Raw genomic sequence first — 57,445 nt, forward strand, 5'->3', positions numbered from 1 at the left:
AAAAATCTCCAAGAAGTAATTTATTTAGTTTTATAATTAAGTCTTAAAATAAAAACATACATATTTTAAAGAAGACACATGAATACATTTTAAATTATAAATAAATAAAAATAGTAAAAGGAAACAATGCAAAGTGATACCCAAAAATAGATAATGCTATTTATCAAGGACAGCGTTCACATTGCCTGAATCAAATCGTCACCACAGATTCATTCATTCAAGACTGATGGTGCAAGTGAGCTTTGGAAAGTGCCTGAAACAAAGTTAGCTTGGGTGAAAGCTTTTCCTGGGCCATAATATAAACAAATGTTGCCTTCACAGTGACTCCGTTGTGAGTGAATTAAGGGTGGGAGCTGCAATATGAAATGCCAGAGATGCAAAGAAAAGAATCTGTGAAGAAAAGGGAATATGCATTGACAGCACAGACACATCTGAAAATGTGAAAAAAAAAAAGAATTCTCTTTAAATTTCTCTTTAAATGTAAATATGCTTTAGGCAGATTACAATGATCTCAGCAACGTCTCACATTTTCTTTTTGTTAAAGTGCATATCAGTCGCTATACTCTGGCTTTTTAATTCTATCAAAGATTATTGTTAAAACCTTGCGAAATGTATTTTTTGCCACTATATTTTGAAAGGTTTTTGTCTTGTCCCAGACTTCCACTATTATCACCACTTTTTTTTGCCACCTACCAATCTATGAAGACGCTCTCCTCTAAAAGAAAATTTTGCAGAATATTATGATGATCAGCAGGGCTGTCAATAGGAAACCTTTATAACCTTTCAAACCAACTATGAATCCGAAAAAAAGATTTTTTGTGTTGTAAACAATGTCATTAGATCTTGTCCACATGAGTTGAACGTCATCTGACTAAACTAGCCTATTAGATTTATACCTGGAGAAGCTAGAATAAAAAAAATGATAATTTAGCTAATTAATTTAGAAGCTGCATGAGTTTTATTTTGTTTATGGATTTCTCACAATAGGCCAGAAGGTCATGGCACACAAAACTTGTTAAAGTCCCATTCCGATCATCTTCTGATCTATTTTAAACACATTCCCAGAGTTCTTTTAATTTTGATGCTATTTTTAGCTAAAGTAAAAAAAAAACCTGGGCCATTCTTCCCATCATCCAAAATTAAGAGCCATAATCCGTTTACATACTCTCCCCCTAGGTTACACCCCCCCGCAGTCCAGACCAAACAATACTGGTGCAACAAAAATGGCGAGCAATATTGGAGCTATCCAGCTGTACAGTTTTAAGGCAAATTCCAGCTCAGACGAGGAAGACATACTTGGATCTATTTGTCTGCAAGTGGATGCATCACAATGGAGCGGAGCAGGGAGCTTGTGGTCCGCCCAACATATTTTCTACATCACAAATACGCTCTTTTTTAAATATGTTTCACTGCTCCTGATTTACAGCAATTTGAATTAAGAAATTCTCAGAAATGCATAATTTTCTTAATATATGTACTCCAGCATGAGCAAAATACCACAAAACATGTTAAAAACACCAAAAACACTCATTTCATTGGAGTGGGTCTTTGTAATTTTTAAGCAGAATGTCGTGTGGAGCTGCTGATGTTCTTATATTCAGGTATCAGAACAAAAGCTTTAATTAAACTCCCCTTTAAATGTGCATCCCATAGTAATGACTTCTAAAACAATACCACCAATACATAATTCAAATTGTAAAGATTTGGAAAAGCTGGACTACAGGACTAAAGCCATCTCATAAAATTATTTTAAGTTTATGTAATTTTGTATTGCTTCATCAATCCCTTTAAAAAGATGGTTTCAGTTGTAATATCCTCACTGCTTTCAAAAATATGTGCATTTATATGTATCCAGTACAATGGATGCACATCATCATTAAATAAAACAAAACAAAACGGATAAAAAGGTCAAACTCTATAAACCCTAGAAATCACCAAAAGCACCACAAACATTCTGAAATGTTCTTCAACTCACAGAGCTATTCTAACTACGAAATGTTTTATTCAGATTACAGAATATCTTGACACAACACCAATATAACCATCCTGCATGCTTAAGTGATTCTCAATATCCTGCTAAATAAGAATCCTGACAGATACATTAAATAAAAGTAAAACATGTCGCTGAGCCTCATCTGAGGTGTCTTTTATTGTGTTTTTCATGAGTGCATGAACTGCACCTGGCTTCTCACTTGAAGAAAAAATACCTGATAAGTAGCATTTATAATATGGAATATAATTGATGGATCTTTATGGATGAAAAATTCATCAAATTCTTTTACAAGTGTTTTTTTAATGTAATTTCTTTAGAGAACTCATTTATTGATTTGTGGCACTTGTCAAGTTACTCTGTTTATGAACACATGTGATCAGATAATTATCCTTAACAATTCCAAAGGCTTTAACATAAAGGAGAATACAATATATCTATTTAGCTTGTAGGCATTCAATTTGCCTATGGCAGCTTGTTGGCGAACATGTATAAATCAATAAATGCAAGTCCAGTAATTAAAAAGAACCAAGCCACCTGTAACTGTCTGGTGATTATGCCAGTTATTATGATCACATGAAGGCCCAGTCCCTAGTCATGATCTCATGAAGCAGGACAGGTCAGAGGGACTAAAAGCTCTGTTGGTCATACAACCACACCAATAGCAGTGATTTCTGTTTACATGTGGCTTTCCAGTCCTACCCTTCATTCTCTTTTCCTACCTGGTCTGAGTTCAGCTACCTCCCCTGCTGCTTGTTTTGGTCATTTCTGTTGTTTAGCTGCACTGACAGCAGGACTCAAGAGCCCTTTTTAAAGAACCACACTGCTCCAAATTGTTTTTTTCAAGTGCTTGTTTTTAATTATTAAACAAGCTGAGCAGCAGTTTGTGCAAATACCTGCAAATGTTCACACAATAGAATGAATACAGTTTGAAAAAGGCCTGGAAATTCAGAGGTCTGTTTTAAGTAGAAAGTTCTCGTTCACAAGTGCAGAAATAAACCAATAAACAAAACTGCAGTTGAATTTTCAGCTGACAGAAGAAAAAATCTGTTTTGGAAATTTTGGCTAGTTTAATTAACTGCAGAACTGTTGAATGCAAGAAATCTTGTTGCTCTGAATGACATGTTAACCGCACTGTTTCTTTTTTTTGTTTGTTTTAAGAAAAAGACAAAACTAAAATCTGAAATGCATATACTGATGTAATCTGGAACAGTACCTATAAAATAACTGATGTTGGCTAAAGCCGATAGGTGACCTTAAATCTGGTAAATCCCAATTGTCGTCAATCAACAGGGGGAACTGTTGAAATTTACAAATAGCATCAACACAGGATGTCCTTGAATACTTCTGTAGGTTGTTGTGGTGTTTGTTTAAAAAAATGATAGGATTAATACTGTGTAGCATTAAATTATGTTAATCTGTTGGTCAAGCTTTCAAAGCTTTGTTGAGACAGAAGTGTATGCCCAGAATGCTGGTTGGAGGGTAAAAACAACAACACAACTACATTTTGTGAAGCTCCATTGGGGACGCATTTGGATTGGTGATGCACCACAAATTGCTAGCAGCTTTTTGCCTTTTTCCCTCATTAAATCTGCACTGCAGAGTCATGTTATGTTGACTTCAGCTAGCCAGCCACCCACTCACAGACACACAAACTCCAGAGCAAACGTACAAGAATAGACATGGTCATAGACTCAGGAAAGTATGCACATGCATTCACAGAAAACCCCTGTGGGTGCAGGTCAGTTAGCAGGTTTGCTTGTGTTTGCGGTTGTTGAAGTCTGCCTAAAGGCCTTCCCTCCTTAAGAACGAAGTGGAAGATTTATCCCGTGCACTTGTGTTAGCGTTGCTTACAAATGCTAATGCGTGGCCTCTCTCCCTCTTTCCCTGAAACGGACATTCCCTCCGTTCTGAAAGTGAACCCTATTCTTACATAGACTTTTGCAAAAAAATGACTTTTGTTTTTGCTCTCAGTCCTAAACATATTACAGAAGAACGAAAGCACACATTATTTATATAGGTTTATAGAGCTTCCATATGTGACTTTAGGACATTACATCATGTAATTTTATACGTGTAACTGGAAATCTTAATGACCGTCATTTATTTACTACTATTCCCTCTAAAACTGATTTATCAATTTTCAGAGAAGGGCTGACTGGAACCAAAGCAAGATTCCCATGATCTTATGAGCTCTTAAGAGTGTTGTTCCTGGGACATGCATAGACTTTTTTAAATAAAACATTCAAAAAGCCCCAGAACTAGCCAAGTTATACCTTACGCCAAGAATGACATCAAAGCATTTAAATAATTCAGAAAAAATATTTTTACCGCAAAGCTTTAAAAATATTCAATGCTGGCAACTTTCCCCAACTTCAAAAATATAGAGTTTACCTGGTGAGACCACATGAGCTCATAGCGACAAAGTATTCACTCATTATTGAACATATAAGTCAAATAGTTGGAACACAGATGGCCAATAGCCAACTATAGCCATAGTTGGCCTATATGCTAGTTTAGCTGCTTTGTACTGATTTTTACATCTGATTAATTTAGCACAAGCCTTTTAGGAAAATAAAAACTAGAATAACACCAAATACAGTTTTCTATCACAAAGTATTTAGCAATTTGCATCAAACAAGGATCTGTACCAATTTTGCCCAGAAACCATCGGTAGAGAATCATAGAAATCACAGCAGTCCATCTTTTGCGAAGTTCGACTTTGTGTTTCAATCTACTTAGTTACGTGATAACAGCAATTTTCCCCTGAAACATCAAAAGCAAATAAAATGTGGATTAAGGTTGAGACAATCCTACCTTTGTCAGATTGTCTACATACGTAGTTTAAATACTTTAAAAGAGGACAGAATTCATGTTTTACTCCAAACCATTTATATTCTGTATGTTTAGGCTAATTAATGTGGAGAAATTTGAAAGATCAATTACCAATAAAATGAATGAATAAAACATTGCATGAAATTTGACTGAGACTTTAAGAGACATAGCTGAGGCAGTCCAATCCAATCCCATTAATAGCATGAATGCTAATGAAGCTGTGATTGGCACGCTTCCTCCAAAGAGCAAAGCTTTTATTCTGTAACTGTCGATGACCTTTGACCACTCTGCCCATGATTGATTACAGTATTTGAACAGCTTTCAGTGCATGGCGAAGATTCTAAGATGGTGGCTTTTTAACTGTTATGTTTCTTTGCTTTTATTTTTGCTTTCCTTGTTTTTTGTGATTAGTTTTATTTTTTTTGTAATTAAACAAGGGAACAGTAGAGAAGTTTGTTTCTGTTGTAGTCAGCTGTTTTGTTTGAAAATGGTGCTCTGAGCGACCATTCATGTCAATCTGCTGTGGTGAGCTCCAACTTGAACAGATAGACAGGCAAATGGAAAGAGACAAACAAGCACTGACTCTAAGGAAGCAAAAGGAAAAGGAAACTTGTATAATGCCAGCGCCCTAGAAAATTCTCTTCTGTCTTTAGCAACCTTTCAGAAATGGAGAAAAACGAGTGCTTTCTCTTGCTGACATCTCTGCAGTAGTGGATCATTAAAGTCAGTTTGGATTTGATCATTTTCTTTACGTGTTGCCTTTAATTTCTGGTCTACAGGAAATAAGGTTTGTAGGGCACAAATAAAAACACAACTTCAGCTTTTATTGATGACTTTTATTCTAGCAGTGCTTTAGTATTTTCCTCTGAATGTCTTTTCATAACAGCTGAAATGAAGAGACACCATCCAGTATGGATGGTGGAGGCTATTTGACCTGGGGATCAATGTTTTTACCCAAATAAATGTTCATGACAACTTTATTAAAAATTCAAAACTTAAGTTAAATGTCACAATAGCTTTAAATTTGTCAGTTAAACTCCCAGCTTCATTTGACAAACTACTAGATAAACATTTTTGACATTTTTTTTTTCTTTTTAAATAAAACACAAGTAACTAGAAATGCATTGGCAATGTTACCTTACACTTATATTTCCCTAATTGATTATTTTCAGGATAAAAGCATCACAATTGGAGCAATGTGTGTGATCCATTGAATGAACTCATAGGAGTACATTGGTTTCTCATTATTACTGTGTTTAAATGATAGCTTTCATTACAACAGTGCAGCAGCAGGGCTATGTTCCTTCTTAGATTCTGTCTTCTCCCTTCATGGTATACTTTTGCTGAAGATATGGTTCTGAGGGACAGTGCTTTGGGACTCCCTCAGAGTTGCCAGATAAAACTGTCCGATGCCACAGTAATGGTACAGGTGCTGCACTGATAGAGCCAGCCAAATAAGAAAGGGTTCAAACTTTTTATGCCTTTGCATTGTTCATAGATGCAAAAGCAGATCAACATAAAAACCAGATGGTAAATTTAGGGAAAAACTTCTGAAACCTTTGAAAAATTTTGAGGCAGCATGGTGGTGTGGTTAGCAATGGTGCATCACAGTAAGAGGGGGCTGCTTTTTACCATATAAATTGTTTATGCACTTGGATAACTTTCTGTATTTAGGTTCACAATGGCTATACACTTGTAATGTACTGCTTTAAAATCATGTCAGTTTGCCCCAGAATCAAGCTTTTGAAGCACTAAATGTCCTTTTGTGTTCATTAATAGTCCAGGAGCACTTCTATATAATGACCAGCTCCGAGCATGTGCAATAGAGAAGTCTGTATAGAGAAAAACTCAATTCACAGGTATTGATGCAGTTTGAAATTATGATAAGAGGTGGTTTGTTTCACCAAACACTGAATATCCATTATTTTCGTTTGTTTTCTCATGACTTTGAACCTTCTCCCTTCCAGATCTTATCTCCTGTCACCAATTAGACAGCTTTGTTATAACCTTTATTGTTCTTTTTTTGTTCTTATTCAAGCTATAGGAACACTTAATAAACAGCCATTTCTGGCCCTCCCGAGTGAGTTTTCTCACCTGCAGCAGCCTGTGAGCTGTTTGCACACGCCAGTGGTGTTCAGCTGTGAGAGAAAATGTGAGGCATTTTGCAGTCCAGAAATTTTCCAGAGATGTCCCAGAGGGGTGGCATTCACTTTAAAACTCTAGTTGATATTTTCCTGCCCAGAAAAAATGTTTCTTGGCTTATATAATACAAAGGTGGGAGTCACCATGTCTCACGAAGAATAACAATAAAAACTTAGTTTAAAGAACACACTGCATTGAAGTAGAATAAATCAGTGATGAATTTCATTTGTTGGTGCATTTTACTTATTAAATCTCTTATCTTTTATACTACTAAGTGTAATCCAATCAAAAGTACAAACAATTGAAATCTGACAAATCAGGGTCTGAGCTTTGGTAGTGACGTAGAGTTAGCATCCTTTTCAAAACACGGAATGCCAGCAATCATGAATGGGAAATTTTGCCCGGCTGAAATTATATGACACCAAGTCATTCATATAACGGAATAGAGCCGTGAAAGAAAAAACCTGGCGCATAATTTGTAAGATTTGCACCGCTTTGACGTTTCACGCCAAGACCCTTTTAACTGTAGGTAAATGCGCTAATATAGGTTAGCAAAAGTCCAGTGTGAAAAAAGCGTCTTCAAGTACCCAAGTTTAGCGCATTCTTGAACTTGTCACATTCATTTCAAAATAAGGCATAAGTGACACATTGAATTGGCTTCTACCTCATGAGTGTCTTAGGTTGTTATGGTTCACTGATGAGAAACTAAAACCTTGTTTAATCCTCTTGCAGTAACATTTGCCCTCTTTTGAATCCATGTCTTTGATGCCTCATCAGTTGGTTGAATTAAAGTAAATTGGTCACATAATCAACCCACACATTCATCATGGATTCTGTCCCCCATGGCAACCATGTTAACTAAATGAGCCCCTGACTCAACTGCAGCTGACCGTCACAATGGTTCTTTAAGTCTCCCGGCTTGACCCGTCTCCCCTATTTCTTTGTCGGTGCTAGTGCAACTCTTTCCTTCACACAGAAATGCTGAACTTCTACAACTTGTTTTGTTGTCTTTTTCTCAATAATATCTGCCTCATTTGTTTCTTTTGTGTTTTTGCCCTTTGACGCTTTCAATCTCCACTTCTCCCTCCCCCTCTCAAGTTCCCCGACAATAAAGTAGGCAGACGCAGTGGGAGCTGGCAGCGGTGTCTAATGGAGACACATTAATACACTGATACTGATGGTCTAAATACATTATGCCAAGCTCCAGAGAGCAGCACAGCTTACTGATGGCTTTGAGTTACTGCTCATGCTCCCACAGATTTTTCAAAATCGTTTTTAAAAAGTGTTTATTCACAGTGGGATGCAGTTTGGCTCTTTTGCATAAACTCCACAAGTTGTAGCTTTCTAAAAAAAAAAAAAAAAAGAAAGGTGTGAAATGCACTGCAACATACTTTCCGCCCTTACAGGTTTATTTATGAGCATGTGGAGTTGTTTTTTGCCGATCACTCAAGTGATTTATGTATTTTTGTTAAATTCACACTGTTGAAAATGGAAATAGAAAATGTTTGTTTTAAAAAAGGCTTTGAAAACCTCAGTTTTCCTACTTCCTGGTGTCATGAATCCTGCTGTCAGGTCTTTCTTAACACAATCTTTGACTATTCTTTTTTTAAAGGAAATAACAAAAGCAAGAGAAAATGTAGACACTTTTTTTATGGACAGTAAAGAGTTAACACTGTTTGGCATCGATCCTCTAAAGCAGTGGTTCCCAATTTTTTTCAGGCCACCAACCGGTTTAATGTCAGAAAATATGTTCACAGACTGAATTGGGCATCCTCATAACATCAGACAGCTGGTTGCTGAAAAGTGTCCAGAGTGGGCTTGCTGTGTGGAAACAGCTGTTGCAATAAATTCACAATACAGTAGATTATATTATGGGTTATTAGCCTACTTGGAAATATACAACATTTTGAATAAAGCGTAATGGTTTTTGTCTGTGAAATGAAGCTTTCCCTTTTTCTTTTAAGTCAAAAGCTCTTCTCCTGTTTCCTTTCTGGCTCTTTTCTCTGAAATAGAAACTTCTTAAATACGTTTGTTTTTTGTTCATTTTGCCAGCTTGGGGACTTCAAGTTAGCGGTCGGAACAGCCGCTTTAAGAAAGTAATAGCTGTATTTTTGACAGCGACTTGATGTGCACCAAGAACGAGTAAGATGTGGTGGAGAAAATCCAGTAGTTTTTAAAATAAAACCTTCAGAATCAGATTATAAATATAGGGGTTTGGGGACCACTGCTCTAAAGCACACAAATGACTAGCACAGCAATTGTTGACACAAAAGGCACTGAAGTTCAGATTTCTGTATTGTTTTTATGATTTCAGTTATCAAAATTATGTTAAGTTATTCAGGACTAATTCAGCTTTTATTTGATGAAAATGTTATTTTTCCAAATGTTTTTTATTACATTATTAGTCCCTCAAGACTATGTTAGACTGTTACACATCTTTAGACCATAATCATGGTGGAGTCCAATCTTAGATTCAAAGGTAAACCTTCCATATTCATGGTTGTGTCGTCTTTAATTTGTTGTATTGTTTAAAGCTAAAATGTAACAACAAGACAATATTTAAAGTTTTAATGAACTTTTTGGTAAATTCATTCTTAAATAATGTGGAAACAGAGTTTGGGAAAGCTTTCCTGACTTGTTTGCTCACAGAAAAATTTGTTGTTTGCCTAAATGTTCCTCATTTTAGAAGTAAAAAAGTAACTTCCAAACATTGAATAGTCTACTCATTAGTATTTTATCTTTAATAAAATGCACATTTTATTCTTCACATGAATACAGCAACAGCACACTGTGTTACGAAGATAACAGCTGCTGGGCATGAAGTGTGGAAAAAAGTACGTATCCGTGGACCAAATGGAAAATATTTATTATTACCACTTTTATAAAATTAAACTAAGACAATAGCCGAGGTTTTTGGCTGGACTGTGAGAGCATCTGCTTTCTAAGAGAGCTCTGATAATCCAAACATTTATGGCAGAAGTGTCACCAGGAGCTTTCAAACTGCTCAGTTTAAAAGAAAGCCTTCACTGAACACACAATAACAGCAGCAAGAAGAAGCCTCAACTCTGGGAGACAAGGCAGACTATTGCCTGTTTTGTGTCACTTACAGGTCTGTAAGAAGAAAGTTCTTCACCTGTTCTTTTTTAACCTTCGTGTATTCTGAAACAAATATTGAAAGCTGAAAAAAAAACACCTCGTAAAACTTTTTTTCCCCCCAACAAGTTTAGTTATGAACCATGTTTAATTCTCAGTTGCAAATGATGTTTCACTTTCAATCACTACGCATAAAGAAATGCACCCAATTTTACTTCAAGCTGTGTCCCACCTTAATTAGGGCCCGAGCACGGAGTGCAAGGACCCTATTGTAATTGTGTTTGTTTCTTTTCAGACACGATTTCCATAAATATTCAAACCAGTAGGAAGCTTAAAGTCTCGCTTTTTAGTTTGGAGATTTCCCGTTTGGCCTTCTGCATCTGCGTTGACTGAAGGACTTCAGCCGTACAGTCAGGAATGAAACTATGTTGATCCATGTAGCATCTACTAGAGACACAGTATCGTCATGCATGTTACAAAATATTACTAATACCATGAACTTTTTCTCAATATTTCAATGTAAGTAATCATCATAAGTTACAACTGGGAGCCAGAACCATCAACTATAATTTGTTTTTCAAATTTCCAAACTCTAAATATTATATAGTTGTACATAAACTTAGCTATGTTTAGATATAGCACTTAGGTATACAACAATTGAGCGTTGTGCTGTCTACAAGGGGGCAAAGAAAACAGCAACAATTTCTAAAAAGCAGTATGACTGCAATTAATAATAAAAAAAATAACTGAATGTTCCCACATAATCTATGAAAATTTTGCAAAAACACACATAAACAGACACCTGCACAAAAACTTAGTCTTAAAATCCAAAATTACAGTGGGTCTAAAAATGGGTTTAAAAATTCAGATTAAATCAAAAATCATTTTAAAAGCACTTTTCATGCGTGGGGTACACAAAGTGCTTTGCAGAAAAACATCTTCAAGCTTAAATTCTAAAACTAAAACACAGAAATCGACTTTTCATGATTTACAGTCTTAATGTTTTTGAATTTTCCACGACCCTCATAAATAATGCACAATGGGCTTCAAGTTTAATGAAGAAAAGCTGTCTATGTAATGTATTGTTAATGCATTATGTCAGGACAAAAAAACGAAATAAATAAATAAAGAAATGATTGCTTTGCTTATTTTTTTTTTAATTGTGAGCATACACCACAAAATATAACTTATTCATGAACACAAATCTCTTTTCTCTAAAGTCCCAACATCAGTTTAGCATCATATGCTTCAGTGTGTTGGACACTGTACTTGCCAGTCTTACACTTAGAGACATGCAGCTTACAGGATGTCCTGATTGTCTTTTTTTTTAACCCACCCACGACTTTAACATATTTGTCTTATAGTATGAATATTTATTTTTGAACACTTCAAAGAGAGCTAACATGAAATGTAAGCCATTCAAATGATTGCTTCATTAGGGAGCCCCAATGCTTAAAAGATCAGAACTTATTCTAAATAAGTTTAATATTTAAGTAACCTTTCCTGTTTTAAAATACTTTTAGACAATTTTTTTTTTTTTTTTTTACAAAAAATTCTTAGAACCCTAGTTTTGATAATCAAATTTGATGACTTTTTAAAAATATACATTTTAGAATTGTTCATACACTTTAGGCTAGGGGTGACCAAACTACTGAACTAAAAATTTTTTAAAACTTTTAACCCACCAGATTGGAACAAATCATTTTGCTATCCCTATTGCAAAGAAACTGAACTTTGTTTAGGTGCAGAAAGTTATACTGCATTCATGTGGTGTTGGAAGGTTTTATTGTTTTTCTCATGTTCATTTGCATTTCCTGAGTCGGACAGTCATTTTTCTGATCATTCCAACACCACCTGAATGCAGCATTTCTCTAAATTGGCGTTATTCCACATGGACATCAACCCATTGGTGCAATTGGCAGTAAACTAAGAAAAAAAAAGTGACAGTTTGGATATAAAATTCCCAAAATGTTCTGTTTTAAAATATATCACATAAATGTGATCAAAATTAATGCATGTTTTCTTTCGGATTCCATTTTATTCCTTTCTTATCTGAGATGGTTTATCAGAAAACTCCCTTTGTAGCCAATAAGTAAAAAAAAAATTGACCCCCTTGGTCTGGGCTATTTACATTGTAAACTTTCCAACAACATGTTTTTGTTATCACATCGTTTTTGATTTCACCCCAACACTTCATCTATATGATGTCTATTTTAAAAATCCATAAAAAGCCTGACCTTTCTCTGCTGACCTGGACACAGTTACCTCCTTCCCATTAAGCACTGAGGCTTGATGGAAAATATCTATTCAGAAATCCTTCCATCAAGCACTTGGACGGTGAATGCAGCACATCTGCAGATGGTTCTTCGCTGGATTTCTCTTTTGACCGATGCAAGGTTGACAAGAATGATTCAGGTTGTTCCCCATCGCTTCCTCAATGATTACAGCAGGTACGGGATGCAGTGCCTCCATGACCTTGAACAAGACAAAGCCAGCATAGAAAATGGATGGACAGACATTTGACATGGTTATTTTGGCTCTTTTGTCTTCCTCTCATATCTCCCACTTACACACATTTTTGCCTAAAGTAGTAGAATGTAATGCAAATCAGAAAAGTTTGGACTGAAAGTCACAGACAGAATAGTATTTTGTAAAAAGAAAAGATTGAGATGAAGTGACTTTTTTGTATGTATATTTCAGAAGCAACTAGCTTGGTTTTGTATGAACTTAGCACATCCTGCTAAGGCTATGCAGCGTCTTTTTTAGTGTTTGCCTTGTTTGTTGCATCTTCAAAACTGTCTGTGGTGGGGGATATGCCAAGTTTTCCTTTCTTTTCTGGAACAGAGGAGTAGGAAAGAGCAGAGGGTGGTCAAGCTTTAAAGGACAAGGAGAAAGAGGAGAACATTAGAAAAGATTTAGTCAAAAGACAGTTGACTGTGGGTCTTTTAACCCTTATGTGGTGTTCGGGTCTGTGGGACCCGTTTTCATTTTTTATCAAAAGAAAAATGATACAATTAATTAATTTTTCAAACTCAGACTCACTGGCCTTGGCTCATTTTCTGTGAAGAACATATATCAGAATACATTTTTAATAACCACACACCGTATACCCCCCCAACACATTTCTATTACATATAAGATGTTCGGGTCCACTGGACCCAGGGCTGATAGAAGTGTGGAAATTGATGTTTTTATGTACCTACACTCTGTCCTCCACCTGTCTGGGCCTGCTGTGTGTGTGTGGGTGTGTGTGTGTGTGTGTGTGTGTGTGTGTGACCAGTGAGAGAGAGAGAGTGGCAGAGAGAGAAAGATTCACTGTAAATGTGAGTTCTGTTTCTGCCCCTGCGGTTCCCGCACAAGGTTGCAACATTGTTAGAATAATTCAAGCATCAACTCTGTTTGCTCTCGTTCTCCCGCACATTTGACCATTTGACTTTCTTGCGGGAATCTTTAATATCTCACATAGCAGATAAAGATCTGCTACAAATTGGAGGCGGGACACTATAAATATAGCTTTGCCAGTGTGGTTTCTTATCAAAACTGATCAAAATGGCCAAAAGACTTTCTGCGCAGATGGAATTGATTTTAGAAGAGAGAGACGTTTTTGAGGATGATGTAGAGGGAGACGATTCAGAAGAGGAGGTTTCAGAATTAGAGGATCACATTTCTGTCCGAGTCTGACAGTGACTCTGAAGAAGATGATTAGATTGGGGCGGCCGTGGTGCAGCGGTAGGGTGGTCGACCCCTGATCGTAAGATTGCAGGTTCAATTCCCGCCTCGCAGGCCCATGAGTCAAAGTGTCTTTGGGCAAGACACTGAACCCCACCTTGCCTCTGGTGGTAGGCGGGCGCCTGTGTTTGGCAGCGGAGCCGCCACCAGTGTCTGAATGTGTGAGTGAATGTGTGTGTGACTGGGTGAATGGGTCCGTGACTGTAAAGCGCTTTGTCCTTGTAGGAAGAAAGGCGCTACATAAGTATACGCCATACCATTTAGATTGAGCATCAGCCAGTTCCAAAACAAAGCCATCAGCCAGGACCAGGCTGTCAGCAGCCAGGACCATATGTTGTACTGGCTAGTGGCTAGAAGGCCATGTGTTCAATGGGGCTGATGTGTTGTCTTGACAATAGGTTTGCTCTATGAGTTCAGCTTGTGTTGTGCACCTGAATGGGTTCAGTTTCTGTGTTCAAATAAATAAAAGTCAGTAGTTTTGAAAACCCTTGCTTCACTTGAAAATTTGTTTCCAATCATATCTTGATTTTAATTGATTTTTTTTATCACATTTTAAATAATGAGTTATGAATGTGATCTAACACAGGTAAAGGGCAAATATTAACCAAATAAACTGATTGTAATTGGATGAGGTAAACATCTGTTGAGTATTTTAACATCAAAGTGTTTGATTGTGAGGCATTAAAAACCACAACATGCAACGGGTCCACCAGACCCACGAACACTGGCTGAGTAACAACTATATGAACACCACACAAGGGTTAAAGTAAAAAAAATAAAATAAAAACAAGACATTATGATAATTAATAGAAAGGAAAGAAAACTTTTGCAAGTGAAAAAATGAAATAATTGGAAGGACTGAAGAAAAGATAAAACAAAACAAAAAAACATTTAATAAGAACAGATAATCAATTTTAGTTTTAAAGGTTAAGAGTAAAAGTTAAAGATTTAATCATTGTGTAGGACCATGTCATTTCTGATATTGCTGAAAAATAGAAACTTTAAAATGTCAGTACATCTTTTTTCATCACAGTAAAAAAGAGAAAAATTCCAAGATTTTTATGCATCAGGAATGTAGAATGTAATCATCTTTCTGGCTGTAATTGTTTATCACTCAAAAGTTCAATGACAAATTGTCAAGCCACAAAAATAAGGGTTATTAGTATGTGTTTTCCAGAAAAAAACGTTATTTGTCACTGATACCAACTAACATGGACAGGAACTCAAATGAGACTGGTAGCTTGCAAATAAATATTTTACTGTGCATTCAATTGAAATAATTTAGATGTGGGGTGTGAGTTTGTTGTTAAATTTTAAGGTTTTTGTGATTATTTTCTTTAATACCTTGTTTTTTTTAAATCGCTTCAGTAAATAAAGAATAAAAAAACTTAAATGTTCATAAGAGTACATCTAAAAGAACGAGAACTGCAATAGGGAGAGACCTTTGAGCTAAAATGAGCTCAAAATGAGTTTGAGACCGAATACACAACTGGTCCCAGAAAGGTTTCCATCCAGCAAAGGGTTAACAGAGAAACAGAAAACCCAGATCTGTCATTCCTATGTTTTATTTAGTGTCCCAAATTATCCAGACGTGCACTTTTTTAGATTCTGGAAGAAAGCCAGAACGCCATCCTGCTGATGTTTCAACCAAGAATGGTCCTCATAACAAAATCTGCATCTGCTGCTAAGTCAATTTCAACATGTTTGCAAAGTATCTCCTACAACACAAATTTTTCAAATTGTTTCTGCCCCACTTGAATGGGAAAGCATCAAATGGAGGAAACACCAGCAGGACTCAGAGCTCCATGAACTTGTCTCTTTTTCTTTGATTTGCATTTCGGTTTCAGAACAGAGAACTTTCTCCAGTGAGTTAATGAGCATTAGGTCATTTTGTATGAGCTATGAGCAACTAAACAAGGTGAAAAACCTGTATAGAAACAAGCCTGACGAAAACATATTATATTTATAATTAAATCACAAATAACTATGTATAATTTCAGTTCAAATAACAAAGGATCAAATTTCAAGCAATGATCAATTAATCATCATGAATCAGAAATACAAAATCCATTTAAAACGATCCAAAAGGTGCCATTGATAATGCAACAAACACCTGTTCTACCCCTGTTTAGTTCCACATCTTACCGGCTGCCTCCCCACTTTTTAAGATGCCTCAGAAGGTTTTTTTTTTTCCCATTTGACGGTCAGCCTCAACAAATATATACACACTTTTTTGTGCGTGCAAATGCAAACAACTGCAGTTCTAAAGTATGTGTGAATTAAATTCAAGTTGAAAAATGATGTTTTTTTAAAAGAAATTGATCCATTTTCTGCTGTTGCAACCATAAAATTAGAAACTAAAAGAAACTCATCACTAAAAGAGAAAAATATTACATGGTATAGAGTGACAATAAGAGAAAGAGGGGCAAAAGATGCAAAGTGACTAGTCCCACTAATAGTTTTTTTGCATTACTTTTTACCCTGTTGAGCCACTTAAAGCAGTTTAAGAGCCAATTCCGGGGACGTCAGTTCATACCTTTTCTACTATTCCCTTTTTTCAACCCTACTTCACTCTCCCTTACTCCTATTCCCCTTTATCTCATAAAGCTGTTCCCCAGTTAATGCGCTTTGTTCCCCCTCTTCATCTTCTCCCTTTAGAGATACGGATCGGCTTCTGTGTGTCCTGCAGCGTGCCGCAAAACCTGCAGTGCCTCCGTCCAGGATGAGGGGAAACAAAGTGTGCCGCAGAGGATCCCACACAAACATGCTGCTGCAGAATAGAAAAGAAAGTTGGTTTGCAGCAATGGCACGTGTTCGTCTTTGCCTTTGTAACGTCAGTGAAACAAAATACATCTTCAAACAGATGGCAGTGGCAGGCACTTTCTGTATTAATTTCAAGTATGCGGGAAAGAAGAATGGCCAAAAAATGATGCCAACTGCGCCTGCACATCAGCTGTGAGGTACAGAATGAACCACTTTAAGATGAGTCGATGACTTATTAAGCAGCCTAACTGGACAGCTGTCAGTGCTGCATTTAATATTCAAAAAAAGCCTTTGGCTTTTCAACAAACAGTAGATTAACACTAGTCTTTCACATTTTATTTTGCTTTCACAATCCTTTTGTATTGTTTGGGACAGTTCTGGGAGGACAAACTTCTAAGGTGGTTTGATGACATTTATTTTGGTGGATTGTGATGTCACTTCCTACACCTGCACTTTGACGATGCTACTTCCTGTGATTCGGGAAGTGTCAAGAATGGTGGCCTGCATGTGTGTAAGGAGTCATGGACACATGACCTCAGCTCAAAGCTCTCCACCTCCTTAGATGTGTTAGTACCTCAAACAGGAGCATTCTGGGTAAGCTGGGACTCTCTTTGTTCAGCAGTTTCTCTTGAGTAAAATTCTGTGTTTCTAAAACCATTTGATGAAGTTTTAATGTTGACTAAGTTGGACATTCTGGTTTTAGGCCTTAGCAGTTTAAGTGCTAATTTGCTTAATGATAAAAGCAAACTGAATGTCTAATAATGAAATCAAATGTTAATAATTAACATTATAATTATATCAGTTTCCTTACCTTCTATATTTGAGGAACCTAGAGAGAGAAATGTACTTGAGTCACAACATGTTTTGGACCATATAAGACTTAGGCTGCTGCTGGAGAGTTGTTCTAAACAATTGTCAAGCAAAATATTATATAATAGTCTGTACATATTAGATACTCCTGTTTTATTCTATTATATTTTGTGTTCAAACTGGATTCAAAAATCAGAGCATTTTAAGTAGGAAAAGATTATAAATGTGTGTTCAAAGCTCTAATTTTGTTGGACAGAAACTAAACTGAATGTGAATCTTAAAAAAATGGATGGCTTATTGTTGATCTGGAGAAGAACACTGTCCTGTTTCAAAGCTACTCTTGTTCTTACGTGATTCGATTAGTCAAAGATGGAACTGTGACAAAGTAGTTTATACCAAAGCCTGTGTTGTTTGATGCAGTGTTATTGTCCTTGAATAAAAAAAGTCATCTGTTTGACATAAAGGTCATTGGTTTATATTTGTAGTCAATCTTCTTCTTTTTTTTTTTTTTGGTTTTGTTATTTCACATATTTTTATACCTGAAGGAAGTGTGCTCGCTTGATTTGAATTTCATCTGCTCAGCAAATGTGTAGCTGATATTTACTCAGCTCAGTGTGCCCTATAACTGCATTTCAAGTTAAACGTGCATGCTGTCAATCAGAAATATGCACACATATTAGCTTAGAATTTTTCATCACAAACCAAATGGGATAAGGACAAAAAAAACAAAACAAAGAGGACTTTTATGATTTAATTTAAACAGAGTGGTGTACAAGTCCAGGGAATTTAGGAAATGGGTTTGAACACCAGATTAAAACATATGCATATGACAAAGAAAATAAAACAAAAACAGAAATGTGCACACAAAGGCTCTGATGAAAACAGATGTAAATACAGAAAGATTAGGGGCAAAAAGGTCAGAACAGACATGCACAAAGAAAAAGGCAAGAAAAACGTACCAAAAATGTAACAATATACAAAACCAAGCAGCAGCAGAGTTCAAGACGAAGGAGAACAGGACCTTGGTCTTTTAAAGAATCTCAATAGCTGCATTGGTGATATTAAAACCTGGATGGCCCAAAATCTTTTGCAATTGAATATGGACAAAACGGATGTAATTATTTTTGGTTCAGTTGAGGCCCGAAATGGCGTGGCTCAGAATTTGGAGTCTCTGTCTAACAATGTTTCTTCAAGCTGCAGAAATCTGGGTGTGATATTTGACACCGATTTGAATTTGGAGACGCATCTTAAATCAGTAGTCAAATCTTGTTTCTGGCAACTGCATAGGTTATACAGGATAACCTCTCTCCTATCAAAAAAATGTCTAGAGATGGTGATTCACGCTTTTATTTTTTCCCGTTTGGACTATTGTAACGCACTCTACACATGCCTTTCACAGCAGAGTGTGTATCAACTCCAGTTAGTCCAAAATGCTGCCGCCAGACTTTTAACCGGAACCAGAATGAGAGACCACATCACTGCAGTTTTAGCGTGCCTGCACTGGCTCCCAGTCCGTTTTAGAATAGATTTTAAGATTTTAATGATTGCTTTTAAAGCAGTCGGTGGACTGGCCCCTAAATATATAGCCGATCTCCTCATTCCATATGTACCTGGTCGCAATCTTAGATCTTCGGCGAAAAGCCTTTTAACAATCCCACAATCTAGATTGAAAACCAGGGGTGATAGGGCCTTTTCTGTAAGAGCACCAACACTCTGGAACAGTCTCCCTGAAGAGATCAGGTTCGCTGGATCCCTACCAGTGTTTAAATCTCTTTTAAAAACCTGCCTCTAGAGGCGTGCTTTTAATGACTTTACTGGCTCTTAAATTTTAAACACATGATTTTATAGATTTTATTGTTTCTGTTGATTTTGTTGATTTCATTGATTTTTTTATTTTATTGATTTTATTGATTTCGTGGATTTTATTGATTTCACTGATTTATCGATTTTATTGATTCTAACCACTATCACCTTTTCGTGTGTGCTGGGTTTTATTTCTCCGTACTAGAAACTGTTTTTAATATTGATTTCTCCCATATTTTTGTACAGCACTTTGTAATCTTGATTTTGAAAAGTGCTATATAAATAAAGTTTATTATTATTATTATTAAAAATTCAGACAGGTAGCCAGCAGTTTCTACGCTTTAGATTTTTTTCATGGTCTAAAATCTGAAAAAAAAACAAACATTCTAATGAGTTCTATCGATTTACTATTAGTGTTTGCTTTCATGCATGGTTGATATTGTCTTTTCCGCGTGTGTGGTATGTATCCAGGCATGTTGGCTTATGTTTATATTCACACACACAGTGCAATTCTCACTGTAAAATCACTTAAAACTTTTGATTGCTGCTTTTCCCCCCCTATTTGTTGTCCTATTAAAGAGTATTTGCATTTATTTAGCTTTCAGAAAGGACACAGGTTGTACTGCAACACAGCACTTTTCTTACCTAAATATGTCAGCAGCAGGGACCACGTGTTACGAGCAGACACCGCCATCTGCACTGAAACTGAACGCAAACCTGCAGTTTTCCCATTTCCCCCCCCCACATCATAAAGAGTTTTATGGTGCATTTTTGTTCTTGATTTAAATGCTTATTATTTTTATTGCAGTGGTGGATTTTGAGTGTGAAGAAGAGTAAAATTGCCGTAGTAGAGGAATTCAGGCAGTGGATCCCAAATTGAAGTGAGATTCTAGGAAATTCTTGCAATAACATCCCATGTTTTCATTCAGAAGTCTTGAGCAATGCTGCAGCACAGGGCTTTAAAGCTTCAAGGTTTCAAATAAAGGACCTGAGTGAACAAAATGTTTCATAAAAGTCAGCAATTGTACAATTTTCAGAACTCTATTTTAATTCTTAATGCTTTAGTTTATTTTTGCATTTTTCCAAAAAGTTTGAAACAACTTAAAAATCATTTAATAAGCTTATATCCTCAAAAAAATCAAGTCATTTATTTCCTTTGTCTCCATTTTCTGATTTGGGAAAATCTGTGATTTAAGTCAAAGCAATTCCAAAGGCTTCATAAACTTTCAAGCACCACGGTCCATTACAATTGTAGCTTTTGGCTCCCATAAAGCCCATGTGTGACCATCCATCCAATGATCGTCATGTCCAGGGTCGCAGGGAGCCCAAAAGAGCGAGCCTATCCCAACTGAACTATGATGCTTTTCCTTGGTGTCAGGGTTCGGTCACACATCGCTGAAAGAGAGAAATTACCTGGGTAAAATTGCTGAATGATCTAGTTGACTGATCAGAGAGTCTCAACTCTCTTTAGTGTCCCTGTGCTCTGGTCACTTACAGTGGATGACAAAAATCAAATGTTTTTTATGGAGGAGGAGGAGTCCATCCTCTACTGCTGTCAGGCTGCTGAATAAAAATCTTCAGTGAACTCATTTTTATCCATTGATTTAAAATATATATATCTATATCATTTGTTTTTAAATGGAAATTGTATATGGTGTACACTTAAGCATTTTCTATCTTCATGTAAGACCCACTCTGATGAAAATGTTGTTTTTAGTGTTTTAACATGCATGGCAGTTTTCTGATGATGGAGGACATATTTTAGGAAAATTAGGATTAAAACAGCATTTCAAATCGTTGTGAATCAGGAGCAGATGAAAAACATGTAGTTTGAAAAAGCTTGTAGCACTGAAACTATCAGCAGACCACAAGCTCCCTGCTCCGCTCCATTTTGATGATTCCACTGGCAGACAACAAGATCCATGTACGTTGGGGGTGTCAAACTCCAGGCCTCGAGGGCCGCCCTCCTGCTGGTTTTTCAGAAATCCTGTCTCATCTGCTGTTGATTACCTGGATCAGGTGTGTTTAGCCAATAAGGAGCTTCAATGGCAGGTTGGTTAGAAAACATACAGGACACCGCCCTTGAGGTCTGGAGGTGGACACCTGTGAGTACGTCTTCATTTTTCCTTGTCTGTGCTGGCATCTGGTTCAAAACTGTACAGCTAGATAGCCCTATTATTGCACACCATTGTTGATAGGTTGGGGTTGTGTGGAGCTGAAAGCTAATAGATGATGGGAAGTGGGGTGGGCTTACCCTGCACCGGCAGTCCTGCACGCATGCCAGAAGCAAATTTCTAATATATACTGCCGCCCAGAAGAAAATATGTCCTAGAAAGCGATAGTTTTTTTTTTTTTTTTTTTTTTAGCTAAAAACAGCCTAAAGACCATCAGCAACACTTTGAAAATAGATCAAAAGATGATTGGAGTCCAATGCAAAAAAAAAATTGATGTGTGTTGTTTGTCCATATCTTCAACTCAAGTTTATGTTTGTCACTTATCTTTTTTTTAATCTATGTTCTTTAAAATCTGAGCTGTGTAACAAATCACGCAACTCTTTAAGGGTTACTGGTTACCATGGCATTGTTTCAAATTTTAAGTTTGAGTCCAATATTGTGTAATTATTTCAGTTTTTATGTCATGGTAAAGGAGAGATGGCACAATTATTTATATATAAATAAACTGTCTAAGACAAAAAAATACCTCTCTTTTTTTTTTCTTTTTCTTTTTTTTTCTTTTTTTTTTTCTTTTCTAACTTGTTCTGTCCAACAGCTGAGCAAACAGATTAGAGCTGAAGGCTTTTTGTGTTGGACAGGTTTTACTATCACAAAAAGAGGTTATATAGCTTCAAGAAACTAGAGTGTAGATTTGTATAAACCCCTTTTTGTCGTATTATTTTTTATTTATTATTTACATTTAGTGTGTGTGGGGAGGGAGAGGGGAAGAATGTGAGGGGAGGGTGGAAGAGAGTAAAAGGAAGAAAGGTGAAAAGGTGGGGGATACAAGCACTGATTTGACTAAGTTATTAATTTAATTTTTAAATACCTCTCTTTTGAGTTTGAAACAAAACTAGAACGTTTTGTTTCTATTTTTATTTCAGCATTAAAATTAGTGACTTAAATCAATCTCTGCAGTACATCAAAAATACACCCTGAACCTTAAAGGAGAATACTGCACACACATTCTGTGCACAGCACACTGCAAGCTGGCCAGCTTCTCATTAGTATTATAACAAAGCATTTGGTCTATGCAAAGCATAAGAACCCTGTTGCTCTGCTTGACGGGGCTGCATTTATCTACCCATTTTATGTCATTATATTAGGAAATATTAGATAATTTAGTCTATACCTATAAAAGGTGAGGAGGTTAACCAACTTATAGCTGACTGATTTGAAATATTTGTGGTTAATGTTTAAAAGTAACCAATAATTTGGGAGTCAAAATACATCTAAATCAGATCTATCTCTGGCAAAACCAGCTGTAATGTCATCACTGCAATAATCCAAAATAATATATGACACCATGTGTCATATATTATTAGTGTGCAGAGTGTATTATATAGAGCAGTGGTTTTCAACCTTTTTTGAGCCACAGCACACTTTAACCTTGACAAAAATCCCGTGGCACACCAGCATCCAAAAATTTAGTACAAGGGGAAACTCATAGTCTGTATTGATCTACAGCCCCTCTGCAATCTCACATGCATTTTTGTGATAATTGTGGCAGAAAAAGCTGGAAGCTGCAGCTGTTTTTCAAAAAGATGTAATAAAAATTAAGTTAGAAGATTTAAAAACTTTGTTGTGGTTTCAAGACGTTTAACAAGGAAGATTCATCGTGCGCTGAGACGGTGTCACTTTAACCCAATGCATCATGGGAGATGTAGTGCTAACAGCCGCCGAACGCAGACAGACTGAGCTTCATGGTTTTGTTCACCTTTTCCATGGTCTGATACCGGATCCCGTGGAATGCAACACCGCTAAAGGTGTAGCTTTAGCGGGGAATGATTGGTGGAGACAGTTAAAGGGACGGGACTTTTCTGAAAACAGCTGAAGCTACGGCTAAATCACGGTACCGTCATTCTTATCAAAATGTCTTTAATAGAATCAAACACAAAGAAAAACGTCTTTTACGACCTTTCATATTCCTAACTACTCAGTGTTTTATCAGGACTGACCTGTTTGGATGAACCCAGAGCTGACATCCTGGAGATGGTAAATGTTTTTAGATCATTTAATGAAGGCAATTTCCCACGGCACCTCTGACCATCTCCCACCGGTTGAAAAACAGCAGCCCAAAATGCAAACATAGGGTTAGATCCACTTTAGCATGCAGTTTTTGTGTGAGTGTGTGTGACTGGGTAAATGGGTCTGTGACTGTAAAGCGCTTTGGGCCTTTAGATAGAAAAGCGCTATATAAGTTTACGCCATTTACCATTTTTGTGATAATCAAATTGGTTTTCTTGCAATTGTGTACTCATATGTTCTTGCAGCTGCCCTTTTTCTTATCATCAAATCAGTTCTGGTAAATCTATATACTCTTCTTTTTCTTTATCCACTTTTTATTATTTTTCAGTCAATCTTTAGCATCCAATTCTTTTGCAATGTTTTTATTTTTTTAACATGCCTTCAGTCAGTCTGCATTTTTCTTAATCTACATTTGGTGTTTTAGTTTCATTCCACCCACCTGTCTTCAACCTTCTCTTCTTCTCTTTCATTTCATCACTTTTTAATTTTCCTTTGCCTTTTAATGTCGTGCTCTTGCAGCTTACTTGATTTTATGTTTGTTTTCTGTCTCATAGCTTTTATTTTCTTCTAAGCTAGGTTTATAACAAAAACAATAAAAAGGGAATCAATATTTTCTCTTGATTTTCCCCCTACCTCTGCCTCCTGTTGCTCCTCTTAGTTTCTCTGTCTTTCTCTCAAACTATAGGGCAGCTAATTATACAGACTGTATTCATGTTTCCAGTTCCCATGACAACTGTACAGTAGCAGCAGAGGGAAGACAAAATTGCTGGTGGTTAGATTCTAACAGCTCAACTGTCTGTAAAAACAAAAGAAGACAAAGGTTGCAAGGCTGTGTGAGCTTTTACCTTTTGAAAGAGTTGAAACGTGTTGACAGAAGTCTCTTGATTTGAATAAAGATAATTCAATTAATGAAAATAAAGTACATATTTGTAATTCAGAGGAACCTCTTAGAGATGACAGCATTTAGCTTATCCATCGTGTGCACCGTGTTCCATGAGCATAGCTAGTTTGGACAGAGGCTCTGAAACTCTGCTTTAGGCTAATTTTTTTTAATTTATTTTTTTATATGAAGTTTTTCTCATATTGGTCAGTTATGACATCTTCAATTCCCTTAACTTTACTGAAATGGTTTTAAAGGCGATCGGAGCTTATGGTTCAATGGTCACTTGTCAATCAAAATCTTTGCTTTGGAATCTTTGCTTCCTCCCACAGTCCAAAAACATGCTTCATAGGTATCTCTCAATTGTCCCAAAGTGTGTATGTGGTTGGTAGTCCTGGCGACCTATTCAGGGTGTACCCTGCCCTCAGCAAATAGTTGCTGGTTTGGCTCCAACACCCCCGTGACCCCAAATGGGATTCAGAGGGTTCTGAAGTTGGATGAAAATAAAATGGAGAGACCCATTGATTTACACCCTGAAAACTATTTTCTTAAATCAAACCACAAAGGTAAGACAACATTTCAGAGCTAGAATGCTCAAATGAGATAGGATAGCATTTATTGTCAATGCACTGAAGCACACTAAAAATGCAATGTTTGGCAAACAACAGGAGCACCTAAAAATAGAATAAGTGAAGTGAAAGAATAAAGTTCAGGTAGCAGCAGTCATTTTTAACCAGCCCCTTGGAAAAAGTAGGTGTTTTCCGTATCGTACAACAAACACAGAGACATGGTGTGCACAACAGTGTGTTGCTAAACTCTCATATTAGGAACATGCCATAGCCATGAAGCCATAGAATGGGGAAAAAAAAAAAAAAACACAGATAGCTGCTAATGGAACACAAGAGGATTTGTCAGTTGGGATAAATTCCAAAATTTTAGCAACTACAACTGTTGCTTTTGTGTTAGATCTATAGGAAGATTAAATAGCTGTTACCTGTAAATTTAGTTTTTTATGTCTGAATATGTTTTACACTTGTATTTTTTATTTATTTTTTACTCTTCACAATAAGAAATATGTTAAAGTGCTTTTCATCAGTGCCGCTTTTCTAATGTGGAGCTACTGGTGGCTATCAATCTGAGTTGGAGCCCAGAACCCTAATCATGATCAGTTTTGTTTTGTTGCACTTTTTATTATTATTATTATTATTATTATTATTATTATTATTTTTTTTTTTTATTATTATTATTATTACTACTACCATTAATTACTGCAGCTACTGTGCCTGAATGTCCACCTATATTGATAGTGATAAAGAAATACACCATGCATATTGAAAAGTTTCCTGTGTTAATGTTATCTGCTCTCTTACAGTTCCTGTTATTGATATGCAAAATCCTTTTTAATAAAAGTTTTCCAGAGAGACAAATTAAGAGAATTGTGGACCCAAGCATAACAAAACAAAGCTTAAAGAATCCAGAGTCCTTGAAATTTCCCTTGTGAACCAGTTCCAAATAATCATCAGTGTTCAGAGAGTCTTTATTTCAGGGGAATGCACTGAGAGAGGCACACCAGGGGAACACAAGCCTTTTGTCACCAAAGACTCTTCTCAGAATTGTGAAAAAGCGCGTCACAATAAAAGAACTGGAATCAAATGTCTAAATGTCTGTCAACTTATGTGGTAACTGATATTCAGTCATTGTCAGAGAATAAAAAAAAAACTTTCTTTTCCTGGCAGATGCTAGAAACTGTCATTCTTCTAACAAAAACAGGCCATGAACATCTGAAAAGCTGCTTCATCTTGAGATAATAGTCATTGATTAATTGGCAGTGTCTTTAAATGAAAAATTAAATAAAGCATCCATATCACAAAGAAACTTATTACAAAAGATTTCAATAAAACTTTTTTTTCTTGCTTGAAAAAAGAAAAGAACAATTCTGCTAAGGAGATGCTTCCTGACCGTGTAGCTTTGACCTTAGATATCCTATTATGTCGAGGAAGCATAAAAGCTTATCTGACAAGTTAACCAATAACATAAATAAAAATGAAGTGAAGTGGAATGTGAATATAAATTAGTATTTGTATTTAGATAAACCTGGGTAATTAAACAGGTGTATTAATCCCTATTAAAATGTGATGGACAGAAGCAATTAGCAATCTTGTAGTATATCCTGAGCGTCAGGCATGGTGTGGCGGAGTAGCGCAGCAAAACTTCTGACGTCAAACAAAGATTTTGCCACGGAAAGTAATTAGAGTTCAAATAGCTGAACTTTGGCAATTAATTGGAGTTGTGTCAACCAATCAGGAAGTCAGCTTCGGTCTGTGATGTGTTGATGATGTCATCATACCAGCTCACTGGAAGAGTGTCGTCCCTGTAACTGGAAGGTCGTGAGTTGAAATCCAGGCTGAGTCATTGGGACCCAATGCCTCCCTGCTTGACACTTAGCAATAAGGGGTTGGATTTGTGCGTTAAGCCACCAAATGGTCCCTGAGCATGACTGTGTTTGCTGCTCACTGCTCTCCCAGGAGATGGGTCAAATGCGGAGAACATATTTCACACATCTAGGTGTTTGACAAGTAATGTGACTTTAACTTTAACTTAACTTGAATCAGCGGGTGGAGCCCAGGACCACATGGAGGTTAATCTAATCTATCTCCTGAACTTTACCATCACCCCCCCATTTGTTTAGAGACAAAAACAAAAAGTTGCTTTAACCTTTTATTATGTCTAAATATTCCTGGTCAGCTCTCCCAGTGAACTCTGGCTTCAGTGTAATAACATCATAAACTCTGGTGAAGTGTTTGAGGGACTGGGAAATAATTATTCATAGCTCGGTCACTGTATGCTAGGGGTCTTCAGTCATTTCAGTTGACAGTGATAGAACATTGATATGATCATTGACTATAAGTAATGACACAGGAAGTTCCTTTTTAGTTAAGATCAAAATTTTTATAGATGCTATCCTTTTGACGTTGTTGCACATACACACAATCCCACCAACCACACTGCATAATCCTTGTTGACCTTTTATTTTTATGTTGGGCTGCTCAAACAGGCTGTGTGCCACAGCTTCATGCTGGGCCAGGTGCACCGTTGCAGTCACAGTTTGAAGGATTTCAAGTCCAATTAGTCCACCCGAGTGTTGAGCTAAGCGTTGGCCAGCTATAAAACTCTCAACTCCATGACAATAGATGACCATCCTACAATCGGAAAGAACACTGAGGCTTCACAATGATCATGAGCCCATAGCCTTGGAATTATGTAGGTTTCTTTCACACTTTATAGATCTGCATGCTAAATACTGCATTTAGAAGTCAGGCTACATGCAGAAACCAAAGACGTAGCTTAAAGTGTAATAAAGATGGGGAGATTTTTGTGATCTGCTCTAACACTGTGATGAAGAGGCAGATTGAAATTGGCTATGGACTATTCGGAATAATAAAGCACAACTTTTATGATTAACACATTTCCAGTAGCCTAGTGTTGCAAGAAACTATATTTATACTAAACCGCTGTATTTTAAAATATAAATTATAATTTACAGCCATGCAGGAAAGAAATGTACTAGAACAGGAACAGACTGGTACAAAATGAGACTTTTTTTCTTTGAGTCAATCGATTCTCAACGCAAAACACTTGCCTGGAGCTTTGGGTCTGTGGAGACTTTTTAACTCATCTAGAAAACATCGCAGTACATCATTAAATAATCCATTAAAATGCTTTTATCTGCCATAAGTATTTTCTGGAAAATGAAGAGAAACTACATTTATTCTGTAGAAGCCCAAGCTTTGGACCCATGGATTATGCCTCTCCGTCCCTCATACTTATGTCAGTCATTAACACTTTAAGATTGATTGCATGATATTGATAGTTATCTCCATCTGTATTCTCCTGCTTAGCTGCAGAGTGGTTCCAGGGAAATCAGTATAAGAAAAAATGAAAACAAACTTACGCTAAGTTACGGTCACACGCATTCAAGATTTAGCCTATAGTGTTTACGCTGGACTAACAGAGAGGGGCTTATTTTTATTTTCTTCTCTTTACTAGCACATGTCCACCCACCACCAACAGTGGGAGGAAGCTTGGTGCAAAATCTCAAAGAGGTGCTAATCTCACAAATCTTGCACCAGGCATATTTTCTTTTGCCACTCTATTCCAGTATATGAGAACTTCCGTCCGGGCAAAAACACGCAATTATTAATTTGTCCTCCATAATCGGTTTTCAAACTGTTAACACTTCCATGAATTAAAAGGGATGCCATCCATGCAACACTACCATATCCTAGTCACTGATTTAGTCAAAGTTTGACATGGTTTAACATTCAAAGCACGTTCAATGGCTTTACATTATACGCGTTAAGCCCCAAACGGTCGTAGAAACTAGCATAGCTACATGTGAATGTGAGAGTTTTGAAGCCCAATAATGCAATTATACTCATTTTTACAGCCCTTTCATTGGACGTGAACCCATGTAGCACAGGGCGGTGCGTCCGTAGCTTTAGATGTTTGTTCCAATCATGTCTTTGTGAACAACACACGTTGCTTTCATTTCCTCTTCATTGATGTCATCAGCATTTTTAATCCCATCTTGTCCACTGCCGCAAGGCCAAACAGAAAGCTTGTGAATAAAAAATGAATCCTGATTTGGTCACTACATCAGGTTGGGAACCCCAGAACTTAGTATTTTTGTTCAGTACCTACATTTTTAGGTGTTTTCCTTCGTCGTGCATGGCTGTTCATGCTGAATGAACGTCTCCTGTAATTTAGTAAAATGAGTAACTGCTCGAAAAACTATTTTTTAGCAGTCTTTATAACTAGAACAGTTCAATTTTTTATGTATTAAAAAGATCTAAATGTGCAAAACTAAACAAGTTCTCACACTTAATTCTTAAAGAAGTTTCCTGAGAAGAAATATTAATCTTTTATTCTAGGCTAATTTGCTGTCATCACAGCTCATTAATCTGAGAATAAACTGTTGAGCTCATTAAATGGTGCCGTGCATAGTCAATAAATTAATCATTCGCAAAAAAGTTGCCTACTTAAGCACCCTTAAAGATGTTTACGGTCAGTCTACTGTTTTCTTTGAGTCAAAAAATCTTACGGATATTGGTCTTTGTGTGAATAAAAAATAGTTTTTAAAATTAAATCATATTTTCCTATCAGAAACCATCATGTAAGAGAAACTGCTGTAATCTTGTTTTCTCTTGTAAATTGGGGTCAGTCTCATTGTAATTGTTCGCATACACAGTCATGAATATGCAGGGATGGAGATTAGGCCCTTTGTACAAATTGACAGCAAGACAAATGATGCAATGTGCTGCAACGCATCCTGCAACTTAAATAAGAAAAGAAAAAAAATAAGCACACCTGTTTGCTTGTTTGGTTTGTGGATGAATGAATGGGATCATGAGTGGCAGACGGTGAGTGACAGGTGGACAGACATGTACAGCAAGAGGCCGTGTAAATATGACCAGCTGCACTTGTGTACTTCATTCATGCACTCGTTTCTGTGCAGCAGTTGCTCATTTGTCTGCAGAGCAGCATTGATCCCTGAAGATGCTTGATTGTCACTTGTTTGGAGGGCATCGTTATTTTCTGAGCTTGAAGGGTGAGCGTTGTTGAAGCAGAACAGTGATGTCGTAAAAACACAAATAATCAATTTCCAATCAGAGGTTCGTGAACCATGAATATGGATCAGGGATATATTTCAATAGATGCTAACTAACCAGCAGGCTAGGAGCTGTCTGTGTTTAAGATTATCTTTGACAACACAGGGTCATCTATAATTATTGGATCTGCTGCAATCCCCAATTAATGTTTTATAATATGTATTGAAGACCCACTCCAATGAAAATGGTGTTTTTACCATATTCTTGTGGGATTTTTCTCATGATGGAGGACATGTATAAAGAAAATTAGGCTTAAAATTACATTTCTAAATATTTATATATTCAAATTGAGTAGCAGATGAAAAATGCTATTAGAAAAAGCTTATAGCAGTGATGTAGGGTTCTCATATTGGCTTTGCACCAATATGCAATACATTACTAACGTAAAGGGTCTTTGTTACATGACGGTGCTGCAACCGACTAAGCTGGTTTACGTTGAATGTGCAAGCACTTCACTAAAGTAAAGTGTTGCAGTTCAGCACAAAGCTGCTTTTCTCTGCTACAGAATACACTGGAATTGGGATGATTGCGTCAATGGGTGAAGAAACAGTTGTCAAAAAAAATGTTTAAAAACTTTGTTTATGACATATTAAATTTGGTTTCAGCTAATTTAGTTTTTTCTAAACTGTTAAAAAGTTGGCAAACGCAATCTCGCATAACTTTGAGTAATATTCTTTGTGTTACAACAGGCTTTAAAAAACACTGAGCTTAAAAATAAACACAACATATCTACTATTTAATTTTAAAGAACGGATGACCATCTTCAGTGAAGAAAAAGTTTGTTTAAATTGTATGAAAGTATAAAAATCATATGATGGACAGATGCCACTACTTGTGTATGTAAATCAAATTTAGAAAAACAATCTTCACAAAAAACACTAACTTGATTAAAAAAATAAAAACGTGTTGCTAAAATGTTTGAAACTCTGACTCACTGCTTCTCCATCATCACTCACACCTGCCCTCTGAGCAGCCTCCATGGAAGGCTACAATGTAATTTCTACCCCCCCCCCAAAGAAAAAGGACTGCAGCATCTGAAGCTCCGAGACCTTCTCGTTTGAGAATCTGGGCTCTGATATCAATTAGAGTGAGAGAAGAGCAAATGGAGGCAGTCGGGAAGGTGGGAATTCAGAAATTAAGTGGTATTCTCATTTAACCAAAGCTGTTGAAATGTTCCTCCCGTGTGTATTGGTTTCCGTGTCAAACTGCAGAATTTAATGAATCAAGTGAAACAAAATCCCTAAACCACTTCCTCTTATCTTTAATTTGATGGCTGACTTTTGTGGCGACCGCAGTTGTTCAATCACTGTTACTTCCCCCTGCAGCAAAATTTGCAGCGTCTCATGACGCGCAGGCATCAATGATTAACCGTGAACTACTTGAATTGGGCCTTTATTGTATCTCCTTGTTGCCCCTAAAAAGAAGCTGTTAGCACTAAAACAATGTATTGCGTTTGTCACTTTCAATGGATTTCTCTGTTTTGGTATAAAAAGGGTTTTGTACGGATTCCAACCCTTTATGACAGATGAAAACACAAAGGCCGGGCTCTGATAAAACAGAGTACTCTTTACAGTAAAGACCAATAAAGGAAGACCAGAGAGATTGAATGCCTAACATAGCACAACTCATCAAATAAGACTATTCACAGGAGGCAGCTCAGCCGACACAGATAGAGTTTTGGCATTTGTCATCACTATGAGGATTATTTTTTCTTTTTTTCTGCTCTTGTATCTTTTTAAAAAGGCACAGATCATTCAATATGCTTAGGCTTCATAAAGCCCTTTTTGTCATCACTTTCACAGAATGATGGAAGACGTTAATTGGATTTCGGCACTTGTTAAAAGCTGACTGTAAAAGAGAAGTATAAATGCAGAACCTAAAACACATTTCTAGGAATATGGTTATGTTCTATGGAAAAAGGCCTTGATTGAGGGAACAAAAAAAAAAGTTTTTTTTGTGAGTCATTAAACATGTATTAAAAGCTAAATTTTAGGCCACAACTGGTCTCACTGTAACTAGATACAGGATGTATTAGCTGCCTTTTATCTCTTTAAACAAAGTTTTCTTCTTAAACATTGTTCTATATAGGTTTGTTTATTATTATTTATTTATATTTTATTAATAACGTAATAATTTTTGGTATTGTTAAGATTTATGTTTGTTTTTTCAATTAATATATTTCTGAAATCATCAAGTAATTGTCACCCACAAAAACTGAGCCCATTTCTCTATTATTAGAAACTAAACAGTTCCTTTCTGCAAATTTTGAAAAATAAATAAGTAGAAAGAAAATAAGTAGAAAGATGCATCATTAATATTTAACTTACAAGCACTGAGCAATGTCCTTTTTTTTATTTTTATTTTATTTTAATGGTACAAGTATTCTCTTTCAAGGCTTTTCTGTGACAGAAGACTTCCAATGCTGGGGCCAACACAAAAATTTTCTCAGGAGTTTACAAAATTGTATCTTCTTTATTTTTTTAAAGGTGCTTTCTGTCTGTGCAGATTTTGACTACTTTAAGTGAAATACACTTTCCTTTCTTCTTTCTTTTTTTTTTTTTACTCTAAACATTTCACAGTTGTTTTGGGTTTGACTGTAGGTGTGCCAATAGAAATTTTTTTTTTTTTTTTTCCTATCCAGTATAACAAAAATATATCAAATATATTTAAATACAGCAGTATTGATTACATTTTATTTTGTAAAGGCTTTAAATATTTTTAAAAAGAACTCCGTAAAAATGAGACCTTTTCTGTAATACCTATGTCTTTAAACCTAAACTTCACTGAGATATGGACAATACCTAAATTGTGAGTTGAGTAATTCAACATTTCTTCATAAATCTCTCCACACATTCCTTAACCCTTCAACTAAAACACTTTGAACTAGCGTAACTCTTTAACTGTTTATGCAATTAACTAAATAGACAAACACTTTGGGGTCATAATTTTTTGCATATCGGCACAAAGCTGCTTTTCTCCGCTCCAGGATAAGTTGGTTTTTGTTACTTACATAAACAGTTGAAGAGTTAAAATAATTTAAACGACAATCCTGGAGCAAAAACTGGAACGTTAAAGGGTTAACAATATCTTTCACTGGATCATTTCCAAACATTTCCCTACTTTTTATATATTTAATTGTTCCAACAGAAGAGGGAAAAATATCCGCATCGATGCAGACCTCTGGCAGCTTTCTTGCTTGTCACTCGGACATCCTCAAGAATTCATTGCCGACAGCCTCAAAGATATTCTGAGAATCATCTGGAATGCAGCGCTGAAGCTTACAGGTAGGCACTGAACTAATGCAGGTCTAATGCAACAAAGCCATATAGAGCCTAATTTTGCTTCAGGAATCAATGATTTGCATACTTTTTCTGCATCGGACATGGACAGTATGCCAAAGTATTGTATGTATGCCAAAATGACATAACTTGCTTTTGCACCTCTTCCTGATCCTTACAGTGCAATGTTGGATACTACCTTTAATACTTTCGGAAATGCCCAAAATAAACCAAAACTACTCAATAAATAAGTACTTTAAATTACTGTGAATAATTACATCTTGCAGTGGGATGACTTGCATTGTGGTGCAGAGAGATGGATGTCAGATGCAGTTATGACCGAGGCAAAGTAAACAATCTGTAGTAATTTTTGTGTCAATGCAACACAATGGAGGTGCACCTCAAACTGACCTTTAGAATGAAAGAATCCAGTTGAAATATTCTGGTCATAGACATAGTTTGATAAAGGTCCAACACCATAGATAACTGTTTAATAATTGTCAATTTATATATGAAGAATATAACGATGACAAACCGCAATTTAACTATTAGAAAATCTGTCCATTGAAATTGATCGTGGGCAGCCGTCCGTCTCGAGAGACGATGGTGTAGCTCCTTGTTGAATCTACCTGCACCGCCGAGAGTGGCTGGGCAGTCCGATTCTGGAATGGCAGTCCCTGCCACACTTGGTACAGGTGAAGGATGATGGCTCTTGCAGCTGCTGCTGCCGCTGCTTCCTCCTGGTTCTTTTCTGTACAGCATTCTCGTTCCGCTTGGCCTCAGCATCTGTTGTACCCTGCCTGACTGCAAGTCTCCAGATGGGGCGATCGTCTGCTTGACTTTCCCATGTGTAGGGGTCAATGGAGCACCACCTCATGTCCTTCTTGCAGACGTCTTTGAAGCGCAGCTTTGGACGCCCTCTTGTTCTATAGCCTTCAGCTAGCTCGCCGTAGAGTAGGTCTTTAGGGATGTGGCCTGTGTCCATTCTCATGACATGGCCAAGCCACCTCAGACGTCTCTCACCAAGTGCTGCGTGCATGCTGTTCATGTTGGCTCGTTCCAGCACCTCTATGTTTTGGACATTGTCCTGCCACTTGATCTGCAGCACGCGCCGCAAGCACCTCAAGTGAAAGGTGTTGAGCTTCTTCTCATGCCTTGCGTAGGTGGTCCACTTTTCGCTGCCATAGAGGGTACTGAGCACGCAGGCTTGGTAGACGTGCAATCTGGTCTTCTCAGTGAGGCTGGAATTATTCCAAACTCGCTGCATTAGTTTGGCCATGACTGCAGCTGCCTTTGCGATTCTGCTGTTGATCTCCGAGTCAATGGACAATGAACTGGAGATCATGGACCCGAGGTAGGTGAAGTTCTCCACAACGTCCAGGATGTGTCCATCAATGGTGATTGTTGGAGGGGTCTCAGTGCCCTGGGCAATGACATTGGTTTTGTTCAGACTGATGGTAAGTCCAAACTCCTTGCAGGAGTGGCGGGGAGAGGCGACTGACGAGCTGCTGAAGGCCGCCTTGAGTGTGTGATGTCAAGGCTGCATCATCAGCAAAGAGCAACTCACGGATGAGTCATTTTGTCACTTTAGTCTTGGCACGAAGACGGGCTAAACTATAGAGCTTGCCATCCGACCTGGTGTGGATGCAGACACCCTCGCTGCAGTCCTTGAAGGCATATTGTAGGAGCATTGAAATTGATAAACTATTGCTTTCAAACTTTACTCTTTTGAAAGTTTATCGAAAAGAAAAATATGTTGTTGAAGTAACAGAACCATCATGTAATTTCATTTATGCCAAATAAGATGGATTTTAAGAAGTCATGGTGATTTCTTGGAGCCTTTGAATGCACACAATGAACACATAATGGAGCATGCATTCAGCGGTCAACCACACCACCTCCACACCACCCTCACATGACCTCTACACCACAGCTGCCCTGCAATTTAGGATCTGATGGAGAAAAAAAGGAGAGAAACAAAAAAATAAATAAATTGTTGACTCTTTAGAGTTGTTTGTTCCTTTTCTCAGTCGTACATTTTTCCAACTCTTTGTCTCCATGCATCTCTCTGGCTTGTCTATTTTTCTCGACTCTGCATGTTTTTGATTTGCTTTTCTCTCTGAGCTCCTGTCCTCCCTTCATATTTCTTATCCAACTCCTTTCCCTTTGTCTTTCTCTGCTTTTTTTAAAAGTGTACCTCTCCCTCAGGAGCTCCTCTATGTCATTACTTTAGTCCTGGATTCCAAATGTCATTATAGTTGCTGCTTTAGTCAGAATTCATTTCAATTAGAGCCAGTCACCCAGGGACTACAAACCCCCAATTTCTTTTCAAATATTCTTCTACTTGCCTTTATTTATAGATTTAAACTGTAGCAAGGTCATTTAGATGCAGACACACTGACCCCATATTATTATAGCCTTGCCAGTTGAATTAAAGTAAAATATTTCACCCATTGGTTGTTTGTTGAAGTCTATGAAAAGTACAAGAAGATCTTTCAACATAAGTTTTAGCCACAAAAATGCCATCAAAACATGTTAAAACACAGAAAACACAATTTTCATTGGAGTGAGTCTTTAAAGCAAAAAAAAAAAGTGCAATCGTTGGAGATTAAACAATAAAGTGGTATTCACCGATTTCCTTTTATAACATCTAACAATGTTTGATATTCTTAAAACGACAGTAATTATTTTAAAAAGTTGTTAATTACTTATTAAATAAAAAGAAGAAATAAAGAGGTCAATATTTTAATATTGTAAAACTCAAGAAAAACTTCTTGGTAAATAATTGGCCAGAAAATGTTTACAATGTGTTCTCTATTTTATTACCAAAGAGGAGGAAAAAAAGTAGAATTAATTTTAGTTCTGTTCATCTCAGGTCGTGTGTTGGCCCTGTATCACTTCAATTATTTCCTTGTAATGCTTGGTGTCTGTTTGGAAGAAGCAGTTAAGAAGCTCAGCAGTCTTCTGCCTTGTCTTGATATCAGCAATAACCTCCCATTAGTCATTTTTATTTCCAGGCTACGGTGTGGGAGCACTGACACCGAGGACGAGTGAGGCGGGGAGATAGCAGGAAGAAAGCAGGAAGCGGAGAGAACTGAGGTTGTTTTAGGAGCAATGAGGGCAATAGAGAGAGAAATAGAGCAGTGCAATATCAGTGGGAGTGTTTGGGAGATAAAACAAAGAAAGAAAAGAGAAAAATGATGGGAAATGAAGTGACACAATAGCAAGACTGATGGAGGAATAGAAATGTGAGGTAGGAAGTGAAGATGCAAGAAGAGATGAAAAAGTAGAAACAAATGTAAAGGCCGAGCTTTAGTTATTTTATTTTTTTTGCATTGAAAAAGTCATTAAATAAATTAAGTAAATTTGTTAAACTTTCTCTTTATTCAGTTTTAACTTGTAAAATGACTGTTCCCACTGGTCAGCACTTGTTATGTTTTTAGTTTTTCTATTCTGTATTCTATGCATATATGAATTCTTATTTTTCCATGAACTGTCTTGGTACAATAAAATATAATTATCAAATAAATACTTAATTTCCTTGGCAAATTTAAAATTAAAGGAAAAAATTAACTCTAAACTTCTTTGCTTCAGACGTTTTGGACTTTAGGACTTCACAACGTTGGACCTGACGTGCAAGTCACAGCAACAAATCACTCAATGCAAAATCATATAAAAGATCACAATGACTATTAAAAGAGCAAAACAAATAACATTTCTTTTTAGTTTGTTTAATTTTTGGGGGGATTGCGATTCAGTTTCAGGAATTTCTAAAATACAGTTGTTGCTTTTTTTGTATATTTTTTATTTTTAGGGTTTTTTCAATCTGTTTTTGTGTTGAGTGGTTTGTGGATGTGATTGGCACTTCAGGGCCGCCGTACTTGATGATCAAAAAGAAACAGAGAATCCATAGGAGGATTCCAAGAAAAATATGCTGCTGACTAAAATTAGGGCAAAAATATGTAATCCCACATCAGGTAAACTTAAAGAAAAGGTTGTATGTATTTTTAAATTTCCGCAGCCAAATTTTAGACAGAATTTGAGTTGTCGGACAGAGACTCATATTTTATTCCAGAATACAAAGGTAGTGTTGCCCCAATGACTCAAAGGTATCCAGATCCCATATCTGCAAAACAAGCTCAAATTGGCATGGAAACCAGCAGACGGAGGAGCAGAAGTCAAACATAAATGGCTGAGAGAACACAAAGAATAGAAGAAAAGGCTGAATTGTTGCAGAGGAGGACTCTAGACTTGGTCTTTCTAATGTGTCCATCCACACATATGTGACGGCTTCTTGAATTCTTCCTGTCTGTTTGCTAATCCTTGCTGTTTGAGTGGAGAGATATTCATCTGAATTTAGCTCTAATTATCTGTGTGCTAATTTCCCCCAAGTGCTTACATTTAGCCACTCTGTGTGTGTGTGTGTGTGTCTGAGGACAGCGCTGTTGTGTTTTTCTTTTTCACTTCTTATCCAAAATTCACTTCTGATTAATGAAAGTCCAATTAAGCGTCTGTCCAACAGATGCTTCCAGAAATGGAGTTTAGTTAACATTTAGGAGATAAGTTAAACAGAAAAGCAGGAAGATGGGGAGAAAAAGAAAGTGCCACTTAAAGATCTATAAACGTTAAATGAGGTTCTGGTGTATCTTGTCTAATTCACTACTCTGGATTGATTAGTGAAACCATATCTTTAATGATTGGATTTTACTATTTATTGGCTCAATGTTTTTAATTCCTTTTGTAGATTTTATTTTATTTTTTTCTGTATTTTTCAAAAGACAAGTGGTAAAGGTAAAGGTTTTGTTATCTAAACGTATTAGCACTTGACCTGTGGCAGGATTTAAACCAACGATTCAGACTTTTAATTTGTTTGGTTGTGTCCAATTCAACTGATCGGCTTGTGAAAACTATTTTTAACTGAACTGCTTTACTGCTTAAGAGGTGTCACTAAAAGGTCGTTATACGTAAAGCTTTGGAGATGTGGCCCTGAGCCACTGGCAACCACATCTCCTTCAGTGTGATAATTCCCTCGAGTGGATCTATTAACATAAACAACAACATACTTAAATTTTATAAACCCTAACTTTTAAAATGCAAAGAAATTCTTCAAAATGAGCTGTTTTTAAGAACATTATCCAAAACAGAATCGACTCAGGGAAGTAGTATATTTTTTGGATCATAAAACATTGTAGTTTCTCTCAAAACTTGACAATGTGCCATCAAAACGTATCAAACTTTATTTATACACGATTTTTATGTCTTATTAAAAATGGATTTACAGAATAAAACTATCTTTGAAATAAAAGAGAAAAGAAAAAGGAAGATATTTGGACAACAGCTGCTTTTCCATTGACTCTGAAATTGCGAAAATTGGATTTGCAATAATACATTTTCCTTATAGAAACACAACAATTTCGTAACAAAGTTGCATTTATCTAAATGGAGTTTTTGTGCCCAGAGGAAGTGGTTTTCAAAACTGACATATTTCACAAAACTGCAATGGAAAACACTTCTTTCTAAATGAGTATCATAACCAACAACCGGATTCTTGTTAGCAACTAGCCACTTTGGACACCGCACAGCGGGCGACAACAGGTCCTACAGTTGACCCCATGAAACGGTCAACTTTTACAGCACCTCTGTAAAATCCCCGACCACCATTTCCCAAAATTGCTTCATGCATAGCCGTTCCCACGTGTGAGGAGCTTGCTGCTCCATTGCCTGAATATGACGCCAGTCTCCTTTTGATGGATTAGGATGAGCTCTGGTGCAGAAGCAGAAATTTAAACGTAGCTGTTGTAAATCAAAGTGTTGTTCACATCCATCGCCATGTTTCTGAATTATTTATTGCTTGAGTTGGTTTGTGTTCATTCACATTTATGGTTTAATGGAAACAGTGTAATTGCCAAATTGTTTTTGTTTTACACATTTCTAGAATTTCAATAAAGTTTTGGGCATTTGTGTCATGGAAATACCGTTAGTGGTGATGACGAAGAGGTGAAGATGAAAAAACTGCTGTCCAGGCAAAATCAGATATAAAAAATCAAATGTTGGATATACAGTAGCTCCAAAAATTCGTGCTCATTACACTTTTTCTGACATTAATTAAAAAACTTTATGATGGTTTTTTTCTGTCATAAGAAAAGCATGTCACCTACTGGATATAAAGAGTTTTCCATCTACTGTAAACCTGCATCAGAGAAACTAAACTGTTCTCAGGAAGACTACTACTGCAAAGCAAAGTCTGTTGGGTGCCCAGGGTTAACTTGGCAATTGACCTAACATGCTATCTGCGGCATATTCAAAAATGGTAACTATGTGGGGTGGAAAGTGTGTTTTTGGGTCAGCAGTTAGATTAGAAAAGTCAAAGGTTAGAAAGACACAAGAGTGCAGTCCAATTACATGATAATAGGAGGCTGGAACCCAATTACACTCATGTCTCCATTGTAGCGTGTTCAAAATCACAGCTTGGACAGAAAGAAACAAGAAAAAATGCATTTGACAGTTCATTTGGGCAATTTCCTGCAAGTCCAACACTTCTTAAATGTTTTTCTTCTGGATCTCGACATCCATAGATTCGCCAAGTCACTTTATCCACATCTTATGTAACTGGTGAGTAGGTCTTTCTTTTTGATCTGGGGAGTTTTTATAAAATGTGGCTTTCCTAGAGTGATTACCTCAGGCTACTGTCAACTTGTTCCAATTGTTTTATAGCTCCTCTCTTGACAAACCAAGATATCTCGGTAGATTGCAAGTATTTCAGTGCCACCCTATCGTTTCTCTTTTGTCTAATTTCAGTTTCTCCCAGTCTTTATAGTTTTATTTGATCACTAATGTATTTTCACCCTTGTGTTTTATCTTTCTTTACCCCGTCAGAATCCTGAGTTCTATTCCAAGTCTCCTTGTTTTCTCTGCACTTTTGCCAGTGTCACCCTCTTCTGCTTTCCTCCTCTATAGCTGGGGTTATTCTACACACAAAACACATTTGGGAGCTGACACTGAATGAAACCTAAAACATGTGCTGCCTTTTTCCAGCTTGACTTGGAATGAGAATTGAACGCCAAAGTAAAGCTTCAGATTGTGTCGCATTTCTCCAGGCACAGGAAGTCCTGCTAAAGTTGTCAAATCTCACAATACATTGTGAGATCAGGAGAACACAGTGGAGCTTTTTCCAAGACATATGGTTCTACTTATTCTGTTTACATGACGCTCCCACAGAACTGTTCTCATGTCTCTATATAGTTAAGCAGTCTGATAATTTAAATCTCTCAGAAATTGCTCATCATCACAAAAATATGAGGGAAATTTTATATTTCACATTCAGTTTACATTAAAACAAAATGAAAATATAAGATCTTTTGATGTCAAAAAACTCCTTTAGGTTTTCTTTTATTTTATTTTTGTATGTTGAGTATAATTGGCAATGACCTTGGATTTTGAAAATCTAAAGAACATGGTTTTGTGTCCCAGATATGCAAAAGACGTTTTAAAACGTCTGTTTTTTTGAAACCTCAGGAATGTATTAAACTTATCAGCAATTTAAGCAAAAAATAAAATAAAAATTTGATTGTTAATATTTTCCTTTTAGATATAATTGATTGCATTTTTATTTGAAATAATTCCACTGAAAATTGTGTTTCTGTTATTTTTAACATGTCCTTGTGGCATTTTTTTCTCAAAATGGAGGACACATACGAACTCATTTCAGATGAAAATTGCATTTCTGAGTATTTTTTATCCAAATCTTAATTAATCAAGAGTAGGTGAATAAATGACGTTTGAAAAAACACAAGACATGTTTTCACAAAATAGGATTTCTTGATGAGATTATTTTTCCTGCAAAACAGAAAATTAGAGACATTTTCCTGAAACGAGGACTTTTTAACTTAATGCTCTCAGTTGTGACGTATAGAATGGGTGGGCCTAAGTCTCCCTGCTCCGCTCCGTTCTGATGCATCCACTTGCAGACAAATATAGCCATGTGCGTCTTCATTTTCCTTGATTTTTGGATCAAAACTTTACGACTGGATAGCTCTGATATTGTTCACCATTTTTTTGCACTTATGTTAGGTTGGGATTGTGAGGGGCTGTAAAATAGAGGGAGAGAGGGTAAAAAAAGGGATTGTGGGATACCAGTGGAGGCTTAATTCCACAGTTCCTTACACAATTCAGAGGCGAGCTTCTGTTGAACCCTTCCTGCTCTGCACCAATTATGTCCTAGAAAAGAACACAGTTTTTCTTCATTTTTTTGCCAAAAATAGTCATAACTGTAATAATAATAATAATAATAATAATAATAAAATTTAATGGGAATACTTTGAAAATAGATAAAAAGATGATTGAGGAGGGACTTTAAAGCATGTAAGTATGTGGGAAAACAGGCTTAAGATAAACTATACCTTCTGTTCTATCCAAAAATCATTGAAAATGAGATTTCTATAGTATAGTGAGCTATTCTTCAGAACACTATTGACGCAAAAATTAGCTCATTTAAAAAGCGTGCAGTAGTTCTCAGTTTCGAGACTTTAATCTATGTTAAGTAGTTTTGTTCCCTTTTTTTAACGTTTTTTTTTCCATTTCTTATATTTCTTAGATGTTCTTTTTGAAGGCATTTCCATGTACAGTAACATACTTCAAATAGACTGAATGATGCTCTGAAAAAAATACATACATTATACAACTCCAACATTCCTTGCCCTGAAGAGCATATTTCAGAATATAAGTGTGATTATCGTTCAAAGTTGGACAGCTGCTCATCTTCAAGTATTCATGTATAGGATGAGCCTTTTTATCTTGTAGTTTTATTCGGGTGTGGTCAAGTGTAGATTCCAGTCACGGTCTGTCTTTTAAACCACCAAAACCCCGCATTTGTGCTTAGTCCAGTTCAAAAACTGGATTAAGACTTGGTGCCTATCCGCTGAAGAGCAGAGCTTAAAGTTGTGTTTCCAAATGCTCTGGAAAGTTTTATTGTACAATAGTACAACAATGCTGAATCAAACTAGAGGTTAAACTTTACAGTACTGAAAAATGATCCTTCTCTTTTGGTGGTTGATGTTATTACAATTTCTCAATCTAAACAGTATCCATTGACATTTTATCCAAACAGAAATGCTTTGCAGAGCCTTATAATTTTTCAAAGAATTTCATTTAAAGCTTTCAAAAAAACAAACAAAAGAGCATTGCATCAACTGCAACATGGCAATAACTAACTCCCAAACAGGTGGTGTGCAAAGACTTTTGTAAATAAACTAAGCTTGTATTTTATTAAATGTCATTCATTACCATATTCTGCATGTCCTATAAACAGTTTTCTATATTCGCACACATTTTCCAGTTTAAGTCCCATTTTCAAAGCTTTCTTAGTGGAATTTTAATGATGTCTATACTGTTTTTAGCCTAAATAAAAAAAAAAACTCTTATTTTCTAGACTATAGTTTCTGCAGAGTGGCAGGAATTCATCAGAAATTTGCCTCTGAGTTGTCGGTGGAACAGTCGGGGTGGAGAAAACCTGTCGTAATTTCCCACGATCCCTTTGTTTACACTGTCTCACGCTAGCTTACAGCCCCTCACAACCCCAACCAGAAATTACCGGTGCAATACTGGAACCATCCATGGTATGAGAGAATGGTATGACTGAAACAAGGAATAGCTACTAAAGCTAGTAGAAGAAAGGTGCTGCAAAGGGCATGAAGAGAAACGAAGGAATACTGAAACTAAGCCCCATTACAAGAGAACATGGCACAAGAAGAGTTTGGCCTATTAGGCCAGTGCTACCTTGAGAGGAGTAAAGTAGGTCTGGCCAGAGCAAGGCTTTGAAAGGCTGAATGATTTTACACACTATTAATCTGCTCAACCTGCTCTGCTCATTAATCAGGACTGGGTTGCTGTAAGAGCTGAACTAACTTAAAAGAGGACATGAAGCAGAGTGATGGATGGAAGGAGATGTCGGAAGAAAAAAGAAAGCATTGAGGTGCACCTCCCAACTCAAACTAAACTTGATGCTAAACTTTTTTTTCGATCCTTTTTTTAGGCTTTTTGGTTCAATAAAAGGTCCAAAGACACCTGGCCAGTGTTACTGTGCAAGGCATATAAAGCACAAACCCAGAAAATGTGTTTTCTTTTTTGCTGTTTTTTTTTTATTTTGCTTTGCCCTTTCACAGTCTATGCCAGGCAGAAAACTGGATTCCTGTTTTTTCCCCCAACATACTCTGCTTTGACATGTTCTAATTGCATGTTCCAGATAATCAGCCATGAGTAAGGCAAGGGGATCTTTCAACAATGCAGGTACACCAACCCTTGAGGCCTAGAATTGCTCACCCCTGTTGGGAAGTGGGAGAAGCCTATGCCCTAGTTCCAACAAACACCAAAGCTTTACGAGAACAAAGCGAAACCGGATTACAGAAGTAATGTGTGGTCGCACTCCAAACATCTCTCTAGTAACGGAAACTGCAGCTTAACCATCTTTTTAGCATTGCATGAGACACAAAACGTGTGACGATTGTCACCAACTGGATGGACAGAAGTTAGTTTGTTCATTCAACCATCTGCTATGCTGCAAAAACAGGCCCGTTAAAAATAAGTACAAAATATTTCCTATTGCAAGATTTTCTTTAAATAAGCAAAAAAAAAAATTGCTAATGTGGTAAGAAAAATTGTCTCAACAAAAATTCGTATTTAAAAAATAAAAAATCAAGTCTCTAACACATGGTTTCTCAATTTAAGATAATTTTGCCATTGAAAAACCTTTGAGTTTCTTTTTCTTGCAAGACAGAAAATAAAAACGTTTTTTCTTAAACAAGAGCCTTTTTACTTTCTTAAGATTTATTTTTTGCAGTGTAATTAAGGAAACGTCTAGCTAGCACAAAGTTGTCATTAAAATAAAATAAACCATTAAACTAAACAACATTTTATCACTAAACTCTGTATAAACTTGAAAAATTCTAGGAACTGCAACAGTTGTTGCTTCTGGGGTTATATCCAATTTGGAAATGGAAGGTTGTGGCTTCCAAAAAACAAAAAGAAGCAATGTTTACTTTGTTTATAGGAATCATGTGATCATGCAGTTTGTATGCCTTTCTTTTTGTTCTTACTTCTGGAATATTTATACCGATGTTTTCTTTTAGTTTTTTTTATAGTAATTAAGTGGAAGAATGCGTTTCACATACCATACTTCTTCCTTAATTGGAATGTTGCCAGCATTTATTCCAGTAATCATCTGCCTATTACATTGTCCTCAATAGGCCCCAGAGGGAAGTGAAAGATCCATTTTAATTGCTTTACTAACATTCACTGAACAGCAAGGTCATTTCAGGGATATATAACCCTTTTTTCACACTGAGGAACCAGAATGGTTGGAAGCTACCATTTTATCCAGTTTCAGCTTCATCATGGTTTCTATACCTCTACAATAATCTAAGACGGTGAATTTTACCTTTAGCTTGTGAGGAATAAAATGTATTACTTCTAGGTGTCTTCTTAGCTCTGTTACCATTAGACTTATTTTGTTTAAACCCCAAGAAAATTGTATTTACTGCTGGCAAGTTTTTGTGTAAAATGATCTAAAAGAATAGAGCTATTTAAACTCTAACACTGCATAATATGGGTCTCCCCATACAGTTTCACCATCCCTCTTGAATGGGAATGGAGCTTTGACTTTGGTGAACTCTTATTCTGAAATTGGGCTGTTGTCAAATATGAACCCTCTGACTGTCTTTAGACAGATATCTGAAGGGTTGTTTTATGCTTCTGCAAATTTTCCTTGTTTATTCTGATCCTTCTTGCATTAGTGTCAAATTAACATTTTCCAAGAAAAAAACATACAAACATAGAATAGACTAAATACACCGACGTTTAAGCATATTTGACCAAAAAAAAGAAAAAGAAAAAGAAAAGAGATGTTTCCTGGGCTGAGGCTGTTTGCCCTCACAACACGCTGTCAGTCCTCCTACACAACTTAGACACACTCAAGCTTTACATTCCAGTTTTTACATCCCACAAAGGCTTTTTATTTCAAAAGAGTTCTAAGGGAGTAGAAGTGCTTTTGTGGTAATCCTTCACAGAAAAGTAGACATATGAATAGTACTTCAAACAGGATCTGTTATGCTTATTTTATCATTCATTTAACATTGAATAGTTTGATTTTTGTGTTTTTATTTTTTTGTTTCTTAAAATATTCTGTTCTCTTATTTAGATTTCAGTTAAGTTTGGTTGTTTCAGTCTTTTTCCAAGTGTTTTCCATGTTGATTGTCACAGCACCGTCTTTCTTTGCTTTGCCACTCCTGCTTCTTTTTATGTCTTCAGTTGCGTTTAAGCGTCTGCTTTTTGCTTTCTGAAACACTTTTAGCCATGTGTGTCTCTTTTACCTTTCTTCTGATGTCCACTGGATTCAGTTTTCAATCCGCATTTAGCCTGTTATCTTATTTTGGTTTGTTTTCTACTCTTTTTTTTAAATCTTCTAAATCTTACTTCTACACAGTTTTCTAAAGTCAGTTGGAGTCAGTGGTATTATGAACACAAAACAAATACATTGGAAGCATTCACAAATGATGCACCATCCCACCGGTCTTCCATGCACACTCAGTGTTTACCTGATGCACTGGTTCTTCGTTTCTTCAACCACCAGCCAGTCATCACCAATGACAGAAGAAAAAAATAAAAATAAAAATCTCGCTCCCTCATTCAGCCACAAGGACATGCAGCCATTCACTGAGGCACCTAGCAAAGACAATTCATGTTATTCTTTAGAGCCAAGCACCTTCCTTCTCAATCGTTTTACTCTTTAGCATCAGTGGATGCAAGTGTGAGCGCTCCATAGTTGGGTTTCAGACGGCACATGCTGTTCTAGATTGCATGCGTATGATTCAGTCATTAGTCAGGAGATTGTCTAGCTTTATGTGGCATAAATGTGAACAAAAGAGTTTTCATTGTATTTGTCTGCTCTATATTGAACTCTTTAGATTGAAAGTCTGTATTTTGTGAATTTTAGTCATACATAAAATGTATATTAATAAACAGTGCATATACATGAACCTACATCATTGTTTATTGCTTATAGGATCCCCATTAGTTGTGCTTAGCAGAAAAATACTATTCCAGGGGTTCTTCATAAAAAGCACATCATAAAAAAACAAAATTCATTACAAATGAATAAATAAATAAATAAATAAATAAATGAAACATCAATGGCATGTTATGTTAATCCCAAAACTACATAATTAAAATACCTAAAATTCACATTTTAAATATATTAAAAAAGGGCTGCTGCGCCCCAAACCTTTATGCTTTAAATTAATGACATAATTGTATCATTGTAATTTGTATCTTATTCAACATTTACTCTGACACGCACCTCATTTAAAATATTCATTTAGTCAGTCATTCATTCATCTTCTAATCATTTTTTTTCTCTTTCTGGGTCACGGGGCTGCTGGAGCCTATCCCGGCCACTTGCGGGGGAAGGCAGGGGACACCCTGAACAGGTCGCCAGTCTGTTGCAGGGCCACAATCACACACCCATGCACACTCACATTAACACCTTTGGACATTTTAGATTAACCAATTGACCTATCAAGTGTGTTTTTGAACAGCGAGAGGAAGCCGCAGTCCCCAGAAAAAACCCATGGATGCACGGGGAGAACATGCAAACTCCACACAGGAAGGTCCCCCATTGCCTTCTTGCAGTGAGGCATGAGCGCTAACCAATGCACCACCGTGCAGCCCCTTCCTTTAAAATATGCGGCTCCAAAATGTGAGTTGCTTTATAAAAACATAATTTTATTTATTTATTTTTTCCATTAAAATTAGTAGTAGAGTTCTAAGTTGGTATTGCTCCAGAAAATAAATGTTTTTTTTTGTTTTTTTTTAAGAAAGTTTGTCTTAACTCTTGGAATCTGTTGCATTTTTGGTGGGATATCCATATGGGTCTAGATTACTAGCTGCAGTTACATATGCAAAGCATATTTGATCAAATCAAAGATCGGATTAGAATTGAACGGTGTTCATGTTCCCAAAAAAACTTTATCCGATTATAACAAACGTTTATATACGCCACACTTTGGGTCGGAATGAATCATTTTGACATGCAGAACCGTCTAAAATACCGGAAACTGTTGTAGAAAAAGAAACGGCAAGTTTTGTCGTAAATAAACAAAGCAGAGGCATAGAGCGAGATGATCTTCTAAACATGCTTTTTATTATATTTATAATTATTATTTGGTGCTTGTGCGCTCATAATTTCTTTTAATCCGTGCGTCCAGTACTTTCTTCTTGGAGGTGGAAGAAGGGTTAGGGTTAGGCTAAGACGTGCCAACAACAACATTAAGCCCGAGATGTGGTTAAAAAAAATCTGTGTTGGCAATGCCGCAATGTGCATCTTGGCTAAACGTAAATATGTGGGAATAACATCAGCCTTTATTTTGTCTGACATGAATTCACATGATTGCTTTAACAGTTTCTCAGGACTGCTTTGCCAGCTCACAAACCGTCCCAGAGCCGCTCCTCTGATTCAACAAATCCTGTTGAATTCCAGGTCAGAAAAAGCCTGATGACATGACGTTTCAGGTTTCAACGCATTAATACAAGATCAATTATTGCTAACATAATGAAGAGATATGCATTTTACAGTGAAATTTGTTTACATGAATATAAAATATAAGTAATATTTTGTGTACATCCGTAGAAGCTTGCTAAAGTTGCTTTAATCCAGGACCCATCAGCCTACCAAAAGCATGCAGTACAACTTGCAAATTACCATTACATTAGACTTTCTGAGCTCAATTGTATGGCTCTGATTAGTTTTGACTCGAAGCTTCCAGTGTATTGCTGAATGGCCTTAATAAGCAATTTGCACTTTAGAAAGCCGATCACTATTTTTCTCTGAGCAGCTCTGCTGGCTTTTTTTTTTCAGTAAGTGCAAAAATCAGCCAAACAGCTGAAATGTTTGTTTAGGTCGTGTGTAGCTACTTAAAGAAGTGTTGACATCTTTCTCCAATGAGCAGAAAGCATCTTTCTTACCTTTAATAAACACAGGAACAGGTTTAAAAGAAACCAGTGACTTTCTCTAATCAAGCTGTGGGTGAGCTGAGGTCAAAATGTCAAACACAAATGCCAGCAGTTCTTCATACAAATGGAGTCTGATCCTTTTATGTCTGGCTGTGTGGAAACGCTGCAAAGTTTTCATGTCTGCGCAATCACTGCTGTAAGGCCTTGGGCAGAAAAGTATTCATTTGTTTGATGGTGTTGGGAATATGAACCATTCATTCTATATAATGACAACCTAAAATGTCATGTTTGTAAGCTATTTAAAACTTGTAACATTTAGCCAACTGTCTCCAAAACCAAACGGGAAGACCACATGCAAAAAAAGGCAAAAACATACATATGCTTAAAGGTTTGTTATTGTAGATGTGACCATGAAATGTAAACTTGAATTTTCATATTTCACGTGTTTCCAGTTTTTGCCTTAAACAGAAAATAAAGAATTTGGAAACTTAGACATCAAGAAGTTGGGGCCTGCGTGCTGCATTGTTGATTTGTTTCTCTGTTTATCCATCTAATATTGTTTCTGATTTTTACAACCTGTGTTAGTCGCACCTTTACTGAGTTTGATAGATTTACTGAACAATTGGGAAAAGGACTGACATATGACTGCTGCTGTTTGTTGGGTTTAGTCTGTTCTGATTTTTCTCTGTTTGTATTCATTGTATGAAGTTTTTTTTTTTTTTTTTTTTTACTGTCACCATCATGTATTTGTTTTATTTGCATTTAGTTTGTCAGGTTTCTTTTTTCTATTCCGTTTTTTCCTCTTTCTCTACATTTTTTTTCCTTTTGAAGGCGAAGGGAACCAGGCGAAGGGAGTTTGGTCTGGACTTAACTGTTTTTGGGCATGCCTGTCTGTCTTTTTTGTTGTTTTTTTTGCCAATTTTGACAAAATCTAAAATCTATTGAAGTCCAACATTTATTTGGTTCCTCAAATGTTTCATCATATTTTACTACTTTCAAACAATAATCAACATTAACCAAAAGGGATTGGGCTGAAGCTTCATAATTATTCAAGCCCACCCAAAGATACAATTTACATCCAAACAAAACTTCCCATTTAGTTGACACACAGAAATACTTACACATTTACTAATACAAATTCAATTCCACTAGTATCGGTCAATAATTGAACATTGTAGAAGTGACCTAAATGTCTTTATTCCTAAATGTATTTGTATTTCTCAGAGGATCCACTTTGCCGATTGCTCAGAATTAACTAGCATGTTAGCCATGTCCTGTTGTTATTTAGTTATTCCAGCTCCACTTGGTGCTGATCACCCAGATCAGGTGTGTTTCACCAAGACCCTGAAAGGGCAGGGGTGTTTGGGAAAGATGCAGGACTACTGCTGTTGAAAAGGTAGTGGAGATGTGATTCTGGGAATGCTGGAACAGGTTTAACCTGACTCAGTGATAAATTCATTGAAAACATTTTCCCCTCTTCTGTTATAATTTATAACAGATAACTTGCAGTCTTCTAACCTTTCAATACTTTAATAAATCATGTGTGAGAAGTGATGCACTGTTCAAAGATTGATCATCAGACACTCCAACAAAAATGTCCTGCTAATATTTAGGATTAAATTCACATTAAAGTTTAGTAAAAAGTTGAATTTTCAGTAGTTCAAGTAAAGAATGAGTGTTTGCTTCCTACGTCAAAATCCACAGTTAAAACCTTATGTGTTGCAGGAATGAGAGTCTCAGCAGCCCACAGCTGCTTTGTTACTGTTGCTGTTGTGAACAGTGGGTTCACAAAGGTCCTGCAAAGGTCCCTAGCTCAATGTTTAAAGCTTTACTGGCTAAAAAAAATAAAAATAAAAAATAGACATATTTTCTAGTTCAGTAATGTGCTGCCTTTTTCTTTTTTTTGGTGTAGTTATGGCTGAAAAGTTTGGGATCGTGTGCTTTTATTTGACATTGAAACACCTAAAGTTATTAAGAATGGGAAAAAGAGAGCAGATGAACAGGATGTGCTGACACAAGCCGCATTGGAAATATTCACTTTAGTTAGAAAATTTTGATTTGCACTCTTCTTATTCAGGAAAAGGAACACATTCGATGTGAATACAGTCTAAGGTTTTCAGAAAAAAAACCCTAATGAATGTTACTTTGTTTCCTCGAGTCTCCCACAAGACAGACTGGCTTGAAATCCTTCTGCTCAAGATGTTCCCAGTAAGGGTTCACTCTTTCACCCTCTCTCTGGGTTCTGATAGGGTTCAACCATGGATCCATTTGTCCGCAACACCTTCCAGTTTTGCTGGATCCAGTCTCAGTTGCTTTAGTTTGTTTTTTTCATTAGCAGTCATTGTTTTTGATTAGCCAACCTGATTTTCTTTCCCCCTCCAATGACTATTAACAAAATGTAAACATCTTTAAGTTGCATCATTTCTGTTGATTCTGACACGCATTTGTCAGATCTTCTTGTGTTCTACAGTCTAATAATCTATAAGGCTTTAGTGAAAACAAACAACCTAAAGAAGAAAATGTTTCAATTTTTATTTTTGGTACACTTTTGAAATTTCTGTTGGGTATTTACTTTGTAAAACATTTCAAAATGATTCAACCCTTCTGTGTGGCAATGCATCCCTTCCTTCATATCACTATTTACTACTAGATATGTGTGATAATTGCTTATGATTAAGAGTTTTATAGACTTTATTCTGTGGTGCCTTTAATAGCAAAATAGATGGATGTCTCCAGAAGCAGTAAAAACAATAGAAACGTTGCAAAAGTTCAAGTTAGCATTCTAGGATCACAGCAAAGTTGTTTTGACTGAATGTCTGAATGTTTCATGATTCCTGCATTACAATGTTAATGAATTTCATAGACAGGAAAAAAATGGACATTTGCTATGTTAACATTACTTGCTTCCATTCTTTTAAACAAACATTTAAGCGTTTGGTCCCAAATCCTATTTTAGTATGTAAATACTTTGTAGTAAAATAACACATCAGTTGCAGATGCAAAGGGAAGTAAGTTTTTGTTAGAAAAGTTAGTTCTGCTTTTCACTAGTGAGTGAAAATTCATGCCAAAGCCTTTTTTTCTTTCTTTTAGGAACTTGGTGCATCTTATAGAATGTGTCATTTTGGCGACGACTACCCAGATTTGCAAATCTGACTTCTGTTGAAAAATGTGTTTGGTTTATTATCATACTGGGCAACAAATGAGACGTATTCTTTACTTTTGCATATTATGTTTTAGCAACAATGAGTTCTAATGCATTTAAAAATGCTGCATGATATGCAATTTTCTAGTATCATGCAGTAGAAGTTATTACATAAACTCTTATTTATACACATCGCTAAATTAAATTAAGTTACTTTTGCTATAGATCTCTCCCAGCAACTATAAAGAATAACATGTGAAAAATGCTGAAAAGACAGGGAAGGCACAGATCTTCTGACACATGTGACATTTATTGCTATAAATCTTTCCAAAAAGCTGCAATTAAATAAAAGTCAGAACATCCAACGGTTCAATAAAAAATGAACAGAATAAAATAATCATACAGTTTGAAGAGGGTAATTGTCAAATATTGATAGTACTGGTGACATACATTTTTTTAGGCATGCCTTTTTGTAACGATGATTCTGCACTCAAAGCACACTTTCATTTCTCTGTGGGAGATTTTATTATTCGGCCTAATTGAAAATGGCTCTTACATGAAGTGACACAATTACAGACTGAAGGACATGTGCAGAAACGGATAAAGACAGGGGAACCTGCTTTTCTGCTAATATTGCTGTCCAATGCAGTTTGCTGTAAAGTCAAACAGCTGAACATAGCAGTTTTTTTTTTTTGGTGTGTTTTTTTTTTAATGACAAATGCTTACCAAATACAAGCCTCAATTATAAACCATTGAGATAAATACAGGTGGTTCTCACAGCTGTATACTGTACTGCACCAACTAGTGAGCCTATTATTTTTCTTCTTGCTTAGATGAAACGTGTCTGATTGTTTTGTTTGAATGGTTAATTGAATTTTTAATAATTAAACAAGCAACTTTTAAAGCTTACTACTCTAAAAACAACAACAAAAAAAAAAAGAATCCTTAATTCTACACCACCATAATATTATTTTTACCTAAGCTTTCACTCTTCCTAATTACACAGAATAACATATTTCTTTTCAAAATCACTTCAGAAGTCCACTCATGTTTTACAAGCTTAAAGTGCTTTCTCTGGGATCCTTAATATAAACACTGACAGACAGAAAATCTGCATTACAATCATGCATTTTTAAATGTAAGGTTTATTTTATCACCACAAAGTCCCATTTAGGAAAATGTTGAGTACGCTTAATGTCAAAGATGCAGCTCCTGATGTGAAACAAAGGGAACCCCGATGCAGTGAAACATTACACATTGGGATTTTACTTCCCAGGCTTAGTAACTGGATGTGAAGTTGCAGTACTGCGATGGAATGGTTCAAATCTGGTAGACCGAACCATGTGAGCGACTCTAATAAATCCCCTGGCTGCAATGTACCTCCTTCCTTTCAACTGCATTCAGGGAAATATCGCTTGTCCATTTTTCCATATTTAAAGACTCTTTTGTTTACTTTAAATCTTGATTTATTCAGCCGTTTGCTGCTTCTGTTACGGGTTGGTACTGAAGATCATCTGTCTACATCTAATCATGTCCTCTGAATCCTTACTCACACCAACCACATTCATCTTCTCCTTGACTAAATCCAGAATCCTCCTCTCCTGTCTTTCTCTAGACCTCGTCTGCAACATGTTTGTGCTGCAAGTCTTTCAACAGGAGTCAATAAACAAGCACATATAACCCCATTACTGTCCTCTTTACATTGGCTCCCAGTTCAATTTAGAGTTGATTTTAAAATGTTACTTCTATTTTTTAGAGCCTATCATGGGCAAACACCTGCGTACATCGCTGACCTTTTAACCCCCTACTCTTCGGCCCGGTCCCAGAGGATTTCAAACCAAAATTCCCCAAACCGGCTGTGAGATCAGAGGAGATCTTGCCTTTCAGGTTGTCACTCCTCATCTCTGGAACAACCCCCCATGGTCATTATGACAGATTTACTCTGAGTTTTTTAAAAGGCAGCTCAAGGTATTTGTATTAATGTGAAATTTTAGTTAATCTAACATAGTCTTTTGTTGTGTTTTACTTTGTTTTCACTAGCTTTTACTTTGTCTGTGATATGTCTATGATGAATGATTGTAATTTTTTTTTTTTACTATTGTAAAGCCCTTGTGATTTTTATCTGAGAAAGGTGCTCTAGAAATAAACACTTGCTTACTTACTTACTTACCTCTTTCATGGTAGCTCCAACCTTGGCATCCTTTTCCCAACATCATCGCTGTCCCTCCTCTCAATGTGTCCACATCACCTCAGTCTGGCATGAATGTCTTAAACCAATCAAAAAAGCATTTAGACTATTTTGTAGGTTTCTTAAAAGTTTTATGTACCTGACTTTGTTTCAATTGTAGTATGTGTGTCCACAAGTTGAAGTGAAAATCAGAGGCTCACACAAAGAATCTGGGACTAAAAAATAGAAGCCTAGAGTAAAAGACAAAGGTTTGGCTTGATGATCCATTTACATGCTTAAACCTATTTCACACTGCCACCCCTGTTCATTTCTCAAAACAATAGGCAGTGATTTCCCTTGTGTTGATAAATTACATGGCTCTCTCCATAAACTGAACATCCTGCTGAACTGCTAAAAAAAAAAAGTGAATGCTACTTAGATTAATGTCAAATAGCATAGAATTTTCTGTCTAGAGTATTGCATCTCTGATTAAAAAAGAATAATAATTAAGTCCAATTTATCTTATTCCTTAAAACTATTGACGTTGAAAATGTGTATTTTGTTTTTTTTATATATATTTAGAAATACTTAATACGCACACACGCACTGAAGGAGGAGGGTTTCGGGAAGAGACAGAGGGAGCTAAAATTGTGTGCCTTTGTCTAGGCTACCCCACCTTGGTGGGACACAGCCTTGGTAAATAAAAAAAAAATAAATAAAAAAAAATACTTAAAATTAAAAAACGGGTGGCAGTGGATCAGGCGGTTGAGCAGGTTGGCCAATGATTGAATGGTCAGCGGCTGATTCCCGCCCTCCCAGTATGCTGTTGTTGGCAAGACACTTCACCCTCCCTGTCTCCAGTGTGGCTCAACTGATGTGTGAATGCGAATAAATGTCCCTGTGATGGTCAGAGGGGGCCTGACCATCACAGGGACCGACACGCCTCTGTCAGTCTGCCCCAGGGCAGCTGTGGCTACATCAGCAGCTTACCATCACCAAGTATGAATGAGGAGTGAATGAATAATGTACACATTGTAAGCTCTTTGAGCGTCTAAAAAAGCATAGATAATCTAATCCATTATTATTAAAATTATTGAGACCTTTTCTCATGTTTTCACTCAGATCAGAGCCAATTATTTGTCTCTGATATATAAAAAAAAACATACTTTGTTGAAAATGGAAGAGCAAAAGTTAAAATAAATTAATAGCAGACAGAAAAGTACATTGAGAAAAAGGCATGACCTTCCTTTCATTTTCTTTTCCCAAACCAGAGAAAGTTATGAGGGCAAAGGTCGTTTTCCCAACAATGTTATGTATCATCAAAGGAAACTTAGAATGTGGATCATTGTGCACGCCCTACACTAGTGTCCAGTGTTTGTTTTTTGATCAGTTTATTCAGATTTGTCTAGTTTTTGATAGATAAAACATTAGCTGCTGGGAATAACTATAAATGTCTTGACATTTTGGGGTCCCCTTAAGGAATAAAATATAATACTGAATCAGCTGGTTCCTAGGCTCGTTGACCTATGAAGGTTATACCTAGAAGCTGCCATTTAAGAAATCTAAACATGTTGACTCTTCAGAATGGTTTACATAAAAAAAACTTGAGCTACCAAAAGCAAGTTATTAATGAACCAATAAAAAAAATAAAAAAACAATACCAGGATACTGGGATATTTCTAACAAAACAAGCTGTTGTCCATACATCAAACCCCTGGAGTAAAAGCATTCTGCATTCTGCATTCTGACTACGAGCCAAAAAAATAAAATAAACTCCCACAAATTTAGACAAAAAGTCATGGAAACACATGAACCTACAAGGTGTTTGAGATTTTTAAATAAGTCTTGATTAAAAAAAAAAAACAGCAAGAAAAAAAACACTTCTAAATGTTCTTGAACCACTGAATCTGAGATTTAAAAAATTAGATGGATAGGATGGCACACTTGGTAATCAGGATGAAAAAAAGAAAAGAAAGGAGAGAAGACGTGCCAAACGATGTGGGTGTACTAATTACTAACTACTCCCCACCAAAAGCATCAAAGCATTAGAGACAATAGAAGACAACAGGGACTATTTTAAATTCAACTATGTTTCTGAACCCCCTACGCAACAGCAGTCCCCCAACATTCACGCAGAATTGTGAAGGCTGAGAGCATAATTAAAAAGGTCTTTAAGCAGAATCAGTGGGGAAGCTGTTTCTGCTAGGATGCAGTGAGAGTCTCAGCAGCCCACAGAAACGTCTGTGAGTCCCAGACGCTGCCGGATCATTCTGGAGTTTTACCAATGCTGCCTGTTGTACACACCCGCCTACATCACTCCCATGTCATATTCGTCATAGTATACCAATGACCAAAAGTGAAAATTCAAAAGTTACTGGAGGAAAAAGTAATACTGCCACTTTTCAAAAGTAGATAGACAGTGTTTTCTTGAAGAAATTGGACATTAGAGCAGGGGTGTCAAACTCATTTTCACCGAGGGCCACATCAGTATAGTGGTTGTCCTCAAAGGGCCAGATATAACATACATGTAACTAAATGTAATGAAAAATAAATGTAACAACTCCTTGAAGGGCGGCTAAATAACTCATTTATTTATTTATTGTAACTTTTTAAAGTGACAATTACAGTTTCATAGAAAACATATGTTTGCTTGTTACTCTAGCATAAATCCTTTTAAATTTGATACTGTCAGGTTAGGCTATATGGACAGTGTTTAAGTCCTAATGTATAGTTGCCCAATCTGATATTTCATGTCCAATTCCTCCTAGATATGAATAAATACACACCAATTTTTGTTTTTTTTATTTTAAGAAATTAAAAACTTTCATGCTCTCACGGGCCACATTAAATGACATGGCGGGTCACATTTGGCCCGCGGGCCTTGAGTTTGACACGTGCATTAGAGTTTTAATGAGCAACACCAAATTCACATACGAGCCCTTAAAAACAATTACATGGACATGCCAGATTTAAAAATCTGAACAGTTTGCAGTCATTCACATCTGAGTACACTTTACTTTTCCATCCACTTCTTTAGCATAAAAGCCGGTGGAAGCCGTTTTGGCTTTAGTGTTCCAAAGGGTTGGGATTGGAAAAATCTAAAGTTTCTTAATTCCTCTGAAATTCTCTGTCCTAACTGATGTTGAAAGAGCCTTGGTTAGTTTTGCAGTTGTAACTATCTGGTTCCATCATGTTCATTTTAACCACCCACTTATAGAAGTGGGCGGGACAGACTGGATGACAATTGTGCAGACAATTGTCCAGGTCCTGGAAAAGGTTGAACATTCTACATGATGAATGACTGTGGCTTGGAACTGAATGGTTGTTGGCTTGATTCCCAAGATTCAGCAGTCTAGATACATTGCTAATAAGTGTTCTGATAAAATGTTGTGGAGGGCACCACATGAGCTAGCTTAATAATCATAACCCCGTTTATAACAAGTATTGTCACATTTTGAGAGCTTTAGTGTGTAATTTTGAAACCCTTTGAAAAATAGTAATATCATATGGAAGCATTTATGTAGCATAATTCAAAATAAAAGTCAATACCAGAAATGCTTTTTTCATTTTTAAAATGAAGCTGCATTTTTTGACTCAAAGTTAAAGTGAAAAAGCAATCCACCAAAATGCTTTTTCATTTTCTACTTCAACACTGCTTATTCTGTCACTTAATTAAAATGATTGAGAAAATCGTATTTGATATTTAATTTTCAAAAAGTTCTCTGGTAAATGTGTAGCAAAATTCATTTAGAAATGTCTAATTTGACAGTTAAAATGGATTACCAGAAATGCTTATTAATTTTCAAAATGTAACTGCATCAAATTACTCAAAATTAAAATGAAAAATCAATATTTCAAAACGCTTTTCCATTTTCTACTGAAAAATCGCTTATTCTGTGTCAT

At 36.4% G+C, this 57,445-nt stretch overlaps 1 long non-coding RNA gene across 1 annotated transcript; it reads left to right on the forward strand.

Annotated features, from left to right (window-relative positions):
- The first annotated feature begins 16,314 nt into the window (after positions 1 to 16,314).
- On the forward strand, positions 16,315 to 39,845 carry LOC144994922 (uncharacterized). The gene is made up of 3 exons (XR_013658622.1): positions 16,315 to 17,146; positions 33,103 to 33,239; positions 39,809 to 39,845. It is a non-coding gene; the product is annotated as an uncharacterized LOC144994922 (long non-coding RNA).
- Positions 39,846 to 57,445: the final 17,600 nt, after the last annotated feature.

The sequence above is a fragment of the Oryzias latipes genome, chromosome 10 (assembly GCF_053564925.1).
Source record: "Oryzias latipes strain Hd-rR chromosome 10, Olatipes_Hd-rR_3.1".
Taxonomy (NCBI): Eukaryota; Metazoa; Chordata; class Actinopteri; order Beloniformes; family Adrianichthyidae; genus Oryzias; species Oryzias latipes.